The 59,876-nt window shown below is 47.7% G+C and overlaps 1 protein-coding gene across 1 annotated transcript; it reads right to left on the bottom strand.

Moving 5' to 3' along the window:
• Positions 1–23,273: 23,273 nt before the first annotated feature.
• On the bottom strand, positions 23,274–57,822 carry LOC128809750 (NADH dehydrogenase [ubiquinone] 1 alpha subcomplex subunit 10, mitochondrial-like). Its single transcript, XM_053982003.1, has 11 exons — positions 57,718–57,822; positions 56,762–56,930; positions 56,139–56,354; positions 55,969–56,055; positions 54,934–55,014; positions 47,114–47,160; positions 45,555–45,634; positions 42,434–42,488; positions 38,461–38,546; positions 33,177–33,285; positions 23,274–23,711 (listed from the first exon to the last, which is right to left on the bottom strand). Exons 1-11 carry the CDS (start codon positions 57,820–57,822, stop codon positions 23,643–23,645), a joined length of 1,104 nt encoding a protein of 367 aa, XP_053837978.1. The 3' UTR covers positions 23,274–23,642.
• Positions 57,823–59,876: the final 2,054 nt, after the last annotated feature.

The raw sequence follows: 59,876 nt of genomic DNA, 5'->3' as shown, positions 1-59,876 counted from the left end.
ATAGTAGTGGCCCCTGACTGTAGGCAGGTGGGCCAGCCTCTCACCACAGGGTCTAACAATTTAGATAGATACGCAACTGGTTTCCTTTCTCCGCACCACTCTTGCACTAATACACCATTAAGCAATTCCTTCATCTACATTTACAAACAGTTCAAAAGGTTTTTCCAAATTAGGCAAACTTAAAACCGGAGCTTTCATCAGTCTTTCCTTCAATTCCATTAATTTCCCCTCATCTGCTTCAGTCCATTCAAAAGTCCTGGTCTCAACCAATTGATGGTATGAAAATTTAACTAACTTGGTGTGTCCATCAATCCAGGATTTACAGTACCCAACCAAACCCAATAATTTTCTTACATCCCCTTTTGTCTTTGGGGAGGGCAGGGATAGGATTCCCTCAATTCTACTCATTGCTAATTTCTTATAACCTTTCCCAATTAAATGTCCTAAATATTTTACTTCTTGCTCTACAAATTGGAGCTTTTTTCCTTGATGCTTTTAACCCCTTTTTTTCCCAGAAAATTTAAAAGTTCTACAGTAGTTTCTCATATTAGTTCCTTTTGCTCCCCTGAAATTAATAGATCATCCATGTATTGTAAAATCTGGGTATTCTGTTTTGGCTCAAATTGCTCTAATAACCCTTCCAGTGCTTGTCCAAACAAATTTGGTGATTCAGTAAACCCTTGGGACAATCTCATCCATTGATATTGTTGTTTTCTCCCTGCGTTCTCACCATACCATTCAAAAGCAAACCACCCCCTACTTTCCTCTGTTAATGGGCACGCCCAAAACGCATCTTTAAGAGCTATCACACTAAACCAGGAATGTTCTGGTGGTTTTTTATTCAACAGAGTGTAAGGGTCGGGCACTACTGGATATCTGGCTACAGTTTGCTTATTGACCTCTCTTAGATCCTGTACTAATCGCTATCTTCCATCCGGTTTCTTAACTGGTAAAATTGGTGTATTCTGGGGTGACATGCACGGCTCTAATATCCCATCTTGAATCAATCCTTTTATTACGGGACTTAACCCCTGTTTTCCTTCAGCTGAGATGGGATATTGATGGACTTGAATGGCTGTAGTTCCGGGTTTCATTTTTATCTCTATCGGTGGTATGTCTAATAAACCTCGACCACCCTCTTCTGCCCACACCTGGGAATCTATTTCTTTCTCGTCTTCTCTATTTAATCTCATAATTGTTGCTACCATCTTCCCTTCTTTCGGAACTACCCCATCCCCATCTTTACTTGTAAATCACGGCCGAGTAAGTTACAGTTCAACTTAGGCATAAATAGTGAATCAACACATCCTTCCCTTGAATTTCCTCTCACTATTACTTGTTTAATTACAGGTACTTCAAATGGACTGTTGCTTGCCCCTCTTACTTTACAAGTTGCTCTACTAAGTTTGCTCCTTCTGGTATCTTAAAAACACATGACCTATCAGCTCCTGTATCTACTAAAAATTCAAATTCTTCTCTCTGAGGGCCTACTTCTCAATTTATCAAGGGCTCCGCTTTTAAATCTTTTACTGCCCTCAGAGAATAGAGCCCCTGACATCCCTAATCTTCTCCTTCTCCAACTCCTGTCTCAGTTTCTCTGTATAATTTCTGGTCCTTTACGAGCTGCTTACAATATTTCTTAACATGACCCCCTTTACCGCAGTAAAAGCACTCTCGTTTTTCAAATTCTCCTCTTCGGTCTGGTTTTCTCTCCCTCTTATACCATTCTACCTCCTTTTGGGTATCTTCCTGTTTTCCCTGACTTTCCCTTGCTACTGCTATCATGATCTTTGCCTTCATTTTCGCCTTTTCCTCCTCCCTCTTTAGATACACCTTTTGTGCTTCCTTTAGTAACTCATTTAAACTCCTTTCCTGCCAATCTTTAAGCTTTTCTAATTTTTTCCTGATATCATCCCAAGCCCTTGTCACAAAGTGTACCCTAATGAGTACCTTTCCCTCCTGGCTCTCTGGGTCCACACTGGAGTAAAGTTGAAAATTTCTTTTGAACCGGGCTAACCACGCACTTGGAGCCTCGTCCTTTTCCCAATGGCTATCAAATGCTAGCTTTGCATTGTTTGCTGTGGGAACTGCGCCCCTGATTCCTTCTATGATCAGAGATCTATATTCCGTCATACTTTTCCGCCCTGCTTCATTATTCGGGTTCCAATCCGGTGGTGTTAGAGGCATTTTAACATCCCCGGGGGGAACATCTGCAGGGTTGCCCCTTCTATTTTCTTTCTCCCATGCTTTTACTCCTGCAATTCATATCAGCTGTATCTTCTCAGGAGAAAATAAAATCCCCATTATTGAATTTAATTCTTCCTAGGTATAGATATTAGGACCTAGGAATTGATCTAGCTGGTTTGCGATTCCAAGGGGATCCTCTACTAAGGTCTTTATTTCTTTCTTAAAATTCCTCCCCTCGGAAGCTCTTAATGGGGCATTCACAAATCCTATTCCCCCATTGGCTCCTCCCATGGGAACTTCCCTTAGGGGAAATAGTCTTTCTGCCCTTTCTCCTCCTGAGCAGCACTCTTTTGTTTTCAATCGACTGTTGTAACGGCGGGATATTGGACTATCTGTTTCAGTTTTACCACAATTACAACCTTGAACTTTATTACCTTGCACACTATTCTGCCAATCACTGTTTGTTACTGATCCCGCTCTCTCTTCGATCTTTGTCTCACTTATGTGTCTTGGAGGGGTTAAGACAACATTCTGTGGAGGAGATTGATTAGCACCCGATATTAGGAGGTTTGGAGGGTAAGACAAAACATTAATACTGGAGTCAGGGCTTATAACCAGCTGACTTGAGGTTGTTAATGTACTTCCTACTGATGGTGTGCAGAGAATATGGGGAGGAATTTGAGAGGTTGAAGGCGTAGGTTGGACAGGTGGAGGTACTGGAGGAGCAGGTTGGGCAGGTGGAGGTGTTGGAGGAACAGCAGGGGGAGAGGGTGGAAGATAATCTAAAGGGTCTCACCTTCTTATGGGCTCTTCCCTTGCGTCTTCCACGTCCTTAATGTCCTTGGACACTTTGTACGCTTTAGCTTTTTCCTCCAGGGTATTACTTTCTAACCAACAACTTGCATACTTAGTTTCTTCTTTACTCACACTTTCCCTCGAATTCACATGTTTGTTTACAGCTAAACACAACCACCTGTCCTTTGAACCATACCAAGGCCAGTAAACTGACCCTTCTTGAAGAGCTTCCTTTGGCCATACCTCGACCCAGTACTGTCTCATCTTTATTTTATCTAATTCCTTAAACTTCTCATCACTTTCCCATTTTTCAGTCACTTCTCCTAAAGGGCTACTGGGTGGAATTTCTTTCAGTTTACCCTTCTCAGTCCTTCCCCTACGGGAGTTCTTACTAGTACACAGCCCCATTTTATAAATGAACTGGACAACTAACTAACCTAGCAAACAATAACTCAAATGAGCCCATGAAAGGATCTACACTTATTTGAAATAGGACAATTGAAATTACTCTTAACAAAGTAAACTGATAAAGCAATTGGAACCTTGATTGGTCAAAAATAAATTCTATCCAAAATATTGAATACAACAATCTAAAATAACGTAATTAACACCAGATTGAATAATCAAGTGATTGAAATCAAACAAAAAATTAATGTATTGGCATTTAATTAAGACCATTGAAATAAATAATTAAAATAAAATAATTGAATTAAAGTAAAAATGATCAGAATTAAATTAATTGGAATCACAAAATGAGAATTGTGTAATTGCAATAAAGAAACAGTTGGAGTAAAACAATTAAATTTCAATAAAATTATTGGAAATCCACAATCAGACTAGAATATGATCATTTAATTTTAAGTATTGTATCTAACAAAATAATGGAGTTCACAATTTTTTCGATTAAAACAATTGAATTAAATAATTAATAAATTGAAATAAAGCAATTGAAATAAAACAACTGGAATGAAACAATTGGAATGAAACAATTGGAGTAAAACAACCAGAATAAAACAACTGGAATAAAACAATTGGATTAACAATTTCTAATGCAGGTCAGGTTTAAATAAGAATATTTGAAAAACAAATAATTGAAATAGAATGAAATGATTAAAACAATTACATAAAATAATTGGTGAATTGAAGTAAAACAATTGAAATAAGATATTGAAAAAAAATTGAAATAAAACAATTGGAATAAAATAATTGAAATAACAACATTCAATCCAGTTCAGATTTAAATGAGAGTAATTGAAAATCAAATAATTGAAATAGAATGAAATAATTAGTAGATTTGAAGCAGAATGATTGAAATTAATAATTAAAATCACAATTGTACACAATTTTAAAATTAAAACAATTGAATAAAATAATTTGTCGCCCTGATTTTCAAGAGTTTTCTAAAGCCTTCTGAGTTTACATTCTTGTAGAGAACTTTCCCACACAACTTTCTGTAAACAACCTATTGTTTTGCATTCTTTCATAGAGGCGGAGAAATTTGATGCACAGGTAGTTTGTCCAGTGTCGTTGGAGAGGTGGCACGTTCACCCTCCAATCCATTGGCATCTTTTGAGAACTATAAAAGATTGGAGTCAGAGAAAATAAATTAGTCTCTTCATTGTGACCAAAGCTGTGGTGCGTCGTTTTTCCTTGTGTCATCTGATGACAATAATTAATAACTTGAAATTAAAAAATGGAATACAACAACTGAAATAAAACAATTGGAATAACAATTTCTAATCCAGTTCAGGTTTAAATAACTGAAAATCAAATCATTGAAATAAAATGAAATAATTAGTAGATTTGAAGCAGAATGACTGAAATTAAATAATTGGAATCACAATTGTCAACTTTAAATAAAATAATTAAATTGAATGATTGAAATTAAATAATGAAATTTGACAAAACTTTGTAGAGTAAAACAATCAAATAAAATAATTGATAAATTGTAATAAAATTATTAAAATGTAGAATCAAAATAAAATGATACTATTAGAACACCAAATGAATCTAACAGAAACAATTAAATAAATCAATCTGAATAGATTACAATAAAAAGATCAAACTAAATATAACTAGTAATAATCCAAAATACCAAATTGGAATTCTTGTAATTGAGATTAATAAAATGAACAAAATTAATGAAATAATCCAAAAAAAACCAATCTATAGAGACAAAAACTCGTAGAGGTAGGGCTTCTATCCCCTGTTGCTCTGTGCTAACTGTATATCATATCAGTGATTTTCACTGATCTGCTCCTACAAAGCCACTCCCATCTGTGTGGGACGAATGGTTTTGGGGGGGCGTAGCCATATATAGGAACCGATGTATTCCTACTGTTTTTCCCAGTTTATAAGATTGTGGTTTTAAAAGGGAAAACTTCTGCTGGTGACTTGTGGCTCCACTAACATTCAAAACTTTACCAGGACCAATTTTTTCCAACTCTATATATAATACAGAATGTGTTGCACCCGCATTCACCAGACATTTCATTTTCCTCATCTTTTCCCCCAGTTCTCTTTTGACCAGAGCATTTTCTGGGGGGATGCCCTCCAGCCAGCCCTTGCATTGCTTCTTTGCCAGATGCAGCCCTGGACCGGACACAAGAGCAGGAACCCGCCCGTGGCCGCTTCCGCAAAAGCCTGAAGGTACCAGCAGCCATCCCCACCTGGGCTGGGCCTGCTGTCACTGCTCAGCCCAGCACCACGCTTGGAGCACTCCATGGAACATCCCGGGCTTCCCTGGCCTTTCTTCTCCTGCAGATGTTCCGGCAGTTCCTGCGCATTCAGCGTAGAAAGACCGGCAGCACAGCAGCTGCGGGCACAGCCGAGCCTGACTCGGGGCTGACCGGGCTCCAGGCAGAGCCCGATGGCAGCCCAGATTCGGCTGAGCGCTCAGAAGACGCTGAGACCTCAGAGACTGAAACCTGGGCAAAGGCTCTTCTCATGTCAATGACTGAGGACGTGGCCATCACAAACAACGACAATGAAGAGACTCAGGGCATCACAACTGCTGGCACCAGCCCAGATTCACTGGAGCACTCAGAAGGCTCTGAGGCTGCAATGAACGATCACAGGGCAAAGGCTGACATGGCAGTGACAGAGGATGTGGCCATCACAAACGCCAACAGTGTAGAGACTCAGGGCCTTGCAAATACTGACACCACGCCCACTCCCACTCTGAGTCAGGAACTCATATTTGACTATTTCAAGGAGCCTTGTGTTTCTTCTCACCAGCAGCAGCAGGTAAGCAGCCTGGGTCCACACCTGGAGGCCTCCCAGGATGGTGTGTCCCCTCAAGCCATGGTCTCTGGGCCCCCTCAGCCTTTGAGGCCAGCACAGTGTGGTGGGAACAGAAGCACTTCTTGGGGGAAGCTGGGGAAGTTGTTCCTTTGGACAGCGCTCCAAGTCTCCCCCATGCCTCCTCCAGGTGCCAGCCAAGGTGAAGAACATCCACCAGAGTCTCATGTCCCACGTCTCTGTGGATGCCAGGCTGCAAACGGACATTGTGAGGCTGGCAGAAGAACACCCTGCTGACGTGGTGCTGACCCTCCTGCGCTGTGCCCCAACGTGTGACAGGTACGGGGCCCACGAGCCTTGAGAGCTCAGGGCTCAGCAGCCTTTAGGGCCCATGGCCCTGCACAGCCTGTCCAATGGTCTCTGCCAGACAGGCAGAGAGGCCCAGGACCCTCGGGCCCCTCTGTTTCCTGAGCCTGCTGCCAATGCTCCCCCCCTGCCCTTCAGGGCACCAGGCCTCTGTCACCTGGGCCCCCACAGCTGCACAGGGCATGGTGCTGTGACTGAGATGCCCCTGACACAGAGCTGCCATCCCACAGAGCTGCTGCAAAGATGTGGAGAGCCATAGGCTCATCGGGACCAGCACTGGAGAAAGCGCTGCCAACACTGCTCTGTGTGATGGAGGACTGGCCTCTGCACAGAATGTGCACCTCCGATGGGGACAACAAGGACCTTTTTGCCCTGGCTGTGAGTTTCTGGGCCTTTGCTCAGCCCCAGGTCGCCTCTCCAGCAGCTCTCCATCCTCTCCACCCCTCAGGCGCTGGGCTGAAACCTGGCCTAGGGGCAGGTTCAGGGGGCACCAGGCCCGCTGCTCCCCCTGCCTCTGCCCTTGGGCCCTGCCCCATGGACACCTCGGCACTGAGCGCTGCCGACTGCAGTGTGACCATGTGGTGGTGTCTATGGAGCGCAAGGGTGGCTGGGACATGATGCTGTGTGCTCACACCCAGCACTATGCCGTGGGTCTGCTGGCCAGGTGAGACCCCCTTCTGCTCACTGCCCCCAGCATTTGTGCCCTGTGCCCCACACAGTCCCTGTGCTCATGGGCCAGAGGGCCTCGTCAGTGAGGGATGGCCAAGAAGACTGGAAAAGGCTGGGAGAGGAGGGCGCCCAGAAGGGGCTGCCTCTCAGACGGTCCACATCCCCTCCAGGGATGCTGGGGAAAGACCAGAGCTCTGTGAGTCAGTGCTGGGAGAGCTTTGGTCTCCCCACCTCAGGGTCTTGATGCCTTTTTCCTCCTGCCAGGGAGATGTGCAATGTCTTGGTCCCCTTCTGTTCCTGCATCACGCTCCACTTGCTCCGGCAGCTCAGCAGGGAGGAGCCGTGCTGGGATCTACCTGCCCTGGCATTCCTTGTGGAGGTGAGCCTGTTGGCCAGCGCTGCCTCGCTGAGCTGCCTCCCAGCTCTCTGCCCTCTCGTAGCCACAGCTGCCAGGACAGTGCCCACGCCCTGTGCTGCTGCCTGGGCCCAGCCCTGTGCGCTTCTGGGCTCCTGCCGGCCGGGTCCCCTGTCACTGCCCTGTGCCTTCCAGGTCCTCGAGCGCCTGGACACGACTAAATGTGGTGACAGCATGCTGGAGATTATGTCAAGGCACCTGCAGAGCGAGTGCAGGGAGCGGCGTCCCCTGGCTCTCAGAGGCCTCGTGGTGCTCTATTGTAAAATGCATGCGAACCCGGTGGGAAGAAATGATGTCCGACTCCATTTCAGAAGGCTGCATGATTTCTTTATTATACCTAAACTATAATACATTGTTATACTATATAAAGGAAGTTACTAAAACTACATACCTACTTTTCTAACTACCATATCTAACTCACTAACTACTCGTGACCCTGTTCGCAACAGTCCAGACACAGATGGATTGGATTGGCCATCAGGCTCAAACAATCCTCACCAGAATCCAATCAAGCAATCACCCCAGTTGAACAATTCTCCAAACACATTCCACATAGGAAAAACAAGGAGCAGACATAGAAATTGTTTTCTCTATCTCTGTGCACCTCTATGAAAAATCCTGAGAGAGAGAGAGAAATGTGCTTGCCACATATCACCCTTTTCTGTATAAATAAATTAAAAAGAAATAAAAACTGCATTTGCAATTCTTCTGCAGGGCCCTTGCAAAAGAGAGAGCAAACACATCTCAAGAGGTTCCCTTATCAACTTGCTAATTATCAATCAGAAGCCGAATCAGATGCCGATGTGGCATGTTCAAAGAGATCCTTTACCTGCCAAACACCTACTTCTATCAAATCTCTAAAACAAAGCTTACAATATAAAAACCCAAATAACAATGAAAACAATGCTCAAGTTTCAAAGTCCAAACAGCTGAGTGTCAGGAGAAGGTGTTCATTGACTGGAGATGTTGATCTTGACATCCTTAAAAGTCCTTCTCAATCCTGAAACAGAGAACTGAAGAAAGTCCTGAAACAATTAAAAAACCATAGAAAACCACTAAATGTGACATCATATAATTATCAAACACCAGAACACTGAATGTTGTCTCAGAGACTGCAACAGCTGATAAAACTCAAATGAGCAGAGCTGGAAATCATCTCCGGATCATGATTTTCCAAACTCCCCTGATTTTGATGCAAATACATCTGGGTGATCATCAACCATGCAAACACACCTTTCCCGTGCAAAAAAAAACCATCACCAAATTCAAAAGAACTGAGAAAATTCCTGGAATGCTATGGCCAAAGCTCTTAAATCAACCACTTTTTCATGTTTTGTCTTTTCAACCATCTCTATTTAATTAATCTTAAAACTAATTTTAATGATTTTGGTTTTTTTTTTTCAGAATCAGAATGCCCATCAGCAGCAGGTTTTAGGACCCTGCGGTGCTGGGCGGGACAGTGGACGCGGTCCGAGTGGGCGGAGCAAGGATCCCAAACCCGGCCGTGGGGGGCACGGGGGCCCCAGGCCGGGAGGCTGGACCAAGGAGCCCAGACCCGGCTGGCAGGGTGGTGGCCCGAGCCCCGGCGGGCGGCCCAAGCCCGGCCAGTGGGACGGGCTCTTCATCTTCACAGCCCACCCCCACCATGCGGCCAGCGTCACGGCAACTCCTCCAGCATTTTGCCTTCCCCCCACACCACCCAGGTGCTGCTGAAGCCACAGCCCCTTGGGACGCCGCTGCTCCCGCCCCCCGAACGGGAGTGGGACGCACGGGCTGCCCCAGGACACAGCAGGGAAGGTGTGTTCCCCAGAGGAACCTTCAGATTCCACAGCATGATCAGGCTGGTGCTCAGCCACGGGGGTGCACACCCCTGCGAGGAGCCAGGCTGTTGGTGCTCGCTGCTGTCGCTGTTCGCAGCGCCTGGTGACCCGGTAGAATCAGCGGGGAGGGGGGCGAGGCGGGCGTCACGGCCGATGCCGGTGACGGAGCTGGTGGGGGGAGGTCCTTGGCCGGCGCTGCGGGCATTGCCGCTGATGGATCGATTGCCGGCTGCGGCGCAGGGGGGCTGGTTTCCAAAGGCGGCGGGGGCAGAGCAAAGCTGTTATGAATAAATTTAAGGTTTAACCATTTGTTTGTATGTTTAACCATTTGTCTGTTTACTCTGCTGTTCGATTGTTTGTATGTTCAGTCATTTGTCTGCTTATTCCACAGTTTGGAAGTTCACTTGAGTGTATTCACTGATTCCACCCCTGTTCATATTTTCCCTACCTGATGTAATTGCCCCTATGCCCAGTTCATACTCCGGTTGTATTCCCCTAGTTTTGGTATGTTCCCCTGGTGTTAACCCCTTTATGCCTAGTAAGTTGAACCCTCTTTGTCCCCTTCATGGCATCGGGTAGTTCAGCCGCTGCTCCCTGAGGTGACTTCCTGATTCCCAGGAGGCCTAGCGTATGCTGCATATTAATTGCCGGACCCCAGCAGAGGACTAAAACTGGACTCAGACCACAAACCAAAGTAGGGACTGCACAACAATCCACATCTACGGGACAGGAAAGTCTCAAAGTATCCGAGAAAGCCTTCAATACCCCTGGAGCCCGTCGCCATGACTGGAGAGAAGTCCGAACGGAGTAACCCCCTTAGACCAATGAGCCATAATTGAGTCTCTGGACGTATCCTCTGAGGGCAAAGACTCCGACCCTGCCGTAATCGACAGGATCGTCTATACCTCCTCCTCTGGGACGTCGACTCACCTGGGAGTAGCGGTGGCCTCGCAAACGCCGTACCCCCGCCCCCTTAGGCTATCTTTTAATAAAGGCCTTATCAAGAAAGGAGCGCAAGGTCTCCTGGCCATTTATTATTTACTTCAATTGGGGGCTCGTCCGGGATAGACCACACCCACGAGGGCCCAGGAGGACTGGCCATCCACCTCGGACCTTCGGAGGACAGCTGTCCACATCTGGACGGCGAAGACAGCCTACGGGGAAAGTCGGTGACCGAGTGTGTGTGCAAGTGAGACGGGGGCCGGCAGCTTGGACCCCCATGGCAAGTGAGGACCCCTAGTACTGGGGTTCCGGACTCCCGCGAGGGGGCCGGCTGGGAACGGGGGAAGCAAAAGAGGCCTGATTTGGGCCCGGTGAAGCGAGTGAGACGCCTCCCTCAGGGGTTAGCTGATTAGCTTCCCCTGACTAAGTTGTGAGGTGGAGGGAGGGAGGACCCAGGCCCCGCTAAGACCTAGCCTCATGGGAGGTACGGGGAGGGAGTAGGGGCCAGAAAGGGCCCCCGAGATCTCCGCTAGGACCCGGCCTCTAGGTCAGGACCCAGGAATGCTGGAAGAGGATAGCGCTACCCTGTTGGGACCGGGCTCTGGGTTTCTGGGAAAGGGGGAGTTAAGGACTGGGGGAGGGATTAGCCTGCTAGGACTTCACTCCAAAACTTCCCCCCCCTAGGGGTTGGCCGTTGGAACCCAACCTGAAGGAGAAGGTGTGGGGAGGGACCCCTAGGTTTTATTTGAGTTGGTGTAGTTCCCCTGTCTTTTGGTGTGTGTTTTGTTTAGTTTGTTTCAACCCTATGGGCAGGTAGAAGAGTTTTTAAGTGGCGGTGGGTTGACCTGCAGACCCAGGCTAACCCGGGCGCTCGGGATCCTGGGGGAGTGTGAGTCGGGCGCAGTCCAACCCTCTGGGCAGGTAGAAGGGTTTTGAAAGTCGTGGTGTGTTGACCTGCAGACCTCAGGTTAGGGTCTAGGCACTTAGGCTCCTGGGGAAGTGTGTGTGTGAAGCGTGTTCCTTCGGGCAGGTGGAGGACAGAGCATTAGGGTGTTGACCTGCAGGCCCCAGACTAACCCAGGCACTCAGGACCCTGGGGAAGTGTGAGTCGAGCGCAGTAAGGATTGAGGGGGACTGCAGTTTTGTTTTGTTTCGGTGGATTCTTAATTGGTCTCAGGAGGTAGAAGTTTGTTTTGAGTGAATCAGTTGTTGAGAAAGAGGTAAGTTTTAGTCTAATTTGTGTTGTCCGTCAGTTGTTTTGTGTTTGGGTAGGGCACGTTAAGAGTTTTTTTTGTAATACCCTCAGGATGGGTCAATGTACTAGCAAAAGGAGCTCCCGTGGTAGAAAGGCCAAGAGAGTTAAGAACATTCCCCCGAACAGCCCCCTCGGGAGAAGGTTAGATGACTGGGCAATGAATAAGGCAACCCGGGATTTAGATAAGATTAAGATGATCTATCTTTGTATGGAAGTATGGCCAAAGCTAGATACTGAATGGCCGTGGTTCGGGTCAGAGGACGCCTGGATGTGTGCTCAATTAATGCAGAGTTTACGTAGTCAACCCGAGCCAGAGGAAGAACAACTGGTATACGCTGCCTGTTGGGGGTAGGAAAAGTCTGGAAGGAAGTCTGTTAAGATCTGCAAGTTAAAAGAATGCAAGGAGGAGCCAGACAGAGAACAGAAAGAAAAGAGTAAACCATGGGATTCCCTAGATCACCTGCCTCCTCCTCTTCATCCTATAGGTTCCCCAGAACCCTTACCGCCACTACCAAATCCTATTCCATTACCCCCTCCACCAAACTTTACTCCTATACCTCTTCCCCCTCCTCCAACCCTCCTTCCCTTACCTTCTTCTTCACCTGACCCTCAAACCTCTCTGTCCCAAACTACCAGTTCTTTGTCTGCTTCATCACCCTTAACAACTTCCCCCGCTCCTCAAACTCCCCTTCCACAACCTCTTGTCCCAGTACTTCCCCCTCCTTCTCAGGTGTCTTCTCCCTTGTCTCCACCACTTACTACCCCGTCATCGTCCATAACTCCTTTAACCCCTCTTCAGTCATCCCTACAGACCCCTGTCTCTACTGCCCCCAGTAACCCGCCTCAAGCCTCCCAGCGCCAGGTTCCCATCCCTGCCCCATCTCAACTCCCTGACTCCCTCTCTACCCCTACTTCTTCCCCATATACCCTGAGTTCTTTAGTTTATTCTGAACACCCGTTAGCAAAAATTGCTACCCCTATGTTCATGTCTCCTTCACTAAAGGTGGTCCCTAAGCCCCCTCGTCAGTGGGGAGAACCCCGGCCCTCAATAGATAATTCCATTGAAGCTGAGGATTTGCAACCTCCCCAACCCCACAATGAGACCCCACGGGAGAGATTAGATGAGGGTCCATATTGTAATACAAGATCCCGAGCTATGCGGGCAGATCGGTTATTCCCCTTAAGACAGGTACCTATGGGGGGAGTTTTTGGTGGGGTAGGACACGTAAACGCACCCCTTACCTCCTCAAAGGTAAGAGGCTTTAAGAAAGAAATGGGTAATCTAGTAGAGGACCTAGTAGGGGTATCGCAACAACTTGACCAGTTTCTTGGCCCTCATATTTATACTTGGGGGGAGCTCACCTCCATTTTAAAGATATTACTTAGTCCTGAGGAAGTAAAGTTGGTTCGAGCTGCTGCCATAAAAATTTGGGACAGGGAAAATCAAACTGGGGTTCCTGCAGACCGTAAGTTACCTGTAGAAGATCCAAGTTGGAACCCCAACCAGGCACAAGATAGGAGGAATATGGAGGAGTACCGGACTCTGATAATCAGAGGGATAAGAGAGGCAGTCCCCAAAGGAACCAACTCTAAGCTGGCGTTTGTTGTCAGGAGAAGGATAAGACCCCCGCTGCTTGGTTGGGCTGGTTGAAAAAAAACTTTCAGCAATACTCCAATATAGATCCGGAGAGCCAAGAGGGCCAAGTCTTGCTAAAGGTTCAGTTTGTATCCAAGGCATGGCCAGACATTAGGAGGAAGCTAGAGAGGCTGGAAGACTGGCAGGAAAAAGGAATCAATTATTGGCTAAGAGAGGCTTTAAGAGTGTACTTGCGCAGAGAAGAAGAGAAAGCCAAGAGCAAAGCACGAATGATGATTGCAGTGGCAAGAGAAAGTGTAGGGGTAGGGAAAGAAATAGCTGAAGGGAAGGAGAATTCCAATCCACCTAGTGGGAGAACACCCTTTAATAAAGCTCCTGTAGCAGCTTGGTGAGTGAGGCCCAGGTGGCCTGAGGATTTCAAATGTTATTATTGTGGAGAGGTAGGACATTTTAAGAGAGATTGTCAGAAGGCCTCTTGAGATGAAGCCATCATGAGAGAGCAGGAGGCCCTTGAAAGAATATTAAGAGGGCAGGACTAGGGGTGTCAGGGGCTCTATGTGTTGGGGGACCTCATGTACCATTTTATTGAGCCCTTGCTAACTTTAGAAGTAGGTCCCTACTTTCAAGAGTTTGAATTTTTAGTTGATACTGGAGCAGATCGTTCTAGTATTAATCAAGTTCCACTGGGAGTAACAATGGGAGGTAGGACTTGTGAAATTGTGGAGGCAGAGGGCAGACCCTTTCCAGCGCCAGTTTTGGAAAAAATACTAATAAAAGGAAATTCCTGGGCTGGTCAGGTAGACTTGGTTTACCTCCCTGATTTAGATACTAATTTGTTAGGCAGAAACCTCCAGGTGCAGTTAGGGATAAGAATAATTCCTCAAGGGGGAAGGATGGTGGTTAAAATGCTGAGGTTGACTGAAATAGATTTAGGGGAAATAAGTCAAGAGGTTTGGGCTGGAAAGGGAAAATATGGGCAGATATTCCCCCTTTAAAGGTACAGGTGACAGAGGGACCTCCTATACAGGTCAAACAATATCCATTGTCTTTAGAGAACAGAAGGGCTTTAGAGCCCATTGTTCAATCTCTGCTAAGCAAAGGTATTCTGGAACAGTGTATGTCACCGCATAATACCCCGATTTTGGCAATCCGGAAGGCTGAAGGGAAATATCGCTTAGTACAAGACCTCAGAGAGGTCAACAAAAGAACAATAGCGAGACACCCTACTGTAGCAGATCCCTATACCCTTCTAAGCAAAATCCCTCATCATCACGCATGGTTCACAACCATAGATTTGAAGGATGCGTTCTGGGCCTGTCCATTAGCTCCGGAATGTCGGGACTGGTTTGCCTTTCAGTGGGAAAACCTTGAGGGGAATAGAAGGATGCAGCTAAGGTGGACCCGGTTGCCCCAGGGCTTTTGTGAGTCTCCTAACCTGTTTGGGCAAGCTCTAGAAAAAGTATTGGAGGCCTTCACCCCCGAGGAAGGAGTACAGATACTCCAGTATGTAGATGATCTCTTAATTTCAGGGAAGGACCAGGAGCTAGTTCAGAGAACCAGCATCAAATTACTAAACTATTTAGGGACAATCGGACTAAAAGTATCAAAAGACAAATTACAGTTTGTGGAACCTCAGGTAATATACCTGGGACACATGATTGGACATGGGTACAAAAAGTTGAATCCTGAGAGGATCTCAGGGATTGTATCAATTCCAGCCCCAAAAACAAAAAGAGACATTAGGAAATTATTAGGTTTATTTGACTATTGTAAATTATGGTTGGAAAATTACACCCAGAACGTCAAATTTCTATATGAAACGCTGGTTCTTCCAGACCCAATAGAATGGACAAGAGAAGATGATGAGAGGTTAGAGAGACTCAAGGGAGCACTTATCTCGGCACCAGTCCTGGGGTTGCCAGATTTAAAGAAGGAATTCCATCTATTCGTTAATGCAGAAGAAGGGGTAGCACACGGAGTTTTAACTCAAGAATGGGCCAGTCACAAGAAGCCTATCGCGCATCTATCAAAACTCCTAGATCCCGTAGCCAGAGGATGGCCAACGTGCCTCCAGGCAACAGCAGCAACAGCTTTTATAGTTGAGGAGGCTCAAAAATTGACATTTCAAGGAAAAATCAGAGTATATACCCGGCATGACATTAAGGGCATTCTTAGTCAGGGGGCACACAAGTGGCTCTCCGATGCCCAAGTACTAAAGTATGAAATTATGTTGATGAGTTCAGACCACCTGGAATCAGTCACAACCAGATTAGTAAATCCAGCCCAATTTTTATCTGGAGGACCAGCCCCCGGTTTGGAACACTGTTGTGTGGAAGCTATTAGTTTGCAGACAGAAGTCAGACTGGACTTAGGAGACACACCCCTAGGACAGGGAGAAATATATTTTTGTGACGGGTCATCGAGAGTAGTGAATGGAAAGCGGATGTCAGGATATGCAGTGATAAAAGTATCTGATGAGAAAGATCTAGAAGTCCAAGAGAAGGGAAAATTACCAGCACATTGGTCTGCCCAATTATGTGAAGTGTATGCTCTAAAGCGGGGATTAGAACTTCTGGACCAGGAGTGTGGAACAATTTACACTGATTCTCGGTATGCCTTTGGTATTGTCCACGCCTTTGGTAAAATCTGGGAGGAAAGGGGCTACCTGAATTCTAAGGGCAAAGACTTAGCCCATAGGGAGATGATTAAGTCCATCTTGGAGGCGTGACTGAAACCTGAAGAAATTGCAGTAGTACATGTGAGGGGGCACCAAAAAGGTAATACCTTAGAAGTACGGGGGAACCGGGCAGCCGATTTAGCCACAAAAGAAGCAGCCCAAGACCCAAAAGAACCGGTCAGAGTTCTGAAGTTAACAGATGCTACTAGCACAAATGGGGAAGGGGATACCTTAAGGAACCCATGGTATTCTCAGAGCGAGAACAAAAAGTTATACAAGAACTAAAACTGCAACAAGGGCCCCAAGGGGAGTGGATTCTCCCAGATGGGAGAAAGTTTATATGCAAAGCTCTAGCACGGAGAGTTCTAGCCTAGATACACCAGCTTACTCACTGGGGGACACAAGGACTGTGTGACCAATTCTTGAGGGATTACGTCTGTGTAGGAATATACGACATAGCAAGGGCAATCACACAAGGTTGTATAACATGTCAGAAGGTAAACCAAAAGGTGATGAGGAAACCTATACCGGGAGGAAGAAAATTGGCTGAGCGACCATTCCAAAATGTGCAAATTGACTTCACAGAAATGCCCCCAGCGAGGAGATATAAACATCTCCTGGTGATCGTAGATCACCTAACTCATTGGCCAGAAGCTTTCCCCACCTGAAACGAGACCTCGGGGACAGTAGTAAAAATTTTATTAGAAAGTATTATCCCCCGGTATGGGCGAATCAATAATATTGATTCTGATCAAGGCCCACATTTCACAGCTCGCATTCTGCAGGACACCACGCAAGCTCTAGGGATAAAATGGAGGTTACATACTCCATGGCATCCCCAGAGCTCCGGCAGGGTAGAGAGGATGAACAAGACCATCAAGACAGTACTCACAAAATTGATTTTAGAAACAGGATTGGACTGGGTGAAGTGTCTCCCCCTTGCTTTACTTTGGATCAGAACTCAACCTAGAGCAGACCTGGGATTGTCTCCTTACGAGATGTTGTTTGGTCTCCCATTTCTAATCTCCCCTTACAGTACTGCGCAATATGTAGAGGGAGAAGAAGCATCCCGGAAATATCTAGAAACAATCATAAAAACACTAGGGGAACTCAGGAAAAAGGGATATCTCCCCCAGACCCCTCCTTTAGAAACAAGCACCCATAACATCAGTCCCGGAGATTGGTTTCTAATTAGATCTTGGACTACTGCTCCTCTTAGCCCATGATTTGAAGGACCATTTCAAGTCCTACTTACTACACACACAGCCGTCAGGACCAGGGAAAAAGGGTGGACGCACATTTCACGAGTAAAAGGACCTGTGGAACCCCCAAGGGAAGAGGCTGGGTCAACGGACAGTACCCCAGCCTGGACTGCTATACCCACTGGAGCCTTAAAGGTGAAATTAAAGAAAACTCCCAAAAATTAATACAGTTGTTAAACTGCACCAGTAATAGTTGTTGCCTGCACAGTTTCTGTTACAAGTGAATAAGTTGTAAGTTTTCTGAATGTATTGAAACTGTTACCTTAAAACCCCCTTAAGAGATAGCTCCACTTCCTTAGAAGATATATCTTCCCTTGGACAAGTGCCCCTCAGGAATAGCAAAGTCCAAAACAGGGAATAGGGGAGGGAGACAGGAAGGACAAGGTTTAAAGACCTTAAGACTCAGTTCCCCTGTGCAGTAGAGACACGGAAGATAATCCCAGGAGGCAAGACCGGGGGAGGTCAAGGGAAAATGACCCCTACCAGACTCCTGAGGAAAATGAGTCGACCCTCTATAAAAGTGATGATAATCATGATTATGAGTCTCTCTAGTACAGGAGGAATGGACTCCTGTATCAAGTGTTACCACCCCTTGTATGACGGGGAGAACTTGGGAGTCTCTAGTAAGAGTACATACCAATTTGAGTCCTTCCTGTTACAATCAGTCCCAATTGGAAACTTGTAAAGAGGGAGGGAAGGTCTACTGGTTCACGAAGAATACGGCCTCTTTGAGGCAAAGACTCCTAGGGGACTGTCCCATGAAAGATAACTGGTTATGCTTGGAGAAAAAAAGATATAACTGAAGGGGGAGTGAATATAATTAAGGAAAAGAAAGTGAATATAGAAACTAGTAACAAAGAACGGGAAGATCTAGGTGGGAAGAACCTGTTCATTGATTTGGTAGAAAAGATCAGCAAAGAGTTAAACATCACCAGATGCTGGGTTTGTGGGAGCACACAAATGTCAGATGTGTGGCCTTGGGAAGGCATGAGCCTCAAACCAAGAGAAATTTTGGAAATCAAACAGAGGAGGGACAAGTGACACCAGAGTATAGAAGAAAGGAGAGGTGGGAATTAAAGAACAGTGTGATTGGAGAAGAATGCATTTTACGAACAGGAAACAAGTTCTGCACCCCAGTGGGAAGGACGGCTTGTAAGCGATATTTAATAACAAAAGGAACACCATTCATCATGCGTTGGGTTCCCCAGGAACCCAACCGGTATTGGGAGTATGAGTAAAAGAGAAAGGGGGTGTGTATACAATGAAGGTTATGACTTGTTTGAGTGTGCAGATAAAGGAATTAACCCCTTTTGGGGAATGACGTCTATATCAAAGTTTTGGGAATTCCCTCATGAAACTGGGGAAGGGTTCTGGAAGGTTCTGGGAGATCTTTTTTGGATTTGTGGGAAAGCAGCTTACACGCATCTACCAGGGGATTGGGCAGGCAGTTGCACAATAGGAATCATAAAGCCATCCTTTTTCCTACTTCCCAAAGAGGCAGGTCCAGGGTTAGGAGTTCCTTTATATGATAATCTGAAAACATCTTCGAAAAGGGAAAAAAGGAGTCTGGTGGAATTGGGAGGAACCCAAAAATGGAAAGGAAAAACATGGACTCCTGAGGAAAGCATTAAGACATATGGACCTGCCACCTGGGCGCAAGATGGCTCGCGGGGGTACCGGACCCCTATATACATGTTAAAACGTATAATTAAACTCCAAGCAGTAACAGAAACCATTTCCAATAGGACTGCCCTAGCCCTAGACCATGTTAGTGAACAACTTTCCCAAACCTGCACTGTTGTATACCAGATATGATTAGCTGTTGACTACCTGCTAGCAGACAAGGGAGGAATATGTGGGAAGTTTAACACCACAGAGCATTGCCTTGAGATAGATAATAGGAGTGAAGTCATCTGTAACATATCTAAGGAAATCAGGAAAATTGCTTATGTCGGAACCCAAGAGTGGACTCCGCTTGTTAACACAGACTGGTGGGATAACTTTTGGTCATGGAAGACTAGTTGGTGGAAAAAGGTAGCATTTATCGCAGTAGCAGGGTTAGCTGGACTGCTATTCTTTCCCTGCCTTATACCATGCTTAATTAAAATAATTATATCTGCAATCCAGTCAGGCAGCATGATTCCCACTTCCCTAGAAGCCTCCAAAAAGAAAGGGAAAAGAAAAACTAATATAATGAGGTTAGAGGGTACAGAGAGAATGACAGCCAAGGAAGTGTATGACAAATACCAAAGACTGAGGAAGTTTTACTATCAGGAGCCAGAAACTGCTAATTGAGGCAGGCTTACACCCAGTCAAAATAACAGAGGGGGGATTGTTATGAATAAATTTAAGGTTTAACCATTTGTTTGTATGTTTACTCCGCTGTTCGATTGTTTGTATGCTCAGTCATTTGTCTGCTTATTCCACAGTTTGGAAGTTCACTTGAGTGTATTCACTGATTCCACCCTGTCCGTATTTTCCCTACCTGATGTAATTGCCCCAATGCCCAGTTCACACTCCGGTTGTATTCCCCTAGTTTTGGTATGTTCCCCTGGTGTTAACCCTTTTATGCCTAGTAAGTTGAACCCTCTTTGTCCCCTTCATGGCGTCGGGTAGTTCAGCCGCTGCTCCCTGAGGTGACTTCCTGATTCCCAGGAGGCCTAGCATATGCTGCATATTAATTGCCGGACCCCAGCAGAGAACTAAAACTGGACTCAGACCACAAACCAAAGTAGGGACTGCACAACAATCCACATCTACGGGACAGGAAAGTCTCAAAGTATCCGAGAAAGCCTTCAATACCCCTGGAGCCGGTCGCCATGACTGGAGAGAGGTCCGAACGGAGTAACCCCCTTAGACCAATGAGCCATAATTGAGTCTCTGGATGTATCCTCTGAGGGCAACGATCCCGACGCTGCCCCCTCCTCTGGGACGTCGACTCCCTGGGAGTAGTGGTGGCCTCGCGAATGCCGTACCCCCGCCCCCTTAGGCTATCTTTTAATAAAGGCTTTATCAAGAAAGGAGCGCAAGGTCTCCTGGCCATTTATTATTTACTTCAAAGCCACTGCCTAGGCAGGTTGCGGAGCGGAGGTTGCAGGTAGCAGGCGTTCGCCCTCCGCGGTGTGGTGCGCGAAGAGAACAGTCGCTTCCGGCGCGGCGGGGTCGGCCGCCGTGGAGGGAACGGCCGCCGGGGCAGGGGGCGCGGCCGCCGCCGCCGGAGCAATGACGGGCGGTGCCGGAGGCGCCGCTGTCACTGCCGGAGGCGCGGCCGCCGACTCCGAGGCAGGGGCTGACGCGGCGAGCGGGGCCGGCGCGGGCGCGGCCAGGGCGGCGCGAAGCGGCGGGGAGGCGGCGTCTCCGCTTTCGCTGGAGCGGTTTCAGGCTGGCTCTCAGTGGCGAGTGTTTCTCTCAGCTCCGAATGGGGCAGAGGAGGAGGCGGCACGGCTGCTGGCGGGCGGACCGGCAAGGGAGGCGGTGCCTCCGCCGGGGCCGGCAGTGGTTCCGCAGCCTCCGAGGGGAGGAGGAGGGGCTCGCACGCTGCAGGAGGAGGAGGCGGAGGAGGCGGCGGTGGAGGCGGCTCCTCTTGTGCAGAAGCAGAAAAAAAACTTCTGAGCCCTGCACAAAGGCTCTGCCCCGCGCCCTGCGCGGCAGGCACCAGCAGCGAAGACTGTCCTTGAACAAACTGGTCTCCATCCGGCCGTGATGGGGGGGGGGCTGAAAGGCCCCCGCTGGGTGCGGGGGACCCCCCTGCCCCGTACAGACGTGCTCACTGGGGTCCATCCCAGGACTATCGGAAAAAGCTTTAAAAAACCTATCATGTACTGAGTTACTCGGAAATCTTGCCTGACGCGTTGCCTGACGACGAAATACAGGGACCTCCAAGCCTCTGGATCCAGGGAAAAAGCCAGACTCGTGAAAAAAAACACGACTGTTTGCAAATTGAAGAAACTCCAATAAATCATTGTCGGAGATAGAGACTCCATGGTTCCGAGCCAGATCTCTCCAGACGGCAAACATAAGACCATCTACACAATAAAAACGAGTGCTCAGGTCTGCAGACATCTCTTCCCAAAGTTAAAGTCCACCCCAGGTCAGGGCAGTACTATTATCAGAAAATCAGTACCTTCCAAAGGAAGGCAGAGGCGTCCGGCTACGGCAAACTGCTCGGGGCTGCACCTGGTCCTAGAGAGGATCCCAACGGTATCTTGTCTTCCCGATCCCTCGCAGGGACTCCGGACACGCCTTTTCAAGAGGGTTCACCACCTCTCTCGTGTTAAATCACGGCTGTGGACCGATCAGATTGATCCAGGTCCTGGTTCCCCAGCTGAGGGGGAAGCTATTAATAGACATACTGGGATAGCACAGACAAGCACCAGTCACTCATCTCCTCTCTCCCCTCCTGTGCAAAGTGAAGCCAAGGGCAAGGTTGTTGCTGAGCTGGAGTGACCACAGGGAAAGCTGGTGGTTTTGCCCATAAATGTGACCTTCCCCAGAGAATCTGCCCTGGGAAAGCAGGCAGAGCCAAGCACAGGACAGGACAGGCAAGAGGCAAACCCCAGGCAATGGGAATTTGGAGTAAGAGGACAGACTGCAGATGGGTTTCATACATGCCCCTAGGCAGAAGCATGGAGAGGATTCGAGCCGTATTATTTTTCCCTATCCAACTAAGAACTGGAGATAGATTCATCCAACTGGCACAGCATAGCCTCCAAAACCCAAATCTCTACACCTGGTTTGCTAAGAGATTTTTCTTGAGGTGTTGGAGTGGGAAGGAGGGAAGAGAAAAACACAGAGGAGGGAAGAGAAAAGCTAGTGCTCCTTCCTACAGCAAAGGGAGATAAAGTTATTTCCTTCACAGATTTAGCTTATAAACAGTTTTAAAGCAGAGTTAAAGCCTGAACAAAAGTTTTTGAAAGTGCTTGAGATGCATGTTGTCATACCACAGGGCTCACCAGCCTTACTTTTCCTGACTGGAATTAAAGTCTTTTATATCCAAAGCTCAGCCTTCCGTGCTGCTGGAGTGGGTGGGGAAGGCTCCTAAAGCTGCTCTGCACCCCAGTGAGCCCCCCACAGTGTCCCACAGCAGCTTCTCCAGCTCCACCCACAGCACAAAACACCTCTCCAGATCTGGCATTGGGCTGCACACACTGCCAAGTGAATTCCAGCACCCAGAGAAGTTGGCGACACCAGGATGGAGGAGACATGTACAAACAGAGCTGCACTCTCCAGAGGAATCTTAAAACCACAGCGGGTGCTCCTTTCATCCCCACACCCCTCAGAGCTGGGACATGGTGCTCTGGGCAGGTGGAGGGAGGCTCACACTGCTCAGGATCTCACTGCACTGGCTGGGAGTCCTGAAGGGTTCAGGCATCCCTTCCCAGAGGACAGATGGATGAGACATGAAACATGGAAGCAAAGCCCTACAGGATCAGCAAAAAGAGCCACAGTTCTTCCCACTGCTCCTTCATCCAGTAGCTCACCAGGCCCCCAAGGCTCTCATTAAGGGACTCTTCATACTGGTTTTGATACAGGAAGGGGCACAAGCGAGACTTGGCTGCTTAACTCCAAGGCACTGCCCTAAATTCTGGAATGCCTGGCAGCCCTTTTCCTCAGTGGCTGAAGCAGCGAGCCCCATGCTGGAAATGCAAAATTAACTGCAGCCTAAATCTGGACAGTGGTGCTTGAACCAATGCCAAGGTACCTCATTTCTGTGACTAATACTAAATTGAATGATTTCTTTTAAAAGAACCCTTCCAACTTGGACTCTCAGGAACTTGCAAAAATAATAATTTCACTTGTCTTTTATAGCCAACAAACATCTCACTCTATAGTAGAATCAAAGCAAGAAGCTGTAAGTACAACTGCTGGCAATTATTTTGACTGTTTTTTAGAATTTTAAGCAGAGATTTTTGCTGTATTAATTGAGATAACTCATTTCCATCTCTCAAAGAACTTCTTATGCTTTGCTGAGGTCCAGTCAGTGCCTTTCAGAACACGTTGTTGCTTCTAATGAACCTCATAGAACACCACGCACGACAGAACAAGGTATTAACTTTGTGAGAGCCAGGAGGGTACAGGTTTAATTCCTCTTGAATCAGCAGAACAACACTAATCCTGGATAATAATGTGCCACAGTCTCGAGGAAGAGAAAATTCAGCTCTGATGTTCAGCCTGCCCCAGCTCACTTGGCTATCCCACACTGACTATCCAACATCCCTGAGTTCCTCAGGGAAAAACAAACCAGAATGAAGTGGTTTTCCTTCTGGGAGTCTACTCCCTTCTGCTGGGGACGGGAAATGATTTCAGCAGTGTTTCCTTGGTGCTACACAAGTGATGTGCAGCAGGTGCACTGAACGTGGCTCCTCTTCCCTCAGGTCCTGTGGTCCATCCTGGCCAGGGCTCCAGCAGGAACAGATTTCATTTCAGCCAGATCCACTTGTCCCCAACATCAGCGTTGTAGCCTGGCTTGTACTTGTGCCCAGGGAGCTAAAGAAAGCAGAAAGCTCGGTCAGAACTCTGGTCACTCCCCTCAAAGTTCTGAAGTGCCTCGTGAGATCTACAGAACATGAAATACTGTTTCTACATTGTAATGATAAAACTTACAGAAAAACCAGTCTCTCAGAAAAGACTGAGCTGTGCAGCTGAAGGAGGGACTGCAAAAGCCAAAATATAAATACGAAAATGAGGCCAGTGATCTCAGCACCACATTCCACCTGGATTCATCCAGCTCCTCCCAGCCTGAGATGGCTCCCCTAACTGTATCATGGAGAAGAGGAACTGAATCTCATTCCAAAATAGGCACACACATTATTAAATATATGAAATACTTCATGCGTGAGATATTGAGTTAAATACCACGTTAAATTAAACTGTTCAAATGAAATTGCAGCTTTAGCCTTCAAGAGCTGAACTTTTCTTCATTAAAGCAAAAACAGTATCTGCCTGCCTTCATCAGCAAAGTCAGGAACCACTTTTTGATGGAAAAACCCAAAGATTTTTGAAGCCTTTACCCGAATTTCAAGGACCCTGGGACCTAAGCAGCAGCCTGTGAGTCTCAGTGCTGAAGTAGCGCCCTTTGGAAGGTACTGACCACGACCTGGAATGCCAGAGATGGTGAGATCCTGGTTCTAAAAGCAGAACCCATCTCCAGAACATCTATTCCTACCTCCAGGAACCAAAAAGAAAGAACAGAACACCTCTGAGCTCAAATACTGGAAAAAAGCCCATGAGTTTGGTGAGAAAGGCTGAAGCCAGCAAAGATGCTGTAATAAAACTCTTCCTTTAGAAATAAGCTATCTGCTGGCAGCCTCTCCAAATAATTAAGCACAGATCATCTGCTCTGTCTCCAAACAAACACTGGTTTCACACAAGACCCCAGACTTGTCCTGAGGATTTTCCCTTTCCAAAAAAACATGTAAGAGGATCCAGTTGGGGAGAGCTGCCCCTGCAGAGAGAAGCAAGATGCAGTCTTGATAAAGTCTGTAGTCAGGCCACAAAAATGAACTATTTATTAAAAGATGAAGCCTGTTGTTTTGAGGAAGGGGACTTGTGTTTCTATTCACTTGAATGTTAAAAACCAAGACACTTCTTTCCCTAAAAATCAAGCTGACAGAAGACCTGACCTCCTCCACGAGACACTTCCCACCCTACCTTGTCACAAACCAGTTGTGATCAGTTTTTCTGAGGTTTTTCAATTAATGTCTTGTCTAAACATCAGTAGAAACCACACAGTCCTGTTGAGAGGTTCCCCCCACTGAGCAAAGAGGAGATGGGAGATGAACAGAAATGATTACTATCTCTGCCCCACGGATTCCCAGCAGTGAGCCAGGGAGGAACTGTGACCAGCCTGTGACACAAAAACAGCCCTCCCTGGTCCTCTCCAGGCAGCACATAATTGGCCCTTTGATACTTGAAGAGATTCCCAGAGAAGTAGATTATTAAAGCAACAGGAGATCTCTGGGAAAATACAGCAGTTTACAGTTTTGTTTCTGGGTACGTCTGCCTTCTTTAAAAAGCTACAATATCAACCCCGACAGAACTCACGTTCATTGTCCAAAACAAATTCCCTGTGTGCCTTTGGTTAAAGACATGCAAGACATCAAAGCAAGTGTTATAAGTATTCATCCATAACTCCATCATTCACAGTGGGCCTTGGCAAAGGCAGGAGAGTTTGGGGATTTGTTACAGCTAAACTTTCAAAATAATCAGAAAGAAAAGAAAAAAAAAAGGGAAAAAAGGGGAAGAGGGAAGCAGAGTAAACAATTCCCATATTACCTAGGAAGCAGGATGATGGGAATTGATGCTCTGTGCACAAGATGCACAAGTGACACCGGTCACTTTGCCAAACTTTGCTCTTCAAATCCCACATTTTCCAGCTGTGACTGCAGTAAAGGAGCTGCATGGCTGGAACAGGGTAGGATTCTGCAGAGAGGTGTGGTAGGAGCACCAGGGAAGATGTGGGGATGCAGGGCAAGGGGTAAGATGGGCTGGTTCTGGTTAGGCTGATGTTCCAAAGTGCACCCAGCTGAAATTCCCAGGCTGCTCTTGGCCCAGTACAAGGGCAGGGATGGAAATCAGGGACCAGCCCTGAGGCTGCTGGGTTTGTCTAGGCTGGGCAGCCCAGCTGTAAGAGATGATGGAAAGGAGATAGGAGAAAGCTCTATGGGACTTGCCAGCAGCTGAGACAACAGAGAGGGACTGAATATTCACTTTCTCTTGCAGTACAAGTTCCCTGGAAGTGTCCCAGGCCAGGCTGGAGCACCACGGGGTGGTGATGGAAAAGTGTCCCTGCCCATGGCAGCGGGGCTGAGATGAGATTTAAAGTCCCTTCCAACCCAATCCATTCCACAATTTTATGATCACAGAGATTCCACCAGGCAGCCCCAAGAGCTCCCCCACATTCCTGCAACTCCTGCCAGGTCACCAAGGAACAAATTTTTCCACTCCATGGAAATTGAGTGAGAATGAAGCCTTGGCCTGCTGCATTACACTCCACAGAGCCCAAAAGTTGGCAGTGAGGATTATTTCCAGAGGGATGGGATAAAATCCACCACACAGAGCACAAAACTCCTGAAATGAGCTGAACCCAAAGGCAGAGGCAGCTCAAAGGCATCAAACTGCTCAACTTTAAAAGAGCATTAGGAAAAGAGATGAAAACAAGACTGTCTCATCAGTTAAATTAAGAACCTGCCACAGAAGTGCCTGTCAAAACTATAAACATGATGAAAAGCCCTATAAAGTAGCAGAGGCTGTGGAAGAGCAACAAGCAGCTCCAGCCAGCTGCTTGCTCCAGATCATTCCACACCAGGCACGTGCAGCTAGAGCTCTGGAGAGCTCCAACCACCTGGAAAGGTTGTTGAGGAGGAGCCTGCCTTGTTTTCCAGCCTTTGGGGAACAAACAGAATTGCCATTACTGCCTTCTATTCCTGCTCTGCTCTGTGCTGATGGCTGGGCTCCACAGCTCCAAGAGCTCTATAAACAGCCTGCTCAGAGCAGCACCGATCAAAGAGCACTTAAAAGCAGAGTCATTGCTCTGGGAGCTCAGGCTCATTCATCAATACCCCGAGGCTGTTTAGAACAGCCCAGTAATAGCCCCTTCCACCACTGCTGGGAGCAGATGACTGCTTCCTACAGGAGAAATCCTTGCTTCCAAAGGGTTGTCAGTGTTGTAGGCACACAGCTAAAAGCTGAGAGAATCTAGGAACATGGAGCTGCAGATATTGGCTGGATTCTGGGAGGGTTTGGTTCCTGATCGCTCCATATGATTCCTCCTCTGGTTCCTCTCTACAGCTACACCAAAGGAGGATGTAGCCAGGTGGGGTCAAGTCTCTCCTCCCAAGCGACAAGAGGAAACAGCCTCAAAATGCATCAGGGGACATTGAAATCGGGTATTAGGGAAAAAAATTCTTCATGGAAAGGGCTGTCACTCTTGGCAAAGGCTGCCCAGGAGTCCCCATCCCTAGAGGGATTTAAAAGCCATGTGGATGTGGCACCTAGGGACATGGGCTGGTGGTGGCCTTGGCACTGCTGGGTTTAAGTTGGACTCAATGATCTTCTCCAGCACCACTGATCTTGTGCTCCAGAGCACTTAAAGCAAGGAAGGGGAACAATTTGCCCTCCACACGCACATCTGAGGTGCGCGTGGCTTGGTTCCCAAAGGCCTGGCACAGACAGATGTTTGTTACAGCCTTACTCCTGCCATCCCTTACTCAAATAAAGCCCTCAATGCTGTTAACATCCATCGCAGCCCAAAAAACAAGAGCACCCAGAAGTTTTGCTGAACTGAGGCTAAAATAATTCCAGTTTGCTGGAACTGTTCAATGACTGCTGTCCTGCCCTTCATTCATTCACTGAAAAAACAAGACAAAAATCCTTTGGAAAGAGAAGTGCCCATAAGAGGATCAGTTATCCACTAGAGAGTGCAGGGAAAAGCCAAGGAACTAATCCAAGCCACACAGCACAGTTAAACACCTCAAACTGACTCTACTTCACAGTGTAAGATCCATGGAGATGCTACCCCTCTATTAAATTCGATTCCAATTAATTTTAATTTAACAGAGATCTACCCTGGGGATCACATCCCTCCACAGGTACGGGATTAAGAGGGGTTTGGGAAAGGGGGATGTGCTCCCACACAAAAAAGCGTTTCCTTTCACAGGGACAGACTATCAAGATGAAAATTGATTACTTTAATGCCAGTGAGATTTGACTGTCTTTTTGATTCACAGAGGCACCCCGTGCCTGGGACAGCAGGGACCATCACCTAAAATAAAACAGACACAACCACCAAACCCAAGATTTGAGACAGTTACAAGGTCTGTCAGGCTCCTTCCCTACTGTTTCTGGGATAGATATCCCTGCCAACTGTCCATGATACTTTTCAGGGTGAGCAGGGTGGAAAAGCTGCCTGTTCCTTAAGAGGGGATGCTCTCACACTCTCCCCATATGGACAGGATTAGTGAGAGCAGAGGAGAAGTGGGAAGGTGGGAAGAGGAGCAAATCCAGGTATCCTTGAGCAACAGCTCTGTCATTCCCAGGTTTTTGTTATTCCTCAGGTTCTTTTGGTCTTACTGATACCTAGCTAGGCAACATCTTGTTACTTTAGAAAGGGCTAAAAATACTTCTGCAGAGATAAAACAGAAAAAAAAAAAACCCTTAAATGAAGCCTCTTCTAATTTATTGTGTGTCTGTTTTCATTCCTTCCTGGATTCAAGAGCAGATAGGGCTGGGCATTACAGCTGTCAAATACCTCCTTTAAAACAGAGTTAGGAAAGGAGATCTTGATCCTAAAAAGAATGAAAGCTTCATCTAGCCAAGAAAAAAATGGCAGGAGAGAGAAAACAGAAGGTTCTGTCAAAGGCAGCAGCTATGGCAACAATCGCAAACATGGAGAAGGAAAGACATCCTAAGCTCCTTGCTCTTGCAAAGGCAAGAGTTGATCCTGTTGTTGATCCAGACTCTGGCTTTCTGAAAGCTCAAGTATTCCTTTTGTAGCTCTTTCAGGAGATTTTTATGTGAAGGGGTTCCCTGCACTCTCAGCAGAGCTAAGGGCCCTGCTAACCTTCTGCTTGCCAGCAGCCACCTTCAGCCCCACAGCTGCCAAAGAGGGGCCAGAGCAGCTCTTGGGCCCCTCAGACCTGCAGAGCCTTCCCTTAACACCCTCTCTTTGGGGCTGGCTGTGATTTCCCATTGCAAACACAAGCTCTTCCAGCACTCTCAGTGTTGGGTGGTGGGACAGAGCTGACCCATGCTGCAGGCTCACCTTCCACCACTCAAAGCTACTGTCCTGCAACCACCTCCAACCTGGAGGCATGGCAGACATTGGAGGATCTTCCCTCCTAAGGCTGCATCCTTATGGAAAAGAGTGATGAAAAGCCTGGGAAAAGAGTGTGGGATTCCCCACCCTCCATCCTCTTCCCTCTTCTCTGCTTGCTGCTAGCCAGGACTGCAGGGCCCTGCCAGCCACACATTCCCAAGCCCTGGGGCAGGAGGGAGGAGGATGAGGAGCAGGGCACAAAGATGAAGTTAGGCAAGGCAGCCGAGCTGTGCAGTTGCTGTGGAAGGAGCTGAATTGCACCTCACAGCAGTAGCCAGGACTTTGATCTGCTCAAGCTTTCCTTGCTTCATGCTCAGCATCCCTATATTCCAAAAGCAGTCTTCCACCAAGGAAAACAGGGAGGGAAATAAAATGAGAGCCTTGTCTCACCTTTCCATGGCACAGGACAAGGAGGAAACACCTCACACTGCCAGAGGGCAGGGTTAGATGGGATACTGGGAAGAACTCCTCCTCTATGAGGGTGCTGAGGCCCTGGCACAGGGTGCCCAGAGCAGCTGTGGCTGCCCTGGATCCCTGGAAGTGTCCAAGGCCAGGTTGGACAGGGCTTGGAGCAACCTGGGACACTGGAAGGTGTCCCTGCCCATGGCAGGGGGTTGGGAATGAGATGAGTTTTAAGGTCCCTTTCAACTCAAAGCATTCTGTGATTCTTTGCTTCTCCAAATTCCAGCAAACAGCTGCACTTTTATGTACACAGAAAAGCACACGCACGTCAAAGACGCCGTTTTTCCCCACTCCAGGAGATGCAGCAGGAGCATGAAGTACATCAGCACATTATTTAAGTACACTGATTCCATTAAACAGAGCCATTTGTTTTCATCTTCGCTGCAAACACATCTGCCTAAGTGCTCCAGCTCTCCAGCTTCACAGGGCGCACACGGAGTTTGGAGCATTATCCCTGGGGATTGTGTGCACTTGGAAGAAAGGCAGAGAGATACAGCAGTTGTTAAGGGAAAAAAAAGGGTAGTCAAGCCTTTACTAGTCTGACAGTTCCTAAAATAATGTTGCTTCCCTGAAGAATGAACATGCTTATCTCTGATCTACAGAACCTGACTGAAAGGTTGCTTTTCCCTTGCCAGAAGAGCATCCTTAGAAGTTCCTGAATGCCTGAGCAGACCTGCTGGACCCTGCCAGAGGACTTCATGGTATAAGAAGGCTGCAGAAAGCCACCTCCTCACACATGACAAGACCCCTTACATAATTTAGAGGATATACATTAAAAAAAAAAGTGAGTTTCGAGTATTCAGCACTGTATGTGGCCATCTCATTATTTCATGGAAAAGCACACACACTAAAATCTTGAACTCTGAAGAGTGTTCCTTCCTCCTCCTTCTTGGTTGCTTCTAATGAATATTTTGAACAAAACCCAGCTTCTACCTGCAATTTGTAACTCCCTGAAAACCACCATTGTTAGGCAGCATGAATTGTGTGCATGGAGCTCTGAAAAGCACAGCAGTTTGCTGCCTATTGGAGAGCTCAAGGATTTATGAGTAGTTACAGAGGGAAAAAATCCCCTATGCAAATCATTGTATTTATGTGGTAAACATCATTACACCAACTTTAAAAGCACACATTTCCCACAAGGCAAAGTTAAACTTCTGTAATTATCTCATAATTAAGCCTTTACTTACAAGTCAGCCTAAACTTTTACTTACAAGTGAACCTAAACCCTTTATCTTCAAATGCCAAAGTGGCAGCACAGCTGTGACCATCCCTGCACAGCCACGGGCAAGGCAGGGGCTGTGATTCCCTCTTTACAGACCCAACAACCTCCCAGCCCAAATCTGGGTGTCTGGAAGCTCATCTGCTCTCTGTGCCTGTGCTGACTGGCTTCTTGCTGGATCACCTCTGCACAGGAGCCTTGCCTGAGAAAAGAATTCAGCCCTTCATTTGCTAAATAAAGTTGTAAGGTAAAAAAAAAAAACCCAGATCTTCAAAGTTGCAGCACAAAGAATGCAATTCTCAGAACATAAAACAGCAGGTGGGGCTGGCTTTGTGCTTCCCCTTCCAGTAGCTGATGGAAAACAGGAAAACTCAGCATCTTTTGCATTGTGCACCATCCCTGTACAGCCCCCACACTACTGAAGGATTACAAGTATGCAAGCATTTAGAAGAGAGAAAATTAGTATTAATGTAGCCTAATTTTAACAGAATACTTCCTGAAACAAGCAACTCCTCCTGATTCCAAAGGACATTATCACTTTCCACAGCACTTTCCTGAATCAGGGCCTACAAACAAGGCTGCAGAAGGGAGATTATATTTTGGCAATGGTTTGTTTTGTTCAGCTTCAGCTGTCAACTAACTGGCATGGAGCAGAGCAATCCGAGAGCACAGCTTTCCTTCCCAGGTAACCATATTCCCTCTCCTAAGCATCCCTTTGCTACATCTGCAAGGCAAGTCACAAATTTCTCCTGGCAGCCAGTCACTGGATGAGCCAGGACATTCTCCGTTTCCTGCCAGCACAAAGAGGCACGTGCTGCTGTACAGCCAGAGGAAAAAAGGCTTTCAGAAGTCTCACCCCAGGCTCTCAGCACACAGCACTGAGGTCACATCTAGCTGTGTGTCAGGCAGCCTCAGTAATTCCCAGCTCTACTGCAAAGGGACATCTCAGCCCCAGAAAAGCCCTCTCATCTTGGGGAAGAAAGGCACAGGCAGTGCAGATGGATGCTGTGTGCTAGAGACGAGTCATGCAGCAGATCCTCCTCAAGTCTGTGCTGCACAACACAGGCAGCTCTTGGAGGGAAGGGCTCCAAAAATCCTGAGCCCAAGCTTGAAGTTTTGTATTTAAGAATGTGACAGCAAGGAAGAGGAAATTCTGAGAGCAATTTCTCAGCTGGACCAGGGAGTTTTCAAATCCATTAGACAACCTCAGATGCTTTCTGCTGCTTTAACCTTTAGCCCCTTTTACAAGCTGGAAAGGTCACATCTCAAATGAGGCAGAACAGTGTGAATCCAGGAGCCTCTCCACTACACAGCCAGCCGAGGAGGAACAAATTATTGGAATACTCTGTCTATTCCAGAAGAAAACACTGGTAGATCAGTTTCCAAACAAGTCCATAAATCTGTAGCTTACATTTTAATCTCAGTAAAAGACTCTATACTACCAGGAAAAGAAAAATGATAGGCTTTGGATTATGCAAATCGTGGCTTCTAACCATTTATATTGTATATTCCTCCCTTTTTCTTCAGGATTGCCTGGAAAATCATAAGATGCAGTGGCAGAGAAGATTTCAGCCCAACTGGAAAACAGAGGCTCACCTGTAACTTTGGCCACTCACTATTAATTATCAGTTCCACAACTTCTCCAAGGAGCTTTTCCAATACCTGGGCCTTAGGCAAGCCCCGTGTGGGGTGAGGACACCATGCCAGGGAACCACTGAGCAGCACAAGGGCAGAGCTCCAGGGGGATTGGAAGCTGCTGTCTCCAGAAGCAGCAAGGCAGGAGCTAATTAAAACCCTGTGTGGGAGCCTGCATGAGGTGTATGAGAGCACTGGGCACAACAGGCTTTGGATGTGTGCCCACGTGCAGAAACACTCTATTTAAAGCAGCAGCACTTTGGGGAAGCGAGGCAGCATTCAATTCCTCCTCTAAAAAAACCCTCCCTCCCTCAGCATTCGATAAGGAGTGGCCATGGGTTTCCAGTGTTCTTGCCTGACTTAAGGGCCTCTTAGATTTCAGAGGTCACAGACCCATCAGGGCACAAGAAACAGAAACAAATAAAACCCATTTATCCTTTAGTCCACATCTAAAGACAAAAAGAAAAAAAAAATCAGATTATGAAAAAAAACATTTGCTTCCTTATTCCTCTTGGGGGGAAGATAGACTTCAAAAAAGGTGGGGATTCAGGCAGAATGCACAAGTTCCCAGTAGCAATGGGCAAGGTATCCCCAGCAGTGAGGAGCCTCCAGCCATGTCCCCAGCAGTGAGGAGCCCCCCGGCCATGTCCCCAGCAGCGAGGGGCTCCCTGGCCGTGTCCCCTGGCCGTGTCCCCAGCAGTGAGGAGCCCCCTGGCCGTGTCCTCAGATGTGTCCTCGATGGTGAGGAGCCCCCTGGCCGTGTCCCCAGCAGTGAGGAGCCCCCTGGCCGTGTCCCCTGGCTGTCCCCAGCAGCACTCACCTCCCGGTACTCATAATAGATCTTGTCGTACTCAGAGCCGCCAATGGTGATCTCGGGGACGAAGCGCGGGATGGACACGGAATCCAGCACTCCAGCCTTGTCCTGCACGCTGAAGGGAAAAGGAGCACTCGGTTCACACCCTGCCCCAGCAACAGCCAAGTATTGTACCCAGGGAAGCTGTGGCTGCCCCATCACTGGAAATATTCTGAGCCAAGCTAGATGGAGCTGGGATGGAGCAACCTGATCCAGTGGAAGGTGTCCCTGCCCATGGCAGGGGGTGAACTGCCAGGGCTTTAAGGACCCTGCCAACCCAAACCATTCTAGGACTCATTATCATCATTCTATGATTAAAGAACTACTTTTCTGTTAAATACAGCTTCCAAAGACTTGAGCTATTTTCCAAACACTTATCCTTCTCTTTACAAATCTATGATGTATTGCCCCTCATCCTTGCCTCCACTTTGTTCCTGCTCCAGTTTTCTGCTTCTCCATTTCCCCTCCCAGGTTCATCCTCCTTGGAGATGCTCCATCATTCCTGGGACCCTTCTCCATGAATCCCCTCTGGCTTTTTTGCTTTCTATAAAAGCAGTGTAAAAACCAGTGGTTTTACTGAATGCCACACACTACCTTGCCAAATTCCCATCCTAAATGGACCAGTACTGAGACAGTGAGAGGGTCTGGAAGGAGGCAGAACCTCCAGCACCCTGCCTTGGAATACCTGGAGGAAGCTGCAGCAGCTCTGGTGATGGATCTCGGGATCCACCACTCTGCACAGCACCAGCACTTCAGATACCCCAAATTTAAAATGCCTGAGAAACTGCTAGAAAGCCTCCTGCTGCCTGTGGTTATCCACAGGCTGACAGTGCCACCTGCACGTGGCTGGCAAAAACACATCCCTTTCCAGGCAGCACTGACCAAACCCTAAATCCAGCACCAGAAACTCTGCAAATTGGGTTGTTTTCAGTGAATTGCATTTCTCAGCAAATACTGATGTGCACATCAAGCACATGCCCTGAGCAAAGCAAAGTTCATCATCTTCAAGCAATTATTTTTACCCCCAAATCATAAATTTTGGGACCTTTCCTCCCAGCAGTGAAGAGCTCCAAAAAGTGAACCAGTAACATACCCTGATATTCACTCTTTAAATTATCCCACTACAGACAGATTTGTAAGGAAATATAATAATCCAGTCGAAGTTCAGATGGAAGGAGGTGAGGATAAATGCTCTTTTCCAAGATGAGGATCAACAGCAAAGATGCTTCCTATAAACTACAACAATGTTTAACTTCAACAACATTAAAGGTGCATTTCACGTGCTGGAAGGCACAAAAGGGAGTCCGGGCAGATATAAAGCATAACATCACACATGGAAATAAGGTTTTGTGGTCACCCATGCTGCAGTGAATCCACTCCTTCCCGAATCTCGGCCAAGTGGCCATTTGGAAAGGACAATTCCCAGGCACAATTCATTTATTTAAGGGCCAAATGACAAACTTGCTGCTTCTAAAAGCTATTTGCACAAGAAAATAATGAAAGCTACTGATGGCTTCTCCATGTTCTCTGCACCTTCAGAAATAATTTGGAATACTAAGCAAAAGCACACCCATTGCCACAACAATGTCTAACCACAAACCCACAGCCACTTGCCAGGACTAATTCCTTGCTCAGCAGGAAGCATTTACAGACCCCTTTTGTCTTTCGTTTTCTTTCTCTCCCCCAGCAGAAAACTGTCACTGTTTATTCTTTTCTGACCCTTTACCAGACTTTCCTGAAGGAGCTCTCAGCATGCAGCACCTTGCTAAAGGTGCAAGGTGGGGTAAGGGAAGGAAACAGCTTAGAAAAAAACAAATTAATGAAGCAACCCAACAAAAACCACCTGAGTTTGCATAGTCTGGGCTGGGATTTCTCAACACCTGATGTTGGCATACTCACAAAACCTCAAGTGACAAGAGAGACCTAAAAGCCAACGCCACAAAACCATTCCAGATAAGTTCTATGTTGATAAAGGAAATTAATATCCTTCCTTCTGCCAAAGGGACTCCAGTTCCCTCATTTAGCCAGGCAGAACAGGTACGGCATGGCCAAGGTGAGGCACAGCCAACTCCCTTGGTGAGCAAACACTCAACATCAGCATCAAGAACAAAAAAAAAAAATTCCAAAAAAAAGCAGGTCTGCAAGAAAAGGGAAGAAGGTGCAACAACAGCTCTTCAAACCTAGAAAAGCCACTGCAAAGAAGAAATCACAAAAGAAGTGTTTCAACTGCAGCAAAAAGACGGGGTGGACAGGGCTTGGAGCAACCTGGGATAGTGGAAGGTGTCCCTGCCCACGGCAAGGGGAGGGATGAAATGGGCTTTTAAGGTCCCTTTCAACCCAAACCATTCTGGGATTCTATTATTTTATGATGAAGAGAGAACCAAGGTGCTAAAGAAAATAGCTTCTAGTGCCAGAAGTTTTACAGTTAATAGTTCATGAGATTTTTGTGGAGTCTCCATGACAGAAGTTTCAAAGCCAGGTCCAACCCATCTCTTGCCAGCCCTTCTAGTCCTGCTGTTTGCAATCAGACATTTAAACAGGGACACTTCTTCCCCTTGCTAGGCAAAGCTACACTGGGAAGCAGAGCTGCAGGGTCTCTGTCCCTCTCTGCCAGGTTCTGAAGGAGCTGCAGGGACAGATCAGATTTAGTTGTGCAGTTGTCTGATGCAACAAGCACAGCAAGTTCCCCGAGCTGATTAATAACACAGGCAAGGCTACACAGCCTGCAGCTCCTCCTCGCAAATGCAATTTATTTTGCAATACATGTAGACAGACAAATGGCACTGGGAAGGGCCCAGATAAAAACATGCCTGAAACAGTGCAGTGGCAGCAGAGGAGCTCCCTAAGACATTTAAAAAGCCAGAACGGTTTCTGTTGGAGAGGAAGGGAAGATGTGAAGAACATCCTCTGGAAGACACCTCCAGCTTCCAAGCCACAAATGCAGCCCTTTTTAATCTTTTACCAAGACCCCACAACCAAGCTGTCAGGGCAAGGGAGAGCACTTAAGGGCAGGCAGGGAGAGAAAAGAGATCATTATGCAACTGACTGCCCATGGGTTGGGCTCAGCGGTTTGATGAGCTGCATTAATCACTCAGAGGCCCTGCTGGGGTTTCCATGCATTAGATCCTATCCATGTGCAATAAAAAGTTCTCCTCGGTCCTGCTCACCCATCCCGGTCCCCCAGACACAGTGGTACAAGCTGAGGGTGGAAGAAAACAGCAGGGCTGACAGCCCCAAGAGCTGGGAGGTCAACAAAGGAAGCAACTGCAGATGGAAAACCCAACAGGGCAGAACTTCGATTAGATGTGAGGGGAAATTTCCTCACTGGAAGGGTGGTCAGGCATTGGAACAGGCAGTGCTGGAATCACTGTCCTTGGAAGCATTCCAGAGCCACGTGGATGAGGCACTTGGGGACATGGGCTCTCGGTGGGCTCGGCAGTGCTGGGAGAATGGTGAACTCCATGATCTCAGAGGGCTTTTCCAACCTAAACGATCCTAAATAGCTGCTGGAGCCTGCCAGGAACAGCCAGGAGAGGGCAGCAGGTGCCTGCACACGAGGCAGGCACTGGGAACCTGTGCCAGGAAAGCAGGAAAACCACTTTCCAAAGGAAAAATTCCCATAGGCACGGGACACCTGCACAACTGTGGGGACCACAGGCTCTTTGCTACTCGGGCATTGGAAAAAGGGAGAAAAGCATCAACTTTAGGCTTCATGGACTCACACCTGGGCTGGGCATTGAATCCAGCATGCAATTCCAACACGGCCGACCTGCAGCAGGCTCCCTGCCTTTCTGGAGTTACCATGGGGAAAAATCATGTCCAAACACACACTTTTACAAAGAGTCTCTTCCCATGCTGCCCGAGACATTGCCCAGGATTCCCTCACTCTGCTGAGCAAAACATGAGCTCAAGGCTGGCGCAGGATGTGTTGTCACCCCTTTATCGATGCTCTGACAACCCAGCACAAAAAAAAAAAAAAAATCAAAAGCAAACCCCAGGAGCTGGGCTCAATGCAGGTCCCTTCCACACAGGATATTTTATGATTCTGTGGTTTAAATAAGCAGCTTATTGCATTCTAGGATCTTCAAACAACCCCGTGTTTTTGCCAAAAGAAAAATTTCTTATTACCTACGGTGACAAGAGCCTTGTGCAGTAGACTCAGCCCCCTCCAAGGTTCAATGAAAACTTCAGTCCTTAAAGCAATTTGTTCCCTTCTAAAACTGTGAAATAGAATTTTCATACAGTATCTTCACACACTTCTGTAATTGTAAGGTTTCCTTCAACTCCCTCCTACTCATCACAATTAATAATCCTTTCCTAATACTGCATTAGTAGTGTGGAGCTATAGGAAAACAAGCAACTTATTTCCTCTTTCAAAGGAAGTCTGACTGTGATCATTTTTTAGGGCCTAAGTCACCAGATTTTATCCTCCAATCACTACACAAAGAAACCTCATCTTTGACACAGAAAATGCACCCAAATCATGACTTGATCCTCTCAGACACCACCCAGCACTGCTCTTCTGCAATTTATCTTCACTCCTTGATAGAAAAACCATACAATTAGGAGCATTATCTCTATCTTTAGGAGGTATTTAAAGTAACAGCACAGAAAAGTAAAATGCAAGAAATGTCACAATTCTGCAAAAAAAGTTTAACTTGCTTCTCCAATGCCTGTCACAAAGACAAACTTAGGGACACATACTCAATTTAAAAATCTGTGTTTCTATTAACCTGTGAGATGACCAGGAAATAATGAAAATAATATAAGTCTTACGTTTTGTTTTAGAAATGTAACTATACTGAAATTTCCAGCTGCACGTTCAATATGAAGATGAAGTTGCAGCAAAATGGGGAGCCTGTCTCACTTCTGGTATTAACAGCCTTACAAGTGCAGCTATATTCTTTATATACATCTTTGTATTTTATATAAAGAAACTGACAAATTAAACATGATGCATTTGCAAAGAATTATTAAAATCAAATTAAATTCTATTCCAACAAGTTATTTTCCAGTGTCTGAGTCTGATCTCTTCCAACTGGGCAGACAAGGATCTTCGATAAAAACCACTCTTAAACTTGTCTGGAGCCTCTTGTCTCAACAATCAGCAGCAAAAATGCTACACCACGTTCCAGTGCCAAGCATCAATATCACAAAATATAACCCCACCTTCAAAAACTCATGGCTTTGACCATTTTCCCTGGGATTTAATGCCAAGAATTGCTCAGTGGCTGGATGATATCACACTTACTAAAGTCTCAAGTGATGGAAAGAAACATCATCTTGCTCCACCCATGGCCCCTTGTCAAACTTCAGGTACTCAATGTCTTCAATTACCTGGAATCAGAAAAGAAAGCTCTCTAAGGGTGGTTTGATCCAAAACTCAATGAAAGAATCAAAACAGTTCATTAAACAAATGAGAGAGGCTTCACTGCTAAAGCTGTAGTAATAAGACAAATGTCTAGAGATAACATGATCATCTCCCAGGTCTACCTCTGGAGGCTGTGGCCCTGCCAGGAGTACTGGGCACACACGTGGGGGATCTCCTAACATCCCGTGCTTTCAGCTTTGGACGGCAGGGAATAAACTGGCCGAGAGGTGCCTTGTTGACAAATTCTTACCAGATCCAAGACATTCTTCTTTAACCTGCCACTGGGGCTGAAAAGCCAAGAAGATACAACCTCACCCCTGAGGAAGAAGGAGGAGGAAATGGAGATAAGTCTAAATTTAACTCCTTTGTGTTACAAAAATAAAGTTTGGTCAGTTTTATTCCCAGAGAGGCTCAGTAACACATCCTCAGAGATAGGCAGGGGAGCAGGTGTGGCATCTGCCTCAGTGCTGTGTGCTTCACAGCACAGAAACAAAGGCACATTTCAGGCTGGAAAACTCAGGCCTACAGGAGCTGCATCGATGAGTCCAAGGGCTCAGGATTTCACCATCCACCACAACCCACCCATGCATGAAAGGAAAGGTAACTCACAGCTCAGAACCCTTCAAATAAGCAATGCCACCTCAGCAATCCATTCCTTCACCATCCCCAAACTTATCAATCCCTGGTTTGAGCTTCACTTACAGCCTGGATCCACCAGAAAACAGATCTTTGCTGCTCCAGGAGGTAATTGCTTATCACACCTGGCTGCCTGGAGCTGAGGGAAACCTGCCCTGGTGTCAGGAAAATGCACTTCAGGTGCCTGATGAGATGGAGACAGCACCTAGGAGCAACCTGGGAAGGAGCAGATTGTTACAGCTCCAAACATCCCTTTCCAGAGACCTTTTCCATAGGGAAAGGATAAAGCTGAGGTCATGACCAAATTCCTGATGGCACACTGTCACCCCATTGACAGGTGAGCCCATGTCAGCGATGAAGTGACAGGATGAGAAAAGAAAAATCCTTGTGTTCTTTAAATACACTGTAATTATTCCCTGCAAACACTAAATCCCAGATATTACCACTTAAAAAATTATAACCAAGTGCTATTACAAAGTAGCCTTAACTATAAAGATCCACTCCTACCAGAATTGGTAAGAAATAATGATTTGGACATGACTGAATAAACACTTTTGAGGCACAAACTGCTGCAACATAACTCCAAGATAAGAGGAAGAGAGGTGTAAGTTAAGTTAGTTCAAACAGCCATTATTTCTTTGACTTATTTAACTGACAAGCTGAACACAAGCAATTCCTTCTCCACTCCACAGCAAAGCTTTGGAAACTCTCTGAACCTGGTAACAGCACTAATCACAGAGTTGCTACAATGGGCTCAAAATGTGCTACAGGGGGAAAGGAATCTGCATTCAAATTAGTTTTGCTCACTGCTATCATCACATGAGAAGGTCTCTCTCCCAGCAGCTCCTTAACAATGGCATCAGTTTCACAACCAGGACAGAAGAACTTCTTAATTTATACGGAATGCCCTGGCACCCCCCAGGAATTAGAGCAAATATCCAAGGCTTTAAAAGAAATTAAACATAGAGCTAACTTTGTATTCCCAGTTTCACCCTCAAGCTAAACAAGTGTGAAACATCCTAATGAAGCTCATTTCAGCACTCATTACTCCTTCAGCCACTAGAAGCAAAGTGAATTACAACAGGAAACCCCAACTGACCTTTTTAGGACACTTTAAAAATCGTTTCTAAGCTGTGTATGTGTGCTCTGAACAACCCAAAAGTTATTAAACTGTAAGGCCATAAAAATTCAGCTCCCAAATCCCTAAGCAAACAGATTGGAGTGGGCTAATGAACACTGCTGTCTGTCAAGAGGATACACCTGTGTAAATACACACCTTACAAGCCAAAGCTCTCCTGCCAATCCTTATTTCCAAATTTCTTCTGTGTCATCCCAGAGGGAAACTGAATCTGAACAGAAAAGGGGGAAAAAACAACCAAATTCTTTCAAGTATCAGTATCTACCAGCAATACCCATTGTCACTGACAATGACAACATCATGGGCTGGATAATCTTACAGGGTCTTTTCCAACCTTAACCATTCTGTGGCATTATACTTTAACTTCCAAATAATAATTCTTCCCCTAGTCCAGATTTGTCCAAGCAAATCAAAGACTGCACTGGTGCATCTGATGACCCTATTTAGAGCAATGACAAGATTGCTGAGCTCAGGAGAGTCCCTCCTTGAACACTAAGAGCTTCAGACTGACTTTAAACCCTGATTTAAAGGATTAAAATCAAATCTCTAATAATGGGGTTTCCTACAAAAAAATCTAGGGACCAAACAACCTGCTTTATTCTGACCACTTGGAGATGTGTCCAGAGAGAAGGAAACGGGAAAAAAATCAGGCATTTAACCCCCATCCCAACTTTCCTTTAATTCACCAAGAACCCATCTTGAAACACCACAGCTCTCAACTCCTATCCTTGCTTCTATATCGCTATCCAGAAAAATATATTATTTATATAATTTATTACAATTAAAATACATTAATATTTATTAAAATATATCAAGAAACAATATTAAAATATATCATGAAATATTAATTTATTAATATTAATCTATTAATATATATTAATATATAAATTAAATATAAATTATTTTATATATTAATAAAATATATATTGTTATATTAATATTGTCGATACTATTAATAAATGGATATATTAATAATCTATTTTGAATATCATTAATATGTTAATATTATTAATACATATTTTATATATTATTTTATTTTGATATGTTAAAAGATATTAATATTATTAATATATTCATATATTATTATAATAATATATTCATTAATAAAATATAATAATATTAACAATATATTCATATTATTCTCTATATTCACATCACAACCTCAGCTTTTTTGTTCATTTCAGCCTGATTTTTTGTGCATTTTTGTATTTATTATCTGCTGTCACACTGAAGCCACCAGCCATTTTTTAGGGGTATAAACCCACACCATCCCACAGGTCTACTGGTTATTAATGATAACCTTTATTATCAAGTGCAGGAGCACCCAAAAATCCATCCACAACAGCAGAGGACCCAGAATGTGGCACACAACCCTGTTCTTATAAAGGCAACCCAAAGGCCTAGAGACAAACAGCAGTGCACCTGTGGGGGCAAATGGAGTCTTAATTTTAGGACCAGGGAAGTCCTTATCAATCTTTTCTGCTTCACACAGTCATATAACCAGAACGTTGAAGGACACCTCAGGCAAAAATGTAATTTTAGTCTGATTAGGGCAGTGAAATATTAAAATACACGCTCTGAGTATGCTAATAAGCTTAATGAGGTACAGGCTACCACACATATGTATACATTACTCAACTCTCTGCCAAGATCACACTGCACATAACATAGGAGGAGAGGGGGTTTGGGCTGTGTATAAGTAGGGTAAAAATTTCATCTCATCAGGATGAAGACCCAAAAAGCCCTTGGAGACAGCCCATGGGTAATTCTCCTCTCCTTCCTCCCAAGTGGGGATGATTCCTTGCCAAGCTTCCACGTAGGATTATTATTATTATCCAGTTAACATCATATTACTGTTATTAACAGACATCTATCCCTAGAACCAAAATGGGCCCAAAACCTGGTCAGAGTCTCAAAAACCTTGGTGCTCTTTCCCTCAGGGAACAGCAGCTAGACAGGACAGTTAACAATGGTGAAGCAAAAGGCTTCCCTTACCCTGCTAATAACCCTCCTTGAGGGGGAAAGTTCACTGAACTAAGGGAAATCTATTAAACTTACTCCCAGAAAAGCAAAACTTACCTTCTCCACATCCTCAGCTGCAGTTGCTGTGTACTGCAGAACTTCACTGCTCTCACTGCAAAGAACACAGAAATTGAATTCCCCTGATAAAACTGCTGTACCCATCCTCCCCTGCTGCTCCAAAAGGGACAGAAATGAAGTTAAAAGGCATAAACACCAAACCAGAATCATTGCCATTTTTTAGACTGTTCCTAGAATTCCTGTTGCACCTGTCAGCTGCTTCTTTGCTGGTGGAAAGTTGCTTTTAAAGGGCAAATGGCCTGGATATCTACGTAACTTCAGCTGGAAAAAATTTTTTTAAACCACACATGTGATTTTATTTTCATTTACTTCGTGTGGATACTTGCCCCTATTACAACTGCCCAATCTACTTGAAAATAAGTGAAATTTTCAGTCTAACCCAAAACTGCGGTAGATTTTCCTTTTTTCCAAGTGCATGACTAGCTGTGAGTCATTTCAAGAGAAGAATGCATTCATTTGTCACTATTTACTCAGGCTGAGCTAGCTGAATGAGTACAAGTGTAGGCAGCATGATCTGTAAGTGCAAAAACTTTCTTAAAAGGTAATGTTTCCTGGTTAGAAGATTGCTTTTTTTCATCAGCCAGCAGCCTTCAGAGAAAAGGCACTTGCAGAGCAGAGCCACAACAGGAGCTCCTACACGAACCTTTCAAACCACACATGTTCAGCCACATTCAGCAATAGCTGTTTCCAGCTGGAGAAGCTGGAAGGTCCTGGAATAGATGCCCAATGTGGACGTTATACCAAACATCACACAACAAAGTTTAGGAGTGTGGAGAAAAATTGGTAGAATCCCAGAATGGTTTGGGTGGGACAGGACCTTAAAGCTCACCCTGTTCCATATCTCCTGCCATGGGCAGGGACACCTTCCACTACACCAGGTTGCTCCAGGTGCTGTAGGACCTGGCCTTGGACACTTGCAGGCATGGGGCAGGCACCTGGAATGAGAGATTCTCCTCAATATCAGCCCAAGGGAGAGGTCAGCCTTCAGCAGAGCCTGACACCAGCAACTGCATTAAGGACACCGATCAAATCACTTCATCCCATCTCTTGATTTGACTCTGCAGATTATCAGGGCTTCATTAAGAGAAAGCAGCTGCTCAGTGACTCTGCAGATTATCAGAGCTTTCCTTAAGAAAAAACAGCTGCTCAGTGGAAGCAGTGCTGGATATGAAAGAGAACATTACCAATCTTAAGGCTCTGCTCCAGGAAAAGAGAAAAATCAAACAGAACCCAAACACTGTTCCAAATCACCAGGCAGTACCTGCCACAGCACCCAGCTCACAAATCTCACTACCAATAAAAACATTAAAGACATTCGTAACAAGTCAACTAGAAAGAAAGCATCAGTTTTAAGGCAAAAATCCACTATAAACCACTTCAGGCAGCATCAGGCCGCTCCAGTGAAACAGCACAAGGTAACAGGAGTTTTGCCCAGTAACAAACTGCTTTTCAAGGAACAAGCAAACAAACGCCAACGTGGAAAGCAGGCAGGAGTTTGCTCAGCAGTCTATAGCAACTCTTGTTAGCCTGTTTGGACCAGATTTTGGGCATTACCAGGAGTCAGGGAATCAAACTAGGCAGACTAAGAGGTAACAGGTAGCATGAACACAGCCCTCTGCGCCACTGCCAGCAAACAAACAGCTCAGGCAGCTGTGGCTTCTGCATTTACCCCAGATCGGAGCCACCCTGAGGCGCACAGAGCTGGATTCACACACTCCCAGCTCCCCCACAGCCAGGGGACAGAGACACAGATCAGTGTGACAGGCTGCTGGGAGCCCATCTGCTGCCAGGATGCCGAGCAGAGGGGGTTTGCCCAACAGGGGCACTGACCATGTATGCACAGAGGGCAAGGAGGTGAAATCACAGCAGGATTTAGGATTTAGCCTCACTGAGCACCACGAGATGCACCTGGGGCTTGATCTGCTCCAGAGAACAAGCAGCAGCTTTCTCCCCACCAGTGACTGCAGCACTTTGCTCTCAGGGAGATGACATTCCCAAGGCTTCCCATTCCCTTCCAAGAGCCACGTGCTGGCTGTGGGGACACACGGGGAGGCCGCTGACCACACGTGACACCAACAACCCCTGCCTGCACGAGTGACAAGCTCAATATCGAGTTACCCGCTTCAGGAGCTGGCAGAGCCACCACACTGATCCACCTTGGGAGATGCAGCAAGCCCCAGGGGGACACAGGCAGGCTACAAAACACCTGGGAATCTACTCTGATTTCTATCCTGCACGCACCAGAACTTACACAGTTAATTCATCTGATACCCTTTGAGAGTTTCCCTTCCAGAATTATGAGGGACCGTAATTCTGCTTTCAGATTTTTAGGACAATTTTAATTTTCCTAGAGCTCTTTTATAAGAGTTGGGAGAGCTGGCAAGCTCTGTTTCATCCGAGGTTTACAGGGCACACGTTTTTGCTTCCCAGAGAGGAAGCCAGGGGAGCCCAGCGAGAGACAGGACACAGGGAATGGCTTCCAACTGCCAGAGGGCAGGGTTAGAGGGGATATTGGGAAGGAACCAGGGAGGAACCATTGAGGCCCTGGCACAGGGTGCCCAGAGCAGCTGTGGCTGCCCCTGGATCCCTGCAAGTGTCCAGGGAAGAGGCCAGGTCCTAGAGGGCTTGGAGCAACCTGGGATAGTGGAAGGTGTCCCTGCCCATGGCAGGGGGTGGTACTGGATGAGCTTTAAGGTCCCTCCAACCCAAACCATTCTGGGATTCTGGGACAACTGAAAGCACTTCTTGAGGAGAGAAAAGCCCTAAAGCCTTCCAAAAAGGCCTGAGAAAAGCTTGTATTGCATCACTCTCTCCTCAGGTCGTGCAAACACACACAGCCATAGCTGTGGCATTCGGCACACCATTCCTGAGCCCCTTTTCATCTTGCAACACTGGCATCGGGCTTCTGGGATGGCAGAAGTAACTACACTCACACAGTTCTCATGCTGTGAGTGCAGCACCCCTTCACGAGGGCACAATACTGTACCCTGCAGCACAAGGAGGATTTTTTCACATGATTTGTTGATATTGGCAGAGATTTTAAGGTTTGCGCACGTTTTTGCTCAAAGATCTAAGAAGTAAAACATTTTGCTTTGCTAACCTGATCTCTGGTAGGAAGGTCTTCTTGTAAGCATCCTCAATGCTCTGGAGATAGGAAGGAGACACCTTTTTCTCATATGGCTACAAACAAATAAACAGAAAAAGCTGTGGAATTAGCTTACTTTCTTTTGCCACCAGCACAGACTCCAAGGTCTGCTCCACCACCTGCCAAGGGCTCACTCTGGGATAAACAGTCAAACATCCAAGTGAACCACATGCACACGAGTGAAAGTTTCAAAGAATTAAGAGTTTTATTTGGAGTGTTTGGAATTCCTTACATGCCGTAAAATATCTAGAGCAGCCCCCAGCTATCCAAGGACCGACTGATCCTTGCTAACTACACGTTCCAGGGAGCTGTAATAGCCAGCCAGAAAACAGGAGAAGACTGTCTGAGTCCACCTTTTCTATAGGGAGGCCAAATTTGCACCTATTTCCACAGTTTCAGACAAGTGCATGGGCAAACACCCACTCCAAACTCCTGAGAAATTTCATGGATATCATCCCTGCTGTTAACCAGTTTGCTTTCCACACAGTGTACTTTCAATGCCACATTTACAAAACATCAGGAATTTCTCTCATCTACCATGTGTTCCCCAAATAAATCCTACAGAGCTCAGCACTGCCACAGCCCAGCACCCAAAAAGTCACAAGCTACATCAGCAGTTTCTTTCCAAAGGTTTCAAAAATGCCACTGATTTTCATGCTCAGAAGGGCCAAGAACTCACAGGTTTCCCCCAGTACATGAAGAACTTCTTAACTGAGAACTTTTTTCTAATAAATCAAAGCCTTCTTTTAATCTATCAGGTCTCCCAGAGTTAAACTGCATTTCCCATAGCCTTTCAACAAGGCAAGACAAACATCCTTGAATCCTCATAACACATCTGCAAACAGTTACAAGTACACATCTAAGTATCAAAGAAAGAGGGGAAATAAACCCCAAATTACAAACCTTACTTACATTAGTCATTCCCCAAAAGCACCCTACAGCTTTCCTGAGCCAAGACTAGCTCAGTAATGCAGTCATCCAGCAGTGATTTGCTGGAATTCAGGGAGTTAAGTGAACCTGCTGATCCCAGGTGACTCACACATGAACCCCAGCACAGGACTGAGGCAGCAGTCAACTGGGAAGCAGGAGCCAGGGACCCCAGCTGGCCTCCTGGCACTCAGGAATAAGAAATATATCATCTCTAAGTGCATTGCAAGCAGCACATCACCTGCCCACAGCTCCTGAAGTGGCAGCTACAAAAATTCACCTGCTCTTAAAACAATTTCTCATTCCACAAATGACAGCATATTGATGCAGTCACACAAAAAGTTGATTTTTGCTTTTTTTTTTTGCCTTTTTAAAGCAAGCATACAAGAATACCCACAGAGTCACCACCACGACACAGATCTCACACCTCAGAGGACAAGCAGCTCCTCAGAAGCAGCATTCAGCAGCAAACCCCACAGGACTCCACATAAGGTGTGATTACAACAGACATTAGCAGGCAGCAATTGTGAGAGACAAGTAATAATAAAGATAAGAAAGAACTAGGCAATAATTAGAGATCAAATTACCTTGCCTTTCTCTTGAATCCTCTTCTGCACTTCTGGGACAGGCACGTCTACATAAATTGAAATGAACAGGGCTAATGCCTTTATTAATGTTCAGCTCTTTATTAAAAAGATCAGCTGGGCAGGGGGCTCGACGCAGAGCTCGCCCCCGCGGTCGTAGCTTTCCCAGGCAGCCGAAAGGAAGGCGGCGTGCAGAGTCGGTCACTGGAGTCCCGAGCAGCAGCTGTCCTTTCTCCTTTCCTTGTGGCACACCGGTGGCCCGAGGATGAGGAGGCGTGGTGTGCAGAGTCTGTTGCTGAAGTCCAGAACAACAGCTGTCCCCGCTCCTTCCATGGTGGCAGCACCAGGGCTCTCTGTCTCTATCTCCCTGCTTCTCAGAGCCTAATATAGTCTGTTCTCTCTTAGGTGATGGCGACGGTTAAAAGCCAGTCAGGGGATGTGTTTCCCTCTTCCTCAGCTAGGGCATTTATCTAGACTCCTCTATTGTGTTCAGTTTTTGATTTATATTCATTTTTATCTCCTAAAAATACTCCCATGATCCTAAGGGGTTTTTATTTGCATGTTAGTCCCAGAATGGCAGCGTGGAGGGGTGGGAGGCCAGGTAGTTTAGAGAAAACAAACAGAGCAATTAGCTAATTAGCATTTCAATATCGGTACTTAGCTAGAGTTAGTTGTTTTCTTTTAGTGTTGCTATGGGAACTAGGAAAGCCCTGCCCGTGTCTCTGGGGAACACCTGGAAACTGTTCATAACAAATCCCTCCTCTACTTCTTTGATCGGGCTTAAGCCCGCATCAACTTACAGTCTTTGGCTTTTGAGGGCTAACTTCTTTTGGCTTTTGTATGCTTTTACTCAGGCCTGAGGGTAATTCTAGTGTTCTTTAGAAACCAAGGTTTTTTTTTTTTTTTGGTTTTTTTTTTTTTGTTTTTTTTAGGTAACTCCTTTGGCTAAAGGACACTTAGTCTTATTAAACAATTACCAAGTACTTAAACCTTTTCTATGGTACTTTAACTGAGAAACAGTTATTAACACCTTACTGTATATCAGCCTCTAGCAAGTCTTCTTTAAAGTTAATTTTAAGTCCTCTGGTTTCTTAATTACTGTCCATGCACAAGAGGAGGCGGGTGACACTGTTGGGTCTGGTCTGGCGTCTGGGGGTGGCACTGGTCCTTTAACTCTGGTGACGTGGGTCCAGCCTTTTTCTTGGGTCCGTACCGCAGTGTGTGTGGTGAGTAGTACCTGGAAAGGTCCTTCGAATTTGGGGGTTAATGGAGTGGTAGTGTACCAGGACTTTATCAACACCCAATTCCCAGGACTGATGTGGGCATTGGCGTCCAGAGGGGAAGTTTGGGAGAGATACCCCTTCTTTCGGAGGCCTTCTAGGGATTTTCCTATGACCTCTAAATATTTCTGAGTTGCTGCCTCCCCTTCCAGATAATCTGCTGTACTGAAAGGGGTGATTAAAAAAAAAGGGAGTCCAAACATTATTTCATAGGGAGAGACCCCTATGTCAGACCGAGGTCTGGTTCTGCTGCACAAGAGAGCGAGAAGTAAACACCTGAGCCAATTCATCTTTGTTTCTTCAATTAATTTAGTTAACACATTTTTAAGAGTTCTATTCATCCTTTCCACTCTTCTAGAGCTTTAAGGATGCCATGGGGTGTGCAATCTCCACCTTACCCCCAGGACTTTTGTTACTTGATGTAAAGTTTGAGTGACAAAATGTGTACCTTGGGCTAAGTCAATGTTATTGACTAGCCCATATCGTGGTATGATGTTTTCTAAGATTATTCATGCAACTTCCTGCGCAGTTTCCTTTTTGGTTGGGAAAGCCTCCACCCAGTGAGTGAGGTGATCCACGATCACTAGTAAATGTTTGTACTTTAATTTTCCCATGCAGGATCAACTTTTGGGCTTCTTTTATCAGGATAGCTGCTGCTGCTGCGATTACTTGCAGGCAAGTTGGCCATCCTCTGGCTACTGGGTCTAGTAGTTTTGAGAGGTAGGCTATTGGCTTTTTTTTATCTTTCCCACTTAAATACATTCTTAGGGCTTCTTTGAGCAACTCATTCATGTTCTTTTCTTGCCAGTCCTCTATCTTTTCTAGTTTTTGTCTAATATCGGGTCAGGATTTGGTGACAAACTAGACCTTTAAGAGGACTTGACCCTCTGGGCTATCTGGGTCTATATTTGAATATAACTGGAAATTTCGTTTTAGTTGGTTAAGCCAAATTGCCGGGGTCTCATCCTTCTCCTCAGTACCATCAAAGGCCAATTTCGTGTTGCTTCCTCTAGGGATACTCTTTGATCCCTCTTATCATGAGGGACCTATAGTCTCTTATGTTTTGCCTACCTTCTTGTTGGCTGGGACTCCAGTTGGGGTCCACCAAGGGCATCCCCTGGTTCCCTGGGGGCCCCAATCCACCCTCTCTTTCCCATATCTTCACCCCTGCCGCTCAGATCATCTGGACCTTTCTCAGAAAGAACAGAATGCTTAGAATAGCTCAGGTCTCCCCAGGTACAAATACTCAGCCCTAGAAATTGGTCCAACTGGCTAGATATTCCAACGGGGTCTTCCACTAAATTTCTTAGCTCTTTCCCAAATCCCCGGACTTTGGAAACTGCCAAAGGTGCATCCACAAACCTAACTCCCCCAGCTGCTCTACCCACAGGAACCCCTCTAAGGGGAAAGAGCCCCTCCACCCTTGGTGCTTTGGATCGGGTGCTACAATACGGCCCTTTTTCTAAGGCACCAAGCAGGGAAATAGTAGTGGAGAGAGACACTGGAGGCCAGGGGGCATGCCAGGTGGTGAACCAACCCTGGGCAAAGGTGGCCTCAGCTCCCAAGTGGGAGGAGGCAAGGAAACTCCATCTGGAGAAGAGGAAGAGGGAGTTGGGGAGATGGCTGAGGAAACTAAGGGAAGGGACGATGAAACAGAGGTGGGAAAACAGGGGAAAGGAATCAGGGACTCAATAGGAGGGGCTGAAGGACCAACTGGGGAAACTGTTGGGGAAGTAACAGGAGCAGACGGGGACAGGCAATCGAGGGGGTCTCATTCCTTTATTTTTCTAGTCTCCCCCTCTCTATTCCCTTTTGTCTTCCTCTCTATTTCTTTGTAACTTGCATATTCTCAGTCTCATTATTTATAGAATTCTCCAGCCAGCAAGCTGCATGAGATAGTTGTTCTATATCAAGGCCCTCTCAGTTGTGGTTTTTTTTTTTTTTTTTTTTTTTTTTTTTTTTTTTTTTTGTGTTGGTTTAACTGATTACACATCCACTGATCTTGGGTTCCATATCACGGCCACTGTCCCTGTAATTCTAACTTCGGCCATACTTCCTATACTGTAATGTATCATCTTACTCTTGTCTAAACCCTTCATAGTCTCCTGAGAATCCCATTAGTCTAACAGTTGCCCCAAGGGGCTGTTAGGTGGAATTCTCTTTGCTTTGGAAGGATTTGCTCCTTTACTATAACCTCTTCCCATTTTCAGGCCTCAAAAACAAAAAAAAAATATATACCTTAAATGGTGCTTCTATCTAAAATGGAATATACTGACAGGCAGCTAAAGCGCATCTGACCCCTCCCAACTTCGTATTTTGAATCACTTGACTAAACTTAATCACTTTTAACTAAATTCCCCTCGTGGCACTTTACATTGTCTCTTGGCCAGGACAATCACTAGTCATACTCTTATCTATTGTCTTCTGTTCTTTTTCTCTTTGGCCTAAGTTTTGAACTCCTTGATGGACTTTCTAGCCTTGTACCCCTGCTAAGTCCTGCCCAAACTCTTACTTGGCCTTTTGCCTAACCTTCTTACTAGGCTTGGGAAGCTTGGTCTCCCTGCCGAGGTAAGGTCGAACGTCCTGCCGAGCCTTACACTCGAACTCCGGCCAAGCCCCCTTGCCTGACTCTCCTACTAGGTTTGGGAAGCTTGGTCTCCCTGCCGAGGTAAGGTCGAACGTCCTGCCGAGCCTTACACTTGAACTCCGGCCAAGCCCCCTTGCCTGACCCTACTAGGCTTGGGAAGCTTGGTCTCCCTGCCGAGGTAAGGTCGAACGTCCTGCCGAGCCTTACACTCGAACTCCGGCCAAGCCCCCTTGCCTGACTCTCCTACTAGGCTTGGGAAGCTTGGTCTCCCTGCCGAGGTAAGGTCGAACGTCCTGCCGAGCCTTACACTCGAACTCCGGCCAAGCCCCCTTGCCTGACCCTACTAACCTTGGGAAGCTTGGTCTCCCTGCCGAGGTAAGGTCGAACGTCCTGCCGAGCCTTACACTCGAACTCCGGCCAAGCCCCCTTGCCTGACCCTACTAGGCTTGGGAAGCTTGGTCTCCCTGCCGAGGTAAGGTTGAACGTCCTGCCGAGCCTTACACTCGAACTCCGGCCAAGCCCCCTTGCCTGACTCTCCTACTAGGCTTGGGAAGCTTGGTCTCCCTGCCGAGGTAAGGTCGAACGTCCTGCCGAGCCTTACACTCGAACTCCGGCCAAGCCCCCTTGCCTGACCCTACTAGGCTTGGGAAGCTTGGTCTCCCTGCCGAGGTAAGGTCGAACGTCCTGCCGAGCCTTACACTCGAACTCCGGCCAAGCCCCCTTGCCTGACCCTACTAGGCTTGGGAAGCTTGGTCTCCCTGCCGAGGTAAGGTTGAACGTCCTGCCGAGCCTTACACTCGAACTTCGGCCAAGCCCCCTTGCCTGACCCTACTAGGCTTGGGAAGCTTGGTCTCCCTGCCGAGGTAAGGTCGAACGTCCTGCCGAGCCTTACACTCGAACTCCGGCCAAGCCCCCTTGCCTGACTCTCCTACTAGGCTTGGGAAGCTTGGTCTCCCTGCCGAGGTAAGGTCGAACGTCCTGCCGAGCCTTACACTCGAACTCCGGCCAAGCCCCCTTGCCTGACCCTACTAGGCTTGGGAAGCTTGGTCTCCCTGCCGAGGTAAGGTCGAACGTCCTGCCGAGCCTTACACTCGAACTCCGGCCAAGCCCCCTTGCCTGACTCTCCTACTAGGCTTGGGAAGCTTGGTCTCCCTGCCGAGGTAAGGTCGAACGTCCTGCCGAGCCTTACACTCGAACTCCGGCCAAGCCCCCTTGCCTGACCCTACTAGGCTTGGGAAGCTTGGTCTCCCTGCCGAGGTAAGGTCGAACGTCCTGCCGAGCCTTACACTCGAACTCCGGCCAAGCCCCCTTGCCTGACCCTACTAGGCTTGGGAAGCTTGGTCTCCCTGCCGAGGTAAGGTCGAACGTCCTGCCGAGCCTTACACTCGAACTTCGGCCAAGCCCCCTTGCCTGACCCTACTAGGCTTGGGAAGCTTGGTCTCCCTGCCGAGGTAAGGTCGAACGTCCTGCCGAGCCTTACACTCGAACTCCGGCCAAGCCCCCTTGCCTGACCCTACTAGGCTTGGGAAGCTTGGTCTCCCTGCCGAGGTAAGGTCGAACGTCCTGCCGAGCCTTACACTCGAACTCCGGCCAAGCCCCCTTGCCTGACCCTACTAACCTTGGGAAGCTTGGTCTCCCTGCCGAGGTAAGGTCGAACGTCCTGCCGAGCCTTACACTCGAACTCCGGCCAAGCCCCCTTGCCTGACCCTACTAGGCTTGGGAAGCTTGGTCTCCCTGCCGAGGTAAGGTCGAACGTCCTGCCGAGCCTTACACTCGAACTCCGGCCAAGCCCCCTTGCCTGACCCTACTAACCTTGGGAAGCTTGGTCTCCCTGCCGAGGTAAGGTCGAACGTCCTGCCGAGCCTTACACTCGAACTCCGGCCAAGCCCCCTTGCCTGACCCTACTAGGCTTGGGAAGCTTGGTCTCCCTGCCGAGGTAAGGTCGAACGTCCTGCCGAGCCTTACACTCGAACTCCGGCCAAGCCCCCTTGCCTGACTCTCCTACTAGGCTTGGGAAGCTTGGTCTCCCTGCCGAGGTAAGGTCGAACGTCCTGCCGAGCCTTACACTCGAACTCCGGCCAAGCCCCCTTGCCTGACCCTACTAGGCTTGGGAAGCTTGGTCTCCCTGCCGAGGTAAGGTCGAACGTCCTGCCGAGCCTTACACTCGAACTCCGGCCAAGCCCCCTTGCCTGACCCTACTAGGCTTGGGAAGCTTGGTCTCCCTGCCGAGGTAAGGTCGAACGTCCTGCCGAGCCTTACACTCGAACTCCGGCCAAGCCCCCTTGCCTGACCCTACTAGGCTTGGGAAGCTTGGTCTCCCTGCCGAGGTAAGGTCGAACATCCTGCCGAGCCTTACACTCGAACTCCGGCCAAGCCCCCTTGCCTTACTCTCCTACTAGACTTAGCTTCCTTGCCTTCCTGCCTTTCTCCTTACTTGGGTTATTGCCTGCTCTGACGGGGACATCCTGCCCTGCCTTCCAGGGCCATTCCCCTATCTGCTCTGACGGGGACCTCCATCCTTGCCTGCCATGGACATCCTACCTGCCCTGTTATCCTGTCCTGCCTGCTGGGGACATGCCCTCTTGCTGCTCCTGCTTGCTAGGACATCCCGCCCTACATGCCCTGTTATCCTCTCCTGCCTGGCGGGGACATGCCCTCTGCCCGGTGGGGACATGACGCTCCTTTCTGCTTGGACATCCCACCTGCCCTGTTTTCCTGTCCTGCCTGGCAGGGACATGCCTTTTGCCTGTCGGGGACATGCTTTCTGTCTGCCAGGTACATCCCACCTGCCGTCCTATCCCATCCTGCCGGCGCCGGGGACATGTCCTCTAGGACCTCCACATCCCACCTGCCCTGCTGGGGATATTCCCCTTGCCCTGATTGCCAGGGACTTACTTTGCCCATAGGGCACCTCCACACGCTCGGAGGAGGGCCTGCTTTACTTCTAAGGAGACGCCTCAGTCGCTCCTCTATTCCACTCGCTTCCCCCCGTTCCCGGCCGGCCCCTTCGCAGGAGTCCGGAAACGCGGGTACTAGCGGGTCCCTCTCACTTCGGGGGTCCGAGCTGCCGGCCCCCGTCTCACTCACTCACTCATTCGCTCGTCTCCCGGTTTTTCTTACCCATCCGATGCTCCTCTGCGTTGCTCGTCTCACGCGGATCCTAGGGTCCGAAGGTAGCCAGCAACTCCCGAGGGTCCCTCGAAGCAGATGGTTGAGCTGTCCAGCTGTCCGGGGGGTCCTCTTCGGGCGTGGCTATCCCGGACGAGCCCCCAAATTGAAATGAACAGGGCTAATGCCTTTATTAATGTTCAGCTCTTTATTAAAAAGATCAGCTGGGCAGGGGGCTCGACGCAGAGCTCGCCCCCGCGGTCGTAGCTTTCCCAGGCAGCCGAAAGGAAGGCGGCGTGCAGAGTCGGTCACTGGAGTCCCGAGCAGCAGCTGTCCTTTCTCCTTTCCTTGTGGCACACCGGTGGCCCGAGGATGAGGAGGCGTGGTGTGCAGAGTCTGTTGCTGAAGTCCAGAACAACAGCTGTCCCCGCTCCTTCCATGGTGGCAGCACCAGGGCTCTCTGTCTCTATCTCCCTGCTTCTCAGAGCCTAATATAGTCTGTTCTCTCTTAGGTGATGGCGACGGTTAAAAGCCAGTCAGGGGATGTGTTTCCCTCTTCCTCAGCTAGGGCATTTATCTAGACTCCTCTATTGTGTTCAGTTTTTGATTTATATTCATTTTTATCTCCTAAAAATACTCCCATGATCCTAAGGGGTTTTTATTTGCATGTTAGTCCCAGAATGGCAGCGTGGAGGGGTGGGAGGCCAGGTAGTTTAGAGAAAACAAACAGAGCAATTAGCTAATTAGCATTTCAATATCGGTACTTAGCTAGAGTTAGTTGTTTTCTTTTAGTGTTGCTATGGGAACTAGGAAAGCCCTGCCCGTGTCTCTGGGGAACACCTGGAAACTGTTCATAACATAAATGACCAAGTGAGGTGGCAGCAACTCAGAAATGCTGATCTCCTTGACCTCTTTGTAGTGATCAAGGCCTGTGTAAAACACAAACAAATCACATTCCCCACCTCTGTATTTGGAGTCTCTTCTTCTGGGCTCACAGAGCAAGTTCAGGGTATGCCTTTCCTCTAACAGAATTCAGGAAGTTTACAGAAAAACTTCCTCCAGAAAACTTCCATGCACTGAGATCTAAGAATCTAAACCCAGTTGTAGCAAAGAGGGACTTTATTCCTGGCTCAGGTTTACAGGAATCTCAGCTTTTCCTCCACCATTTAGAGACAATAAGCAGCAGTAGCTGTAATCAAGATTTTTGTTCCCTAAGGATTCCAGTACAATCCAAACTGGGATTTTGTATTAAACTGTGGATTGCTGGGCTTTGCTGCCTCAGCAATGCAGACACAGGTCATCATTATCACCTCTCAAAGCCATCCAGTAACTTACAGCAGGTGGCAAAAAAACAAATATATACACCTCTTAAATCCAACAGCAAAACCAGGAGGCAGTCAAGAAAACAGTTATGTCCACCTCAGGAGCAGCCAAAAGAACAGATTTGCTAAGAACATGCAGCAACAGCTCAGGAGCTCAGCACCCATAACCCCAAACCAAATCACTCAGGTTGGCAGGAACATCCCCAAATCACCCGGTTCAAGCACTCTGCTGAGAACTCCACCCACAGCGTTCCAAGTATCTCCAGGGGGGAGATCCCAGGTGATTTGCTCCAGGGTTTGACTCTCTTCACAGCGAAAAAGGGTTTTTCCTTACAAATGAAACGCTTTGCATTTCAATCCCTGCCCTTTATCTTTTGTCTCCTCGCTGCCACTGAAACCAGACTAGCTCCACCCAGCAACATACAACACATGAACACTGAACCTTTAAAGGAATCCCTCCTTCCAAGCAGGAATGTTTTGTTTCTTTTTTAAAGTAAAGTTAACTACCAGACTCCTGAGAGATTATGGCCAAACAGCTTCCTTTTGCTGGCAGGAACTCACATCTCTTGTGGACATATCCCTGCTTTAACATGGCATCCAGGAACACGAAGTCACTGTAGGGAGAGCGCTCCAGCACCACGCCTTGACCTGCAAGGGAGAGCAGGCTCCAGGTTGGAACAAAAGGAGCTGCAAGGTCCCTTCCAGCCCAAACCATTCCATGATTCCCCAACCTGTGCTGAGCAGGTGCTCCAAGGCGTCGGCGTACTGCAGGACTCGGCTCCCGAAGATCCAGGACTGCAGGCGGTACGAGTGCCCGTCGGGAGACTCGGGGTCCATGTAGAACTTCTCCAGGCTACAGAAGCCATTGAACTTCTCAGGCAGCAGCTTGCCCTCCCCCGAGATCCTGTCCTGGTAGTGGATGTCTGCCTCGGGGAAGTACTTCATCCCTGAGAAAGAGAAGAAACCCACAGCAGAAATAAGCTGTGCTCATGTGCAGCAAACACCTCTTCAGCTACTGAGCACACAGCTGCTCCTTCAACAGCTCCCCTGCCCATCACAGCAGAGGGCAACGAACCCCAACTCCGAGCTCTGCCACGGCCCAGGGAGAGCTGAGCTGTTCCAAGCACATCCACGTGGAAAAGCCAAGCTCCCGGGGAGCACACAGACTCCATTAGAACTGCAGCTTCACTCACAACAAATCCCCATCCCAAACCTCACCAACATCACCCACAGAGCCTCCCCACTCCCTCCAGCATTTCCCAGTCAGGAACTGCTGCTCTGATGAACTTCCTCTGCACAAGAACCACGACTAAACTCTGTCAGCTCTCAGGGAAACAGACAGAGTGAGACATACCCAGTTTGTCTGCTATTTGCTGGGCCAGCTGGCCCTTCCCAGAAGACAGATTCCCCTCTACTGTAAAGACTTTGCTGTGCTCTGTGAACTTCTTGCTGGTCCTTTCTCCCAACATATAGGCCAGCCACCCATACTGCAGGCTCTGCTCAGGGCTGGCGTGGATTCTTGCCTGGAGAAAAACACATGGAAATCAGCAGCTTTGGAGGGATTTTTCAGCTCAAACACTGTTTCTTCAGACACACACACAGGACACACTCTTATGCATCTAATACAAGTTTTCACTCAGTAACCTTAGCACCGTCATTTCAGCTTAGCAACTGCAGCAGTGGTTAGGCAGGGAAGTTGTTCATCAAATTAAAGGCTGAGAAGACAGAAAAAAACATGGAACAATTTTCAGTCTGAAGGCCAGACACACAACACACCCAGAGTTCCCAAGAGAGACCACACATTAGACTTTTGCTCGTACTTTCTGTGGTTCTGGGCACATAATAACACTAAACCCACTCGCAGGAGAGTTACAGCTTCATTTCAATACAGCTTTCAATGCACCATTTCTGAGCGGTGGCAAGAGGGACCCACCTAGGCTATGGGGCTGAAGGCAGGGCCTTTCTGACCCCGCTCAGAGCCTCCCCCAGGCCCCGACAAACATCTTACAAACCTCATTCTGAGCACTGCAGTACCCTCCCTCACACAGGGGCGGTCATTTCTATCGAACACTCCTTTCCTCGCAGCACTACTGCCCACAGCCGCAACCGAAGGTCACTGCACTCTCCTGCACTTGCTCCAGTCTGCCTCGCATTTCGCCGCCTCTCCCAGCTCCCTGCCGGCAATGTCCCTTCCCAAGGAACAGCCCGGCCCCGGGGAGAGGCATCTCCGGCCTCCAGCTGTCTCTGCTCACCCCCTCCCCCAGCAGGACGGAGCTCCGGACACAGCCCTGCCCAGCCACCTCCACTCACCCCCCCCGGCAGGGCGGAGCCCAGCGCGGCGCTGCCCGGCCCGGAGCTCCCCCGCCGACCCCGGGCGGCCGCGGCCCGGCCGAGCCGGGACACCCACAAGGACATGGCGGCGCCGGGCGGAGAGCGGCGGCGCGCGGTGATGACGTCAGGCGGGAGAGGCACTGCGCCCCGGGGAGGAAGGCGCTATGAGGCCACGCCCCCGGACACGCCCCTCGCCAGAGGCCACGCCCACGGTCCGTGTGGGCTCTGGCGGGAGCGGGGACAGGGGACAATGGGGACAGCGACAGGCGGCACCGGGAACGGCCGGGATAGGGAACGGCCCGGGTTAGGGACTAGGGGGGACAGGGGACAGCGGGGACAGCGACAGGCGGCACCGGGAACGGCCGGGATAGGGAACGGCCCGGGTTAGGGACTAGGGGGGACAGGGGACAGCGGGGACAGCGACAGGCGGCACCGGGAACGGCCGGGATAGGGAACGGCCCGGGTTAGGGACTAGGGGGGACAGGAACAGCCTGGTTAAGAACAGGGGTCAGGCGGGACTAGGAGCAGCCGAATCAGTGAGCAGGTGGAACAGGGAACAGCCAGGTTAGGAATGGGGACTAGGCGGGACAGGGAACAGTCTGGCTGGGGAATGGCAGTCGGAACAGGAACAGGCAGTAGGCGGGACCGGGCCCAACCGAGTTAGGGAACAGTGGGCTAGGGAACAGGCGGGACCGGCGACAGCCCGGTGGGACAGGGAACAGCCTGGATTGGGAGCGGGCGCGATAACGGACAGCCGGGTTAGGGAACAGGTGGGAATAGGGAACAGCTGGGTTAGGGAACAGCTGGGAATAGGGAACAGCCGGGTTAGGAACGGGTGGGAATAGGGAACAGCCCGGTTAGGGAACAGGTGGGGCCAGGACCAAGCGGGGACAATGAACAGCCGGGTTAGGCATCAGACGGGATAAGGGACGGACAGGATGCCTGCACTATGTCTGCCCGCAGGTCCCCACAGGAGGGAGCCTAGGATACGTCTCTTTCCAACACCTGCACATCCAGTTGTCCTAATTCCCTCTGCACCCTGCTTCAGGTGCTTGACCAACATCTCCAAGCTTTTAGGCTGGCAGCATGTGCAGTAACCCTAACCCTTATGTAAAATCACTGTTAAATTACTGGGCCTGGGAAGGTCATAACCAAACGTTTTACAAATTTCCCATCAAAGTGACATCAGCTCTGCTGACCTGGCACATTTGTGACACCATTAGCGGCTTCTGCTTTGCCCCCTGGCAAGAAGCAATCAAGTTGCATTTCAAGGATTTGTCCCTGGAATTTGCAAAGAGCTTGAAAAACCCAACCAAACAATCCACAAAGGATTGCGTTGAGGTTTCCTTAACAGCTCTGTCTGCAACCAGACTAGTTGGGTGCTCCAAGCCCTGTCCAACCTGGCCTTGAGCCCTTCCAGGGATGGGGCAGCCACAGCTTCCCTGGTCAACCTATGCCAGGGCCTCACCACAGCAGCTGGAGCTGGTTTTGGGGGGAAGAATTTTGCTGCAGCAAACTCGGTTTTAATCAAGTTAATGCTGCCCAAAAGTTTTGGGCAGCATTAACTCAGGGAAAGGCAAAGTGAGAAGGAACAGGCTGGCTTTTCCTGAGCGGGCATCAGGCTCTCAAATGGTGGCCCACGGACATGGTGTTTGCCAGGATTCCATGTTTCCCTTGGACAATGGCCCACAGACATGGTGATTCCCACAATCCAATGGTCCCGGAGGATGGTGGCCCACTGATAAGTTTCCCAGGATACAGTGTCATCTGTACATAGGATGGTGGTCTATAGTCATGGTGTTTCCCAGCATTTGGTGGCTCCTTGGGGATTTGGTGGCCCCTGGGAAGAGGGGCTTGTGGACACTGTGTTTCCCAGGATTTGGTGTCCCCTGAGGATTGCGGCCCAGGTGCGTGGTGTTTCCTAGGATTTGGTCTCCTCTGTGGATGGTGGCCCATGGGCACAGCGTTTCCTAGGACTTAGTGTCCCCTTGTGAGGGCAGCCCCTGGGGCTCAGTGTTCCCAGGATTAGGCTGTCACCTAGGGACAGCGGTCCACGGGCACAGTGTTTCCCAGGATTTGGTGTCCCCAGGCATGGCTCCCCAGGCACGGTTGCCACTCAAGGGGTGGCTGGGGTGTGG

This window comes from Vidua macroura, chromosome 7 (assembly GCF_024509145.1).
Source record: "Vidua macroura isolate BioBank_ID:100142 chromosome 7, ASM2450914v1, whole genome shotgun sequence".
NCBI lineage: Eukaryota > Metazoa > Chordata > Aves > Passeriformes > Viduidae > Vidua > Vidua macroura.
Note: the sequence above shows the minus strand (reverse complement) of the source record. Positions and strands in the feature narration are given on the sequence as shown.

What these genes read in the sequence shown, in the direction of transcription:
- LOC128809750 (XM_053982003.1), bottom strand. Translation starts at nt 57,822, where the DNA reads ATGTCCTTGTGGGTGTCCCGGCTCGGCCGGGCCGCGGCCGCCCGGGGT. An exon ending in ACCTTCCTACCAGAGATCAG is followed by an intron (nt 42,489 to 45,554) that starts GTTAGCAAAGCA and finishes TGTTCTTTGCAG; the next exon opens with TGAGAGCAGTGAAGTTCTGC. An exon ending in TCTATTATGAGTACCGGGAG is followed by an intron (nt 23,712 to 33,176) that starts GTGAGTGCTGCT and finishes TGCTTTCTTTAG; the next exon opens with CTCCCTGGGCACAAGTACAA.